General features: G+C 31.2%; 2 protein-coding genes across 12 annotated transcripts in view; both read left to right on the plus strand.

The window, feature by feature from the left end:
* The first annotated feature begins 11,174 nt into the window (after positions 1–11,174).
* On the plus strand, positions 11,175–57,948 carry LOC123208296 (probable disease resistance protein At4g27220). The gene is made up of 26 exons (XM_044625693.1): positions 11,175–12,280; positions 42,994–43,318; positions 44,754–46,117; positions 46,505–46,969; positions 47,390–48,031; positions 49,436–49,519; positions 49,764–49,805; positions 49,887–50,012; positions 50,229–50,375; positions 50,454–50,559; positions 50,938–51,038; positions 51,129–51,235; positions 51,335–51,595; positions 51,701–51,774; positions 51,907–52,141; positions 52,344–52,494; positions 52,599–52,764; positions 52,923–52,993; positions 53,146–53,297; positions 53,561–53,713; positions 53,902–54,440; positions 55,264–55,432; positions 55,589–55,672; positions 56,277–56,360; positions 56,792–57,187; positions 57,418–57,948. Exons 1-6 carry the CDS (start codon positions 11,639–11,641, stop codon positions 49,460–49,462), a joined length of 3,465 nt encoding a protein of 1,154 aa, XP_044481628.1. The 5' UTR covers positions 11,175–11,638; the 3' UTR covers positions 49,463–49,519; positions 49,764–49,805; positions 49,887–50,012; positions 50,229–50,375; positions 50,454–50,559; positions 50,938–51,038; positions 51,129–51,235; positions 51,335–51,595; positions 51,701–51,774; positions 51,907–52,141; positions 52,344–52,494; positions 52,599–52,764; positions 52,923–52,993; positions 53,146–53,297; positions 53,561–53,713; positions 53,902–54,440; positions 55,264–55,432; positions 55,589–55,672; positions 56,277–56,360; positions 56,792–57,187; positions 57,418–57,948.
* A 3,535-nt stretch (positions 57,949–61,483) lies between these two features.
* LOC123208298 (probable disease resistance protein At4g27220) overlaps positions 61,484–72,089 on the plus strand; it is a 12,978-nt gene continuing 2,372 nt past the window's right edge. Inside the window, exons 1-11 of one of the 11 annotated variants that reach the window (XM_044625708.1) lie at positions 62,209–63,575; positions 63,667–63,990; positions 65,075–66,431; positions 66,839–67,309; positions 67,856–68,538; positions 69,405–69,498; positions 69,889–70,031; positions 70,122–70,324; positions 70,434–70,510; positions 71,214–71,306; positions 71,967–72,089. The exon at positions 71,967–72,089 is cut by the window's right edge and continues 1,845 nt beyond it. In XM_044625708.1, the coding sequence (XP_044481643.1) occupies positions 69,935–70,031; positions 70,122–70,324; positions 70,434–70,510; positions 71,214–71,306; positions 71,967–72,081 (585 nt within the window). In that variant the 5' untranslated portion in view covers positions 62,209–63,575; positions 63,667–63,990; positions 65,075–66,431; ... (2 more) ...; positions 69,405–69,498; positions 69,889–69,934 and the 3' untranslated portion in view covers positions 72,082–72,089. Of the gene's footprint in view, positions 61,603–62,208; positions 63,576–63,666; positions 63,991–65,074; positions 66,432–66,838; positions 67,310–67,855; positions 68,539–68,971; positions 69,085–69,404; positions 69,499–69,888; positions 70,032–70,121; positions 70,325–70,433; positions 70,511–71,213; positions 71,307–71,966 lie in introns of those variants that run through there. The other 10 variants (XM_044625705.1, XM_044625697.1, XM_044625703.1 and 7 more) reach the window with 10 other exon arrangements.

Consider the following 72,089-nt stretch of genomic DNA (forward strand, 5'->3'; position numbering starts at 1 on the left):
TGATAATTTATCCATCATTACTCTAGTCTTCCATGGGCTTCATTTGGGCTTGATTCCACAATAACTCGTTTGGGTTCACTAAACCTATTCCATAGGTTTACCATAAAGTTCTTAGAAATAGTGACTCTCACTAACAGCTTCTAAGGATAAGATCACAAGACTGAAGCAATAAAAATTTGAATAAAAAAAGGAAAGGTTTAAAATATAATATTTGAAACAATCAGATTAATTGTAATAATATGAAACAAGGATGAAAAAGAAATTATCTCAAGTCTTTCTCTTGTTTCAAGTCTCTTTTTCATTTTGTCTTTGAAGTTTGAACAATGTCAATGTCATGTCAAAGTCTCCTTTAGTTGATAAAAGACACCACTTACAACTTTCTCTAGCTAGAAAGCACTCAACTAAACTGAAGAAAGTTATATTTTTACTCTAATCAATCTTCACGTGGTGGGTCTCCGTTGTCTTCTTCAATTATTCACATTACAGTTGATAGGCTTTTACTATAATCTCTCTTCATCCTCTTTAGTTTTTTTTGCTCGCAATAATTTAGAAATCATCCAAAATTACTTTTTCTAAATATTTATTATATTTGAAATGGGTAAAATCCAAGAATTTTAACTTTAAAAAGTGACTACAATCCTACCTTTAATTGTGATAAACAACAATGTGAATAACGTTCTGTGCTGACAATTGACATCTGAATTAAATTTTTGCATTTCAAAGCAGTTTAGCATGTTTTGTGCTGACACATTGCTTTCTATTATTTGAATTAAGGAGTCTCCATTCAATTACTGTCTGCTTGTGTGGAAAACTCCAAATTTTTTGGAGATGTTACAGTTTCAAGGGTAAGCTCAGAGATCCTTTGAGATTCATTAATGCTGAGAGACCACCTTGTCCTTTGAATTTACTAAGAAGATTCATTATCAGCTTCTCTATCGCTTCTGCTTTTAAACTCTGAATAATCTGTTGTCTTTTATGTTACAGATTGTTCAGAGTCCTGTTCTAGTTTTCAGGGCACACTTGATCGTGAGAATGTTAAAGGGGACTAATGGCAAGCTTCAATATGCTTGAGTTGTGGTTGCCACTAACTATTTTAAGCTTCTTGAATTCTGTTAGTCAGACTTGAATTTTAACTCCTAAGTCGTAATAAGTATTATCCTTTTACTTAAATCTTCCCAATAATTAACACAAAAACTAAAATTCAATTCTTTAGTAACTCTATCATATTATCCCACACTAAAATGTTCTATTGCATTTGCATCCATCAATTATCATTTCATACTTAAATTTTTGTTCTCTAAGAAGGGATGACAACTTAACTCTAAAAATAATCTCTAGCCGGCCCCATATGAGGAGAATATTATCCAACACATACAAGGGATGAGGACAAAAACAATCTTAAGAAGCAGGGGTGGGATAAATATATTTCTTGACCCGCCATATGTCTAACCTGAAACTATTTATAAATATGATTTATGAAATATTCATTACAATTTTAATTATTTAAACTAATATCATTACTATGATAGTAGTTAAGCAGAGGGAACTAGAAGGGACTAGGGTGGAGGAAGAATTATTTCCTTTGAGTAAGGGATGAGGACATGTTTAAGGGTGGAAATGACATCGTTAAGATTTTGGATTATAGCCAGCAAGTCAAAGCCAAGGGTAGTGGCAGAAGCCACTAACTAAACTTCATGAACCATGAAGTTTGCACATTTGCTGGGCTTTGTTTAATTACAAATGAAAAAACTAATGGTGCTTGCTGAGTTTGTGATTAATGTGGGTTTGGTAAGTTGATTATGGGAGATATATTTTTAGATTTCAAGGAGAGAAAAATAAGCAAACTGGGAATGAATAAAATTGTGGGAAATGATTGGCAAAATAAACATTCTTGTGAAAGTTTGCAGGAAAAATTTTGGAAATCGAAACTTCAGTGTATAACATCTGTACCTTTTTTGTCTTTTCTCTCTGTCTTCTTTCTCTTCTTTTCTTTTCTTTTGCTTTAAATTGTTTGATTCAAGCTTTTTTAGAGAAGTCAGCCTCAACACAAGTACCATTCCAACCTTCTGTATTGTGCTAGACTGTAAAATTATCATCATGCTCATGTTAGTGATATCCTAATTGAGTCGGTAGTCCAATTGTTGTGATATGTCTATTCGGTGTCAACATTATCATCATGCTCATGCTAGTGCAAATTAATTGTGATATCAAATGTGATGTATAAAATTATTGTTTATGTTAGCTTACAAGATATACATGCTCTTAATTTGATGATAATCGAATAGTATTCTCACAATCGATTCAAATTTATATATATGCATGTGTTAGCTTATTTTGCCAAAAACATATTACCTTTAAAATTGGCAACGGCTTCATCTATATATAAACATATTAGTCTTTTGTATGGGTGATATGACGATTTATTAACAAATATATTTATTGTAACGAGAGATGATGAAATATTGAAATAATATTGACTTTATTAAATGTAATCCTATTTTGGGTGAACCAGGATTAGGCAATCTTTCTCTTCACTGTTTGTGTGTTTGTTTGCTTCACATACTCTAGTTCATTCACCACTAGTATAAAATTTACTAAGTTTTTAAGTTCTGTAATTTCTTTCTTTAGCCTAGTGCATGTGTTAATTGATGTTAACTCATGTTTTTGCCTCTTCTCAATTTTTCACCATTTGTCTGTAAATTCATTTGCTCATCTGGACTTACCATGCTGATGATGTTTGTTGACCACTTAAGCTTGTTTGTTAGGGGACTTCCATTTATCATCGTAGGTGAGTAATTCTCCCAACCGTGTCCTTGGAGAACTATCTTTCAACTTGGTGATCCAATTCCATCTTTCCAGAAGGTATTTTAGAGAAGATCTCCATCATACTGTTGTTGATAGAAAAGATCTCCATTTGCCCTTACATTTGTATTATTTATAGGTTGAGTTCATAAGCAAAGTTTTATTTTATGATGTGTTTGTACTGGAAATTTGTTGAGCAAGATTTGATACCCAAATCTTATCAAGATCATGAGTTTCAAACAATCACAAATTGTTCATAATATATAAGTAACCCTAGTTGTGCTTCCAATAATGATACTAGAGCAAACGATAGGTTTGAGTATTGTGTATCGTTTGTGAATGAGTTGAGTTTTCAGTTTTATGAATACATGGGAATAGATTTTTAAAGTGGATTTAGAATTTTCTTGATTTAAATAGTGACTCCCATCAACAGCTTCTAAGGATAAGATCACAAGATTAAAACTATAAAAATTTGGGGAAAAAAAAAAGAAAGGTTTAAAATATAATATTTGAAACAATTAGACTAAAATGTAATGATCTGAAACTATAAGGATGAAAAAGAAATCATCTCAAGTCTTTCTCTCATTTCAAGTCTCTTCTTCTTTTGGTCATTAAAATGCAATAATGTGAATGTCTTGTTAAAGTCTCCTTTAGTTGAAAAATGACACCACTCACAACTCTCTCTAGTTGAAAGCATTCAACCAAACTGAAGGAAGTTACATTTTTACTCTAATTGATCTTCACGTGGTGAGTCTCCACTAACTTCTTCAATTGTTCACACTACAGTTGATAAACTTTTATTGTAATCTCTCTTTATCCTCTTCAGTTTTCTTCGCTCGCAATAATTCAAAAACATCCAAAATTACTTTTTATAAATATTTATCAAATTTGAAATGGGTAAAATCCAAGAATTTAAACTTTAAAAAGTAACTACAATCTTAACTTTAATTGTGATAAACAACAATTTATATAGATAAATATTGGATTACTAATGTATAAAAAAATATTTTTGTCATTTTAGAAATCTTAGAAGACTTTTCATTGACACATATCACATAACGTTTTTATTGTTTCTTATAGTGAATGAGATAATGGGCAAGTTGTTTGAGCTACTTTTAAAAATAATTAGAATTAAATTCGAATTGAATTAAATCTATAATGATGAGCTCAAAATTGAACTCATTCAAAATTTTCAAAAATATCATAAAAATTAAAAATAGAATAAATAATATTATAAATAGAATAGATAGTTTCAACAAAAGATGAATAGATGAATAGATTTGAACTAAACTCAAATTAAACTATCAAATTGAAGTTTTATTTTGAATTCAATTCAAATCAAATTAAACACCAAACTTAAATTTAATTAGTTTTGTTTGAACCCAATTGTAAAAGTAATACAAAACTCTAAGTTGAGATGGGACTTTTCAGCCTGTTAGTGATGTACCATTTCATATCATCCATTTTGCTAACAATGGATGGAATCGACTTAAAATAATTTTAAAAAAAGAACAAGACTAAAATCATTTGAAAAGTTAAAGGTACAAAATTAGGATATTTGATATAATTGGACCAAATGATGATTATCTAAAAGCAAAAAGATGAAAAAGAATTATCTCTAAGTCCGTCTCCCGTTATAAGCCTCTAAGCATTTTAGCTGAAATTTGCACTATGACAACGCACTTTTAAGTTGGAAACGACACACCCAAACTTTAAGTTGCATTTCAATTTTTCTCATCGATTTTCGCATAAATTTGGAGTGGAATGAAAAGCAATTCGGTGAGTTTATCCTACCAAAATTAAAAATAATTTAAATTTGATTCGAGCGAAGATGAGACAGTTTAAATTTGGTTCAAATTTATAATTTAAATTTATGTATTAAATTCGTTATTATTGAATTTATGATTTATCGAAGAAATATCATTATTTTATATGATAATAAACAAAACTAAGTTGTAGTAATAATTGGTTACAATTATTCAAATCGGATTAGAAACCATATTTAAATGGGAACAAACCATCAACCTAAGTTACCCAACTTCTAAACTGGGTTGAACCAAACTTTATAGGTCTAGATGATTTAATTAGGTATGAAATAGTGAAACCAAGAAAATACAGGAAAAAGTGATTGTAATGGAAACTTACTATGTGAAGATGAAGATAGATTGAGAGTAAAATTTAATCTCTAAAATGTAAAAAGAAAAAAAGGTTAAAGAATTCATTCATAATCGTTCAACACGAAATTTCTTATTTTACTTCCAATTTTTTTTATATTTTCAAATGAGAGTCTTGGAGAGTTTAGTCTCTATAGTAGTAGTAGTAGTAGTAGGAATGCTCATAGACTATAAAAACGATTAAGATTAAATTCAAATTAAATTAAATTCAAATATTGGTTGACTCAATTTTAGTACGACGACATCTTTCTCTCGCTTTTCGACCTGCTCTCTGGACTGGACTTGTCTACCTATTTCTCGATAACCCTCGTTCTAGAGAATTCTTCTAATTGAAACTATTGGTTGCCGGAAACGGCGCCGTTTCTCAAGCAGACCTAGTGGGCTTTACATTTTCTGAAATTGGGCTATAAAATTTTTCGTTGTGTTCACAGCTGGCCCTTCCTTTACTCTAATTTCCAAAAAATAAAAAGCTAAATCTAAACAACTAAACCAACCAGAAATAATTATAATTTTCCATCAAAATTATAAATATTATTGCTTTTCATTACAATTATGTCCTTTTTTTCTGATAATTAATTATTTATGAAAAAAATTAAAGATGTTTATTTTTATGCATTTCAAAATAAACTAATCGATAAAATAATGTGTGCCAATTTTAATTAATAATTTTAAATTAAAAATAAATTAAAATAAAATATATATCATCTACCTATTTAATTCAATATTAAAAAACTGAATACATAAAACATTGCTTTAGAATAATATCATCATATAATTTATGTTTTTGGAGCTTAAAATTGTACAATAAAATTAAATTTGAATTCAAATTCAAATTAAATAAGAGGAATTAACAATCTAAAAGAATTTGTATTTATTCCCTGGACAAAATCATATATGTTTAATTTTTAAAAAATAATTTGAATAATAAAAGATAAAATTTTATGTATAAAAAAATATAAATTTAAATTTTTTGTAATAATATATCAAAATTAAAATTTTTATTTATTAATTATTAAATCTTGATTTGATCCCCCTTTTAATAAAACATATGTATATATATGTTTTAAAAGACGACATCTAATCCAATCTAATCATCCACGTGGAAACTACGAATTGACTGCTAAAAAGATATCACTTCATCAGATTGAAGTGGCCCATCAAGATTCTAATTTGATCGCTACTTATAATTAAGCTGTCAATCATCAGACGAACTTTGTCGAATGAAATAGAGAGCCTGTAATATAGGATAAATGACTGTTTCCCCTTAAAGGTTTGGTGGAAGCTAAATTTTTTAATTATTAATTATTAAAAATTTAAATAATTAGTTATCAATTAAATTTTAGAATTATTATTAAAAATAAAATTATTATTTAATAAAATATTTAAAAACTAATCATTTATCCCACTTTTTTTACCTAAAGTTTAAAAAACTTATATTCCCCTCTTAAAGTTTTTACAGTAGATGCCAACGGCAGAAGAAGACAACGACAATGACGTTTTTCTTCCCTTTTGACTTTTCTCTTAGCTGTGATCTATTTCTAATCATCATTGACTATCTTCTCTTCTCGCTGGCAGCTATTGCAAAAACCCTAAGAGAGAATAAAATTTTTCAAACTTTGGGTTGAGAGGACTTTGTTAGTTTTTAAACTTGAAGGATGAAAATATAATCAATTTTTAGTTTTTAATATATTTTTGTTAAATGATAATTTTACTCTTGATAATAATAGTAAAATTTAACAGAAATATAGGTATTTAGATTTTCGATAATTAATAAGTAAAAAGTTGAGTCTATGCTAAACCTTGGGTGAAAAATTGTCATTTAACTTATAATATAAAACAAAGGTCAGATGATTTATTTTATAATATAAAGTAGGAAGAAAAATTACAATGGAAACCCACCATGTGAATATAAAGATGGGTGAGACTCAAATTTACTCTCCAAAATCTAATTTAAACTAAAAATTTTTAGCCTATGTATTGCGGATCAAATTGAATTACATTTTGTTAATATAAATATAATTTTGATAGTGACTTCTCTCCATTGCCTGAACTACTAATTACAACAATTTAATAATAAATTATTAATGGTAATGGAAGCCAGCTCAGGTTTGGACAAGTATATTATATAAAGCAGGAATTATTGATTAATTAATAATAAATTTTAGCTTTTGCTAGAGCCCTTAATAAAGCTAATGCTACTTTGCCTATTAAAATAATTAATTAATGAGGCCTTCTTTTTGTTATTTTGATAAAGTATTAATCTATTCACAAGATGAGTTTTAACAATCAATCAATTAAAGTTAAATCCATTAAATTTGGTGGGACTTCTTTCATAGATGGATGAATTGAGTTTACACTGAATCATTCACACTAAAGTTATAAATAATTGATTTTTTGTTCACCGTTTGTATTTTATTATTGTTTATATTTTATGAAGAAAGTAGTTCTTCTTCTTCGTAGTACACCCTATCTGCTTCAAGCCATGCTAGCCTATTTGCTAGCTTCTGCATTAACCGATTGAGCTCTATTAGCCCTAAGTCAAGGTTTTATAAGCATGGTAGAGGTTCGAATCCAAGCGTTTCGTTGAAAGTTCTAATATTCCATTAATTTTACTAACCCTTAGGGTTTAAATAGTTGGTATGTTGCTCTCAAAGTTTGTGTTCTTAATTGAATTCTCTACCTATAGTTGTTGAGATTAGGTTAAATATTCAATTACAATGATGGATACCTAATACACAAAATGAGAATAATTTAATGCGTTTTTGCCGAGTTATAGGGATAGAAACATAGATAATCCCAAACCTTAAGAGTTATACCATTGTTGTTATCTCTTTAAATTAAAAGCAATGTTGTCTTCACCTTAATCGTACAATATATAACATTACAATATAGTCTAAAATAGAATCATAATCCAATGAAATAGGAAAAAAAATATGCAATAAAACATAATCATATCAAATCAGAATTAGATCTAATTAGAATTAAATCAAATACATATATATATATATATATACACACACACATTATTTAATACAAGCAACAAATAAACAAAACAGAAGACATTTTATTCATTATAGTTGTATTTATGGATAAACCAAATAATTCAAAAAACTAGGGTTTTCCATTTCCATTCATTCTAGACATTAAAAACCTCCTACAATTGGCCTTAAAGTTGCCCACAACTTTAAGGTTGTCCAAATTTCATTATTCTTTTTCCTTTCTTTTTCTTTTTTTTTGATAACCCTGATTATCCTTTTTTTTAATAAAATCTAACCTATACGTCATGTGCAAGTGTTCCCCTATCCTTTGTTGTGTATTAAAGATTACAAGATCAAGTTGTAGAATTTTTTGACGACTGTGGATTCAAGAAATGGTTTAGTGTGCATAAATTAATCATCCCATTGTTATAATGATTGTTTGTAGAAGACATCTCTTACCGATGAAATTGAGGACACATGATTTGCAGATGACACAATGATACTAATAGAAACCAGCTCAGGTTTGCATGTGTATATTATAATTAATAATAAAGTTTAGCTCTTGCAAGAGTACCTAAGAAAGCTAATACTAACTTTACCTACTTTAATCTTCATTTTCCACCACAATGAATAATAAAATAATAATTAATGAAGCTAATGGTCTACTCTTACTTTAATCATATTAATTAATTTGGTCACTGGGTGAGTTTCCATTATCAATTAATTGAAGTTAATGATTTTATATTATCAAGCTCAAGTTTAATTTGAAGGTGTTTGTTTAATCAAGTTTATAAGTCAAAAATTTTTTTATTTAAATTAATTAAAATAACGTTATTTTAATTAATAGTATCAAAACAATATTATTTTAATTAATTTTTACTTAACTATAATACCAAACAAACTCAATTAGTTCAGTTTAAAACTGTAACAAAAAACAACTTTGAAGGAAACTTGTTGAGCCAAATCTGAGCCTGTATAAAATAGAAACCAACTCAAGTTTGGTTGTTTGATGCATCTAATGGCCACCACGACAAGAGCATTTTATATATATTCCATGTTTCTTTATTTAATATTTAAAGTCTTTTCCTTATCCATGCATATAATTTGGTAATATGGCTTTGTACGCATTGATAATCGAGCTTTTCATTGAGAATGCAATATTTTAATATTTTATAGGGAAATTAATTAAATTATCCAAAATATAGGGGGCAAAACAAATTATCCAACTTTTTGAATTTTAAACAAAAATGTCCTATTTCATTGTAAAGACGAAAATGCCCCTTATTTAAAAAACAAAGAAAACGACAGGTCGTCATTCCCAAGCATACGAAAACAAAGTCTCCACCACACGTTCTCACATACATTATCTGATCAGTTTTCTCAACTGATTTTTGTGACTTTTTTGATGATGAAAATTAGTAAAAAGGTTAGTAAAACAATTTTTGTCATGTCTTTATGCATTTCAGTTCAAGATTTAGATGATTTGATGTGAAATTTGGGTGTTTAGATTTAAGGTTCCAATTTAAAAGATTTGATGAAATTGCTTGATTTGTTGGAGATTTTGATAAATTTTCTTAGGGTTTTTATGTTAGATTAGTTGTAGAGTTGATTATTGTTGAAATGACATTTAAAAAATTAAGTTTGGGAGGTGAAATCTCACCAAACGAATTCGACAGTGACCATGCAAATGTCGCACTGACCACACAAATTCGTGTGGTGAGATTTCATGGAGACGAGAAGGTTTTGTGCATTTTTCAAACTTGCTAAACCACATGAATTCATATGGTTGGGGGCCAAAATGCAAGTTTTTAAACAGTAAATCATGTGATAAGGCTGAATCACAAATTTAGAAAATTGGTTGACATGCAAGGTCTTAGGTCAACCACACAAATTCATACGATTGAGACACAAATTCACTTGGTGGGGGCCAAAATGCTCTCTTCTGAAGTTATCTGCCATGCATATCATATGGTGGGTTTTAGTGGGGCAAATCACTTTATGCAAAATCATGGGTTTTTTTTATATTTTTCATATAAGAGGCAAATTGAAATTTTTGTATTCTAAGGTTTTTTGACATGTAGAATTTGAATTTAAGGTCTGTTTTTCTGAATCTATGTTCATAATTGAATCATTTATAATATAAAATTAAAATAAAATTAATATAATCGCAATTTAATTTTGTTACAGGGAGCTCGACAAAAGAGAAAAAGGGATGAGAACAAGAATAAAATGAGATTTTCTATGGAAAAACACCTCAAAGCTCAAGTTACTACCCGTGGATATATAGATGTGAGAGCCGTAATTAAAAAAATATTAATAGAGTAGCAATTGCAAATTTTTTATATATATATATAATTGCCTAAGTCTTTCTTTGGTTCTAAATTAGATTTATATGTGTATCTTTTGTAAAAGGTCTTTGTATCTTAATATTATGTTGATATATGTGTTATTGGCTATTTATATAGAAAATATTATTGAATACTCGAGTTTGAGACAAGTTTGACTAGCTTCAGTTTAATTAAAAAAAATTATCTTCATCTTCTAATTTTTAAATTATTCTTTTCACTTTATAATTTATATATTCATCAATTATTTCTATATTTAAAGTATATGTAAAATTTTAGGGGTGTTAATTATATTTAAAACTTTTTTAGGCTTATTAATATTTTACTTGAACTGAGCTTTGAGTTTGTGAGCTCACCAAGATGGGCATCTTTAAGCTCAAGTTCGGATTTAATTCAAAAACTAAACTCAAGTAGCATAATCTTGAGTTTGATTCAACTTGGCTCACACCTTTGATTCACATATATATACAATAGTTTATATAATATATTTTATATAAACTCTTTATAAATAAGGATTGATTCGAATCAAACTGAGCTTAAGGTTAGGTCAATATGAGCTCATAAACTTAAAAAGGCCGAGCTTATCTAAAATTAATTGAAAATTAATTTGGCTTGATTGAACTGCTCATTACAATAGTTTAATAATAAATTATAGATGGTAATGGAATCCAGCTCAGGTTTGGATAAGTATTATCATATAAAGCATGAATTATTAATTAATGAATAATAAAGTTTAGCTTTTGCAAGAGCCCTTAATAAAGCTAATGGTACTTTGCCTATTTTAATCTTCATTTTCCACCACTATGAATTGTAAAATAATTAATTAATGAGGTCTATTTTTTGTACTTTGATAAAGTATAATTCTGTTCACAATTAAAGTTAAATCAATTGAATTTGGTAGAACTTTCTTTCATAGATGAATCCTTCACACTAAATTTATCAGCAACTGATTCTTATTCACTGTAATCTCTCTTCATTATCTTCAATTTTCTTCTCTCTCAATCATTCAGAAATACTTTCACTCACAAACTTTTCTGAAACCAGATCCCTTTGTTTCTTGAGCTTGCATCTTATTACTTGCCCTGTTACTTCCTCTGTTTTACTTTCTTTATTTCAGGCTTATTTCTTGTTTTTATTTTTATCTTTTAAATTAGTTTCAATATTTCTGATTTCTTTAAAAAAAAGCACAAACCATCTTGCTTCCGGATATTTCTCGTTTTCCAGGAAAAATATAATTTTCTTTTCTCTTATTTATTGTTAGAAAAGAGTTTGTCCTGTGATTATTTTCATTTGCTTTACTTCTCTTCTGTTTTTCAAATTCGAAATAAGTTTATAAAAAATGGCTGATATTGCCGGGGTTGTGGTAAGTCCTATCCTCGAAGTTGGCAAGTGGTTGGCTGCACCAATTTGGCGTCAATTTAAGTACTTGTACAACTACACTACTAATTTCAAAAATCTGGAAAAGGAAGTTGATAAGCTGAAGAACACAAGAGTTGAAGTTCAGCATAAGGTAACTGCAGCTGAAAGAAATGTGGAAGAGATCAAACAGAATGTCAAAAACTGGCAGAAGGATGTGGAGAAGACCATTATTGAAGCAGAACAGCTGATTCAAGAGAAAGCAAACAACCCTCGATGTTTTAAGGGATTGTGCCCCAACTTCATCATCCACTATAAACAAAGCAAGAAAGCATTCAAACTAAAGCGAGATGATATTGATCCACTCCTCCAGCAAGAAAAGGATTTGGATCCAGTTTCCTATCCTACTAATCCACCAGAGATCTGGCTTAGATCTAGTGAAGATTATTTGGCTTTTGAATCAAGAAACTCCACAGTGAAGAATGTATGGGATGCTTTAAATGATGAGAATGTCTTCATGATTGGTGTTTATGGGATGGGTGGTCTTGGGAAGACCTCTCTTGTGCAAGAACTTGGTAGGAAAGCCGAGAAGGAAAAGCTCTTTGAGGAGATTGTTTTTGTAGAGGTAAAAAAGCATTCTATACAATATTGTTGATCTGGTCATGAATGAACAAATTGTTTTTTTTTTTTAATGTCTTGTAGGTTTCAGAGTCTCCCGATATAAAGAAGATTCAAACAACAATTGCAGACAAATTGAAGCTGAAATTCGAAAATGATAGTGGAATGGCAAACAAGATATATTCAAGAATGGAGGACAAGAATATCCTTTTAATTCTAGATAATATCTGGGAACCTTTAGATTTTACAACTTTTGGAATTCCTTGCGGAGCTAGTCGTGGAAGAAATAAACTTTTATTCACAACAAGAAATTTAGATGTGTTGGAGAAAATGGGTTCTGCAATTAATTACAGGATGGGCACTTTAAATGAAGAAGAAGCTTGGACCCTATTCAAAAAAATGACAGGTAATTGTGTTAAAAAATTTTCACTTGTATGTTTTCTATATTAACAAATTTTCATTTTTTTTAATTATTTGTTGTGCTTTGATGTGAATATTAAAAAGATTAAAGTAATTATAACATGAACAAATTTTAACTTCAAATTTTAATTTCACTTATGTGCTTGATGGAAAACTTTACAATTCTAGATTAAGGGTGTGGTTTGTGTGTAAGATAACATTTTATTATATTCATGTTCTAGAGTGGCTTAACTTGAGGTTGATTTGTTTATTCATTTGATGATACTATTTGTTTATTCAAGTAATAACACTATAAACCACTCTAACAATACTATTTACACTATCTATTGTTATTTAGTGACATTGCTTATCAGTTCGAATGAGAATGAACTTGAGCTTGAACTTTAGCCTAGCAATATGTTTGTGATTTGAGCTCGAGTCAACCTCAGGTTTGACTCAGATTGAATCCACCCTTACTCTAGACATCAAATTTTTATATTTGATTTTATTGTATTTGTTCTCCTAAGAGTAAATAAAATTTTCCCACCCAAGGTTTTCTCTAAAAACACTTTTCCACACAAAATCAAATTCCATTTAAAAAAAACAATAATTGCATAAGGGTACAATAGTAATTTTATAATAAATATATTTTGAAAAAATTAAAAAAAACTTTGTATTAGAACCAAATTTTTTAAACATGACAATTTAACTCTTAAAAATATTTAAAATCTTACAAATCAATCTCTGAAACTTTTCAAACCCATATATTATTTAAAATTGTTGTGTAGTCCCAATACCAGTAATATAACATTTATACACATAATTTGTTGCATTCTGTTTAATTTTGTGGGGATGTAACTATCATTTTGAAACTATTAAGAGGCAAACTAATATTTCAAAATTTTCCAAAAAGACCCACAAACTTTTTTGAATTTCCAATGACCCCTGTAAAATTTTAAAAGACCCTCAATATTTTCAAAATTATAGTTTACCCCCTAATATATGATTATATGACAAAGATACCCTTATATATAGAAAGAGAGAAAAAAATGGGTAAGGATGAAAAGAAAGGAAAATAAAAGGCTTGTATGATTTGGATATTTAAAAGGGTATTTTTTAATTTTTGTTAAATTAAGGTTATATGATAATTTGGATAAATATAATAGTAAGGATACAATTTTCCACTAAATCCGTGTACTAATAAATAATTTTAAGAACCTCTTTTTCTAAAGTTTGTTAAATAAAACTATTTTGATTTAAGATGTTAATTGTATCTTTTTCAAACAATTTGAGAGAGACACTATTTTGCTCTTATTATGTTACCAACTTTCAATTATTTTTTTGCAAATAAATTTCAAGAGAAATGATATTTTAAATTATAAAGTTGAATTCATTTAGATAAATAATTCGATGAATTTATTAGGAAAAGATTGAAATCAACATTTAGAACTTTTTTTAAATCCAAAGTATGCATGCAAATAGAAAATGCAATTTGTATAATCATATATCTCTATGCAGGTAATGTTATTCAAACATGTGGATTGAATTGTTTACCAAATGATGTATGCAAGGAATGTGGAGGCTTGCCGATTGTCATTTGTACTATAGCAAAAGCATTAAGGAACAAAAGACAAAAATTTCAATGGGAAGATGCCTTGAGAGTACTACGCACGCCTAACCCAACAAAGTTCACTAGACTTTTGGAAAAGGAATATACAAAGATTAAGTTGAGTTACGATTACTTAGAAGATGACGAGCTCAAGAAAACTTTCATAATTTCTAGTCTAATGGAGAATGATACTTCCATTTTAGACTTATTGAAAAACATCGTGAGCTTGGGGATACTTGAAGGAGTCAACCTAACCATAGCAGAAGCACTAAATAAACTAGAGGTCGTGGTGAATGAACTCAAAGACCGTTGTTTATTACTTGATGGTAGAAGTAAAGGAAATTTTTCTATGCATGATGTTGTTCGTCTTGTTGCTGTAACATGTGCATATACAGACTACCATGTATATACAGAGAAAAATGACATTGAAAGGGAATGGAAGGATAAAGATAAGCTTGGACGATGCACAATAATCTCATTAGTTGGTAATAATATTATTACTCAACTTTGGCCTGAAGGATTAAATTGTCCAAAACTTGAATTTTTTCAAGCAAGTCAGATGGGTTCTTCTTTCCAAATCCCTGAGGGCTTTCTCATCATGATGTCCAAGCTCAGAGTATTAAATTTATTTGAACTAAAACAGTCGTTGTTGTCATTATCAATTGATCATTTGACTAACCTTCAAACATTGTGTTTAGATGGTAGCAAAATTGAAGATGTTGCTATTATTGGAAAACTTAAGAAGCTAAAGATCCTTAGCTTGCAAAATACTTTGATTAAGGAGTTTCATGCAGAAATGGGTCAATTGACAAAATTGGAGGTACTAGACTTGAGCTATTGTTGGAAGTTGAAAGTTATTGCTCCAAATGTGATATCCCAATTATTCCAATTAGAAGCATTTTATATAAAGTCATGTTCTATTAAGTGGAAGCATGAATTACTTGAGGAAATGAAGCTCTTGTCCAAGCTTACCATTCTAGAATTGGATATTGAAGATAATGATGTCTTGCCTAAAGACTTTTTTACCAAAAAGCTTAAAAGATACAAAATATCAATTGGCCAATGGCGGTTTCATTTTGGAAAAGTCCAATTTGAGTGTTTAAGGATATTACAATTTAAATTTAATTTTACCATCTACTTAGAAAAATTATGCGGAATAAAAAATGTTGAAGTTTTGCAGTTGGTTGAATCTTCAAATGAAGAGAATGATAACAAGGCTTCAAAAGTTATTTGGCAATCCAATGAAACTAGACCACTTTTTAACAATAAGGTTTGATTGATTATAACTTATTGAACTTCTTTATTTTTATATTTCTATTTTCTTTTATGTGTATTCTCATTTGCTAACATATATAGTTGTGGTATTATGTAATTCATTCTATTTTGGCATTTTTTGTTGCTAGTGATTTAAATTTTCGGTTCAATTTCACTATTAAATACTTCTCTTCAATCTCTATATTTTATAATCTCTTACAAATTGATTTCATTATTTCATGCATAATTCTGTAGTTGATACTATTAGAGACAACAAAATAAAACACATTATTAATATTTATGGCATGTCATCTATAATTCCATGAAAACTAATTTTTTTTTTTTTAAGTTTTCTCATGAGTTTGTAAATATTGAAACAATAATTAACTTTGACTGCAGGTTATTTTCACCGATTTAATGAGTTTGAAATTGATCAATATTAGCTTTGGAAAGATTTGGGAGAGCCAACTTTCAACTTCTTCTTATGAAAACTTGACACAGTTGATTTTAAAGAGATGTCATAAAATAAAATATGTGTTTCCATTTTCTATAGCCAAAAGCCTCCAACAACTTCAATACCTTAAGATAAAAAATTGTAAAGTCTTGGAGAAGATTGTTGAAGAAGAAGAAGAAAAAGAAGGAATAGAAATTGGTAATTCTATGCTTCCACGTATAACTCAATTGGCATTTCAAGATTTACCTAAACTTACTGTTTTCTATCAAGGAACACATGTTTTGAAATTGCCGATGTTAAAAGTTTTGGACATAAAAGACTGTCCAAACTTCACTTCAAGATATCCAAGCTTCCAAGATAATAGTGAGGAGGGTGAAGTTCAAGTTTCAGAGTCAAAATTCATTTGCTTAGAACATAAGGTATTAATCTCATATTTATTTCTTAATTGAAAATAGTAAAAAGAAAAAACCTTAGATACATACACACATGTAAGTATATGATTTTTAATTTAATTTTCAATTGAATCATGTTAATTGACTAGTTAATTGAATTTGGACAGACTGTTATAAGAACCTTGTTAATTAAATATATTATAGTATGGGGTTTATAAAATCCAATGTTGTTTTAGTTTTGAATTAGATAAAAACAATTGAGAAGTAATCATAAATTTAAAATCTTGTATTGTTTAAAACTTGAGATAAAATTAATATTTATGAAGTTAAATTAACTGCTAATGATTTATTATAAAAGTAAATTAAAATAATTAAAAGAGGGTATTTTAAGACCATGTGGATCATCTTACTTTTGTGGGCTGATATTTCTCTTAGGCTTGGCCTAGACTAATTTATGTCTGAAATTGGGTTAGGGGTATGAATTTTGGATCAACACATAATTGATAAGAACGCTCAACATGATGGCCGATTAAGCCCAAATTTGTGGGTAAAGTAAAGCCCTCCAGCATTTTTTATGAATAATTCCTTACTTGGTAGTTAATAACTTCATATTTAAAACTCTTATATCCTTATTTTGAATTTAGAATATCCTAATTGTAGTATAATTTCCACTATTATATTTATATTACAAATTTGATTTATTTGATTATTTAAATTTACCTTATTTGTTACACATCTGATCATATGTTTAACAATTCTTTCTTGGACAATTAAAAATATTTTATGAACTTAATTACATGCAACAATTAAAGTTTTGTTTTATGAGTATAATGAATTAACTAGATTTCGTTTGTATATATTTGCAGATCAAGTATGACTTGGAGGAAATTCATTTGGAGGAGGGTGATTGGGATTGGAGAAAGATTAATTGGTACAGTGAATCTAAAACTCTTGGAATCTTCTCCATAGATATTTCAGTTGAACTCCTTCAAAGATTTTACAATCTTGAAGTTCTATGTATAGATTCCAATAATAGATTGATGAGTCTACTATCATTCTTAGCCTATTTCCAGAACCTTAAAGTTCTGGAAATAAGTGATTGCTATGGGTTTATAAATAGGTTAATAGCACCTTCAATGATTAAAAGCCTGACACAACTGAGAGAAATGAGAATAGGAGGTTGTGGAATACTTACTGAAATAGTAGAAAATGAGGAAAATGAAACAATAACTGAAATTGTTTTTAACAATTTGAACAAGTTATCACTTGAATACTTAGATTGTCTCACATGCTTTTGTTCTGGGAATTACTTTTTCAATTTTCCATCTTTGCAAGAGTTAACTATAAATGGATGCTCTAATATGAAGACTTTCTCTTCAAGAAGCTTAAGCATTCCAAAGTTACGCAATGTCCATTATAAGATGTGTTGGGAAAATGAGATGATATTGTTAGAGATTGAGGAGAATGACTTGAATACAACTATACAACAAGCAAGGAAAAAAATGGTATGTATTTAAATTAGTTTAATAATATTTCTAATGTTTTAAGAATATATATTTTCTTCTCCAATTATAATAAATTGTGTTTTAAACAACATTGTTCTTGATGTCATATTAAAAAGAATTAGTTTTTGTATATGTTAAACATTATTGTTGAACTAGTGGACACCACACACTTATTTCTGCAAGCATTGTTTTATATTTCTAATAATCTATCATTTCATCATTTTTTTCTTCTTGTTCATTTATAATATATATATATATATATATAATTAATATTTGTTTTCAAGAGCAAACTTAATTTTAATTTGATTGACATGTTTTTTCTTTAGGTTAACTCTGATTTGAAGAAATTGACTTTAAGTGGAAGAGATATTATGTCATTTTGGCAAGACAAGTTTGAAGAGAACTTTGACAAAGTAGAAACTCTTGAATTGATTAAGGATGAACATGCATATATTCCAATTCATATCCTTACGAAGTTTATCAGTCTTGAAGGTCTTGAATTGAAAGTGAGTTCATACAAAAAGATATTTTCATGTGAAGAAGGTAAGGAACTTGTTGGAGTACTTGCACAATTAAAATTTCTAGAATTGCATGGACTTTTTAATTTAAAGTACATTTGGAAACAAGATTGTCGGTTCAAATCAATTCTTCAAAATCTTCATCGTTTAGAGGTGAAATACTGTCACAATTTGATGACTCTACTACCATCTTCGTCATCTTTTGAAAAGCTAACGACTTTGAAGATATTGTCTTGTAACAAAATACAAAACTTAATTGCATCCTCAACAACCAAAAGTTTAGTGTGCTTGAAAGAGTTGCAAATAGGAGATTGTGAAATGATGATAGAAGTATCAGCAAATGAAGGAGACAAAGAGGAAGATGAAATTGTTCTTGAGAAACTTGAGGAGTTGACCTTGTTTAACTTAAAAAGTCTTTCATGCTTCTATTCTGGGAATTATGCCTTAAATTTCCCATTTTTGGAATCATTAAATGTGTTCAAATGCATCAAGATGAAGACTTTCTCCAGAGAAAGTTTAAAAATGCCACGGTTACAAAAGGTGAACTGGAAAGTTTGTACAAATGACCTTAGTTCAATCATACAACAATTCCAAAATGGTTCGTATTCATTTATTTAACAATATTTTTTTGTAGATTTTTTTCTTCTTCATTGAATTAATAACAGTCAATCCTCAATTACCTTTATTATTGATTTTTTCATTAATTAAAAGGGAAAAGGATTATTTCCCACCTAACTTTTAGGCCACTCTCAAACCTACACCCATGGGAGATGAAAAACCCTAATTCTCACACATAGCCAAACTTCTGTTAATTTTTTCTGTTAAAGAGAGGGGTAAAATAGTTATTTTACTGTTTATATTAAAAAGTTATAAAGTTTATTACTCCCTGCCCCCTAGGTTTTAGAAACTAATATTTCACCTTTACTTAAAGTTTCTAAACTTTGAAAAGTAACTTTTTCACCCCCAAACCTAGGGTTTCGACATTTTTTAAAACTCAACTGCCCCCTTATATCTTTCAAAAGTAGCAGTTTCACCCAATTCTTCAATTTCATCTTCTGATGTCATCTCCGGCCTCCTCCTTCTCCTAGTGCTATGGCGGTGGTGTGATGAAGAGATCTTCATCTTCTAGTGGCATGATGCGATCGTCGCACCACCGTGCGACAAAGAGGTCTCTCTTCATCGCTCCACCCAAACGATAAAAGGCGACGTTTCATCTTTCTTCGTTGCTCGTCACGTTATCCAGATGTGACAACGAAGTGTTGTCCTTCATCTGTTTTTCCAAATCTGGACAATGCTTCATTGTCCAGATCTGGGCGACGAAGGGTCATCCTTCGTCGTCCTTTGTAGTCAGAGATGGGAGATCGGTGGGATGCATCGATCATCGATGGTGGTCGGAGAAGGAAGCAAATCCTAGGGGTGAAATCTAAACTTTTCAAACTTTGAAGATGGGTTGAGGTGTTAGTTTTTAAAACCTGGAGGGGGAAATGATAAAATTTTAAAGTTCATAGGTAAAATGACATTTTTACCCCTGTCCCTAACTAAAAAATTGGACGGCAGTTTGGTCATGGGTGGGAGTTTGGGTTTTTCATCTCCTGTAGGTGTGAGTTTGAAATTAGGCTAAAAGTTGGGTGGGAAATAGTCCTTATTCCTAATTAAAATCCTCTAAGTACATACACCGAAGTAACAATGTTACAGTTTAAGTATCATTAAAGTTAAAATAAATTGAGTATATGTGCTTTTCAAGAATTGAGGTGGTTGTTGTAAAAATTCTTCATCTTCTTGTTTAATTGATATATTATAATCATTTTAGACATTGAAAGGAATATTAATTCTCTATAGTTTTTATTTTACAAATAAATTAATGTGTTATTTTTTGTGATTACAGATTGTTCAGAGTTCTGTGATAGAATGACAAAAGAAATGAAAGAAGAAATGGAAGAAGAAATAGAGGAAAGAAGGAGAAGAAGTAATAGAAGAATAAAGGAAGCCCTATGGTTCATCATATTTCTCCTTAAACCTCTTTCAAAAGAACATATACATCGCCTCAATAAATTCAACTGATTTAGAAAGTAAGACTAACCATTTCCCACCAAAACGTTGCTGAATTGTCTTGTGCAATCTCTAAGTTTGAAAATTTAATTCCCCCCCTCCCCCCCTGTACGTAATTTTTTATAAAAAATTAACGATTATAAACAATTTCTCAAATGGATACCGCAAACAACTCCTGCAGCTTTCTTTTGATCCCACCAACACGGGCCCCTACTTCTGTGTCTCCTATGGAAATTTCCTTTCATTTACTAATTTCGCACTTGTTTAATTTACATTGTTTCCACACTAAAAGAAGTTTAATGTCACAGTAGAGGAGAAGAAGAGGACTGGAACTTGACGGCGAGCATGGAAGATGAAGAAGAAAGCAGCAATGTTTGAAGGGTTGTCAAATGATCAATTGATGACGGCAACAACAGTTGAAGTTTGTCAAAGAAAGTTTCAGGCAAAACCATACGTTAAACCCCGTCATAACTTCACCCTTTCTCTCTTTTTTCTTTCTTTATTTAACTCATAACACCATCTCTTTACAATAAATGTTCTAACTTCCTAATTTACTCAGTTTTGCTTCTGTTATCTTCAGCTATTTTTCGTCTCTATTTGTGTGCTATCTTAGTTTGATTTCCTAATGTACTCAGTTTTGCCTGTCTTTTCTTCCCAGGTAACAGGGAAAAAGTTTCCTACAATGGTTACTGGTTGGATGAGTTTGTTCCCCAGAAAACGTCAGCTTACATAAGCCAAGAAGATCTGCATATTGCAGAAATGACTGAGGGAAACACTTGAATTTTGTGCCCAATGTCTTGGTGTTGGAAACCGAGTAAGTACGCTTACTTAAATTAAGTTTTTAATCTTAGCCTCGTTATCAATTCCCTCGAGCAGTTGATAGGTACAGAGCTTTTCTTTTTTTTTTCTGTGCAGATATGATGATGGAACTCAGTAAAAGAGAGGAGGCAGGAATTGTTCAGGATCCAGATGTAGATACTTGCATGAAGGTATCTTCAGCATATTTTTCTTGTTTATATCTGATGTTTTGTTCTATATGCTGTTGCTACATGTATGAAATATTCATGAAAATGGTTGTTATAACAAGCAATTTCTGCCAAAGGAAATTAAAAGAGCCCTTCAAACAGATCATGTTTTAAAGGTGTTCCTCTTTGTTGAAGCTTCTAGTTGATTTGCATCAAGCAAATGCTTTAAGTTTTCTGGTGACTTCCCAGGTCCTTGGACTCAATCTGTGCTAACACAATGGTGGGAGTTTGAGATGAGAAGAGGCATCTGTGGAGGTCAAAAAAGGAGACTGAGTAGAGGTAATTTTTCATAAATGTATCTGCTCCACTTGGTAGCAATGTCTATGGAATAGATGATTCCAAGTATTAGATGCCTGCTATTATAAACTTTAAAGGATTAATTTTTCCTTAAAATATGCAGGAGAGGTGGTTGGTCCCACAAAAGCCTTATTTATAGATGAAATATCAAATGGTTTAGACAATTCAACTGTGTATCAGATTGTTGTTTGGCCATAGCAGAAGGTGCATATCACAGATGCTATTTTACTTCTTCACCAAGTTCAAGAAACATTTGAACTCTTTAATGAAATCATTTTGATGCGGAAGGAAAGGTTGTGTATCAAGGACAACACAATAAAGTTGTAGCATTTTTTGAAGGCTGTGGATTCAGGTGTTCTCAAAGAAAATGTGTAACTGACTTTCTTCAGGAGGTAAGTGAATTACAACTTACAATCATTTGTTTTTCCATGCTTGAATGTTTGTACTTCAGGGTTTATTCTTAATTCATTTTTTCAGTTGGCGATATCTAGAAAAGATTGAGCACAATACTGGTACTACACGGATGCTAAGTGACACAGAGAAAAGTTGTTTCTTCAATGTGTGTTTCTTCAATCTTCTGCCATGACAGCTGTGCGAATTCAATGCTACTGAAGTTTGTTCAATGTTTACCCAGTTGAATTCAAATGCTGCCCCCTGATCATCTTGCGCGATGATTTTGCAAGAAAATTTGGCCAATATTCAAGGAAGTCAAGATTCCAATTATGGTAATCTTGCGGAAGAGAAGTCTAAGAATTTTCCTTCGAAGGGGGAATTTGATTTCTTGCAGTTCAGATTTTAATCAATTTTTGTTTCAGTTGTATTTGTTTCAGTCTAATGTTTTACATTATTTTCTTTCATGTCTTATCTTATTTGACAGGTGGGATAGTCTTACCTTTTAAACCCTAATGAGTAGCAATTCAAGATATGTACTATTATGTTGACTTCCTTGTGGTACTCCTTATTAGCCATTCTGCATTCACAATCAGTTATTTTCATTGCATATTATTTAAAGGCATCAGATCTCATACCTTCATTTTTGCATGTTTTGTCTTTAATTTTCCCTCTACTTCCCTTTGGTTTTAGGAGAAGAAGAAACTCCCAATTGTTTTCCGATATATCTGTTGGATTAAGGTCTGGTGTGCTTATGGCATCGATGGGTGTTGGTGAAGCTGGAAAATCCACTCTACTAGGTTTTGGCCAAATGATCTTGTGTCAATTACAAACTCGTGGTTCTTGATTTAATCTCTTATGAATCAATGAGTAAGGGTTTGTTAGTACTGAAAGCTCTAAACTCATTCTCCTGGAAAACTGAACTAAGGTCATCCAATTGCCGTGAATTGACTAATCTAAGTTTGTTTTTCCGTTAAACATTCAATTAATTGATGCTTCTTTATCTGTTGTGCCAGCATGTCCTTCCTTTAATCTTTTTCTGGAAAATGTTTTCATCATTGTCTTCTGGTACTAGCTATAGGACTGTCTTAAGTTGTAACTTGGTTTCTTTATCTTTTCTTGTAATTTAGGTTGCTTAAAGGTTGCAGTATTCCAGGTAAAATATTATTGACCAGAAGAGCAGATCCTATAGAGGACCCAAGCTTACATTCCCCAAGTTTTGGACGCAGCCTTTCTCAGAATGATGCTAGGACAAGTGATAACATGCATGATTCCATAGAAGAATTATTTATGATAAGTGTTCATTCTTTTCAATTTCATAATTTAAGTATCATTTGAAGTTTAAATATTAAAGGATTTGAATTGTTGTTCTACTTATTATGCAGGTAGAAGATCAAGATATAACCAAGCCAAATAGTGGAAGTGCTTTATAAGTTAACAATTTCAAATATTGAAGCTATGTTCAAAGAATCTCATAAGTCCACCATGGGTGCCGGTGAGGGAGATCAATTCAATGATGTGGAAGCTGGTTCATGCTCATTCTATGAACTGTACATATTTTGAGTAGGTATGCCTTTTAGTTTATTGAGGCTTGAGGTATCGGCTATAGACTATAGTTCTGCAATTGTTTCCTTACATGTCATTGTGTTCTGTTTGTCTTTTTGAGTTTGTAGTTGTCAATTCTTATTGTTCAAATGTTGAAATGAACCATTTTAGGAGTATGCATTCGAGTGATTTTCTCCATTTGAGTTCTGGGATTTACATAATCTGGCCTTTTATGTACAATATACAAATTATTGAATATATTTTTTTCCCTGTTGAAATTTACATATGAACTGATAACAGGGATATGCGCCACCTAATTCAGATAGAAGGGAGGGAGTCCTAAGAAGGAAACATAGTGATCATCTTGACTGTGTTGCTCAGTTTTATGACATTCTAGATACTGAAAGTTCAGATGATGAAGTTAACATGCTTTGCCAGGTATTTTGACTGAAACTGCACATCAATCTTGATCTTTTTGTTTAATTTTCTACATGACCAAACTGGACACTCAAAGAATGTATGTAAACAAATGAAAACTCTGAACATATCATAACACAAGTAAAATTGAGTAATACATTAATGAGATGGTAATGTGTTAGGCCTCCAATAATGTACTTATACAAAAGGAAATGCGAAGGAAGCTGAAATCAAGGCTTGCCCTAATCAGCGGCTGGATTCAAGGCCAAAGAACAAGACCAAGATCGATAGATAAAAGCCAAAGCAGACTAGAAAAAGAGAAGATCAGATGAAGAGGAGGCAAGCAAGAATTCCATAATTCTTTAAGGGGGATTTACAGCTAAAAGAGGGAGGGGGTTGGCACCTCTACTTTCAATATATTTTTTATAGTTCTTATTACTATTTTTATTTTTAAGAGAATAAACACTTGTAGTGTGAGGTATCATAGATAAAATTCTGTTAGAGCTAAAGTTTATATAAGGAGGAAAGGGAGGAAGAAAGCAGAAGAGGTGCTACGCGGCAGCCAAATGAGGGAAACACATGGCAACAATAGGGGTGAAATAGATGGCAAGCAGCAAGTGGTGCAACAGACTGAGGAAAGTAGCAGAATTGCATGCGCCCAAGAATGATACAGAGCAGACTCAGCAGAACCAGGGGACCAGTATATGCAGGTTGGATGAGGTGGCAAGGAAGGATTGGCTAAACAGGGAAGAGGAGGAATGAAGAGATATAGGCCTGTAGGGGAATAGAGCTGAGGAGGAAAAAAAGATTTGAAAGAAACAGGGAAATTAGGAGAGACTCCTGCCTCTCGAATGCGGGAGATCTGGTTTTGAGAAATTACATTAGTCTGAGTTATTGCAGCTGTTTAATTTCCAGTTTGCTTTTAGCTTATGTTAATCAAAATAGTGAACAAGTGTCTACTAGTTGTATATCTATTTCACAAAACTGCTCAATACCAAAAAAGATTTTCTGTTCGTTTCCATTACAATTAACTGTTACATTGTTTATAGTTCTTGAGTCTGATTGTTTGAGTGTTAACTTCCTGGCATCTGCACTCTAGGTCTGTATCAAATTCTTTGTGCTTGTGTATTTAGATTCTATAGTTCTCTATTTGATTACAAATTCTGTAATTTTCTATTAAAGTGGTGTTAGAGCCACACTGGGAGCTAGGTTATGGTGAACATGCGAACGGATTCTAGGCTAAATCAAGCGGCAAAAGATTTGTCAAGAAGGGGGCATAGTTTGGATGTTGAAATTCATTTGTTAAGAGAGTGATTTAGTGAGATGAAAGACCACCAGTCTATCAAATCCAGCTGTCTATTTATGCACTCAAACCAGCCTTTTATTTATTTGGGGCTGTTCACTGTAAAGATGTTTAATTTATACTTGCACTTCTTTTCCCAATAGGCTTCATGTTTTTGTACTGTAAAAGTTCCATTCAAGTTCATTTTTTTTATGGTGCATGAATTTATATTTATTTCTTATTCCTCATAAAATGAGTTTTATTTGGTTTATTTTACTCTATGGTTAGTCAAATTTTGGATGTATAAAATATTTTTCTTTATTTGAAATAGAGTTGATAATAAAATTAAAGAAAATATTAATAGTTTGTAATGAAGAGTGAATCTTTTCCCTTTGATCATTCTCATTTAGACAAAGCATTTGATTTGGAACGAAAACTCAATTTGATTTGTAAAATCAAGGTTTGAACTTAGTTTGAAAGCGTTTCATTTTAGAACTCCATTCGAAGGAAGTTTATATTGGAATGTCTGAGTTAATTCAAACTTGATTTATTTATGAAACTAAGTCCAATCTTTGGCTCGAGCTTAGATCAATTTTGATCTATTTTTGTTCGAATTTGATTTCTTTGATCCAAATTGTCACAGCTCAAGCTTAGATCTACTTTGATTGACTTGTTTGTTACAATGTTGTCCAATCTTCTAATATAATATTTGTGAAATTTGATCGAAATGTAATGAATTTTCATTATTGTGTGTGTGATACAGTGAAATACTTAAAACAAGAACTTTTTGACTTATTGTTCTAAAGTATCTATCTATGATTATGTAATTCAGATCTTACTAGAGAGATTATGGTAGAGTAATGCCAGACAAAAGAATGTGTGTCTGATCTAGAGAGATAAAAAGTAGTGTTACAATTGTGTACACAACTGAGATACAATCAGATTTTAGAGATTAATTTCTATTGTGAGTCTTTCTAAAGTAAGGTAATTATATTAATGAGATAATCTTCATTTAATGGGAAGTGATTATTTTTCAAGGTAGATATGAGATGTAATAGGAAACTATCTTTGCGAATGTGAGGAGTTAAACAATCATGTCATGCATTTGTCATTAGTTCTAAATGTTGGGATTTTTATTTTAAAATTTTGCATATTGCATCATGCTAACCCATAGATTTTCTCATGAGACCCTTGTTAGTATAATTTTCTCAGTCAATCATAACATGATTTCCTCAATTATTCAGAGTTTGATTTCCTCAATCAATCAATCACAGTTTGATTTCTTCAATCAATCAAAACTTAATTTTCTCAATCAATCAACATTCATACCATGTATATATTTTTTATTCTTATATAAATTCCCTCTGTAAAAACTCTTTCCATATCAAATAAAATACAAAACAACAATTTTTTATTGCTAACATGGCATCAGAGCCAAAATTCTTCTCCTTCTTCCTCCTCCTCTATTAGATCTTTATCTTCTCAAAATACAACTGAAATTTCTTCCATGGCCAATTCTTCTCCTCCTGCCACATACACCATGATAAATCCTTCCCTTCTCCCCTTTCACACCAACTATTCTTGCTCTATTAAATTCACTCCTAAGAACTTTTTGGCATGGAAAACTCAATTTCTTCCAATCCTTAATTTTCAAGATCTCCTTGGCTTTGTAGATTACTCTATTTTTGCTCCTCCACACACAGTCCCTTCTCACACAGATTCCAATTTTAGAATTCACTGTTTGGTTAAAAAAGGACCAAATGTTGCTCCCATGGCTCTTTTTCTCACTCATAGAACAAGTTTTTCCTCAAGCGGTAAATCTTAACTCTTTCTTTGATATTTGGACTGCTCTCACACTTGCATATGGCTCTTCCTCTTATAATTGCCATTCACTAATCTTAATAATTACAAGCACAATAACATGTCAATTGGAGAATTTCTAAATGGCATCAAGATTTTGGTTGATAAGCTTGCAGCCACAGGTAGGCCTTTAACGCTTGTTGAACTTAATACTATCATATTTCAAAATATTGGTCAAGATTATAAAAAAATTTTTACTGCTCTCAACTTCTGTCCTACACCTATTGAGTTTCATGAATTAACTTGCCATCTTCTTGCTCATGAAATCTTGTTGAAAATCTCCTTTCCTAGGAATAGTATCATTATTAGTAAGCTTTGGCCTAAAGATTTAGATTGTCCAAATCTTGAATACTTCAATATCACCGATATGTGGAACTTTTCTTTGAAAATCCTAAAGAATTTCTTCATACTGATGTCGAAGCTCAAAGCATTAAATTTAGTTGGACTACAACAATCATCATTGTTGTCATTAATTGATCTTTTGACAAACCTTCAAACATTGTGTATAGATTATAGCAAAGTTAAGGATGTTGCTATTATTGGAAAGCGTAAGAAGCTAAAGGTCCTTAGCTTGCGACATTCATAAATTGAGGAGTTGCTTACAGAATTGGGTCAATTGACTCAACTAAGACTATTAGATTTAAGCAATTGTTTGAAAATGAAAGTTATTGATTCATATGTGACATCAAAATTATCCCAACTGGAAGAATTTCATATAAGGGGATGTTTTATTAAGTGGGAGCTTGAAGTACTCAAGAAATTGAAACTCTTGTCTAAGCTCACCTGTTTAGAATTGGATATTGGAGATAACAAGGTGTTGCCTAAAGACTTCTTTTCCAAAGATCCTAAAAGGTACAAAATTTCAATTGGAATGTGGTTTGGATATCAAAGAATTTACATTGAACAATACATTTTAGGATGTTGGAATTTAAATTTAATTCTACCATCTCCTTAGAAGAATTATGTGTAATCAAGAATGTTGAATTATTACGTTTAATCAAATATTTAGATGATTAAAATGATCTTGAGGATCCAAAATTTAATTTTATACACACATACAAAAAAGTTATAGTAAAGCAAATACACAGATGATGTGTCATCATGTGATTGAATGATTTTGAATTAAAGATAAAGTAACATTTAATTATGTGATAACATATCATCCGTGTATCTAAATTGTATACAAAAAATGTGTATGTATAGCATTATGGTTCTCTTTTTCGGAATTTTTTTTTTTTGATGACTTAAATTTTCAATTCATTTCACTATTTAGTACATCCCTTGAATTTCTGTATTGCATAATTTTTGTCAAATTGATTTCGTCATTTCATGCATGCTTCCACAGTTGATAATAGTAGAGGCAAAAAAAAAAAAAAAAACACATTGTTAATACTAATGGCACTTCATCTATAAATCTATAAGAACTAATAATATTTTCATTTTAAAATTTTCTCATATGAGTTGGTACATGTTGACTAATTTGATGGGCTGGAATTGGTCAAGATTAATTTTGGAAAGATTTGGAAGAGCCAATATTCAACTTCTTTTCGTCTAAATTTGACATGGTTTATTTTAGAGAGATGTGATATAATAAAATATGTGTTTCCATTTTCCATAGCTTAAGGCCTTCAATAACTGCAAAACCTTGAGATAAAGAATTGTGAGGTTTTAGAGAAGATACTGAAGAAGAAGAAGAAGCAAAAGTTGTTAATTCTATCTTTCCACTGTTAACTAAATTGATGTTTAGAAAGTTACCAAAACTTACAATTTTCTCTCTAAGAGTGCATGCTTTAGAATTGCCCATGTTGAAAAGTTTGGAGATAAAATATTGTCTAAACTTTACTTCAAGGTATTAAGGCTTCCAAGATAATAATAAGGAGCGTAAAATTCAAGTTTCAGAGTTAAAGTTCATATGCTTAGAGCATAAACTATCAATCTCATGTCTATTTCTTTATTGAAAAGAGTAAAAAAGAAAAAAGAAAAAAGAAAAAACCTTTCTATACGTATGGATAGTTTGTTATTGGATTCTTGTCAATTAAACATATTAAAGTAAATGGTTCAAAAAATCCAATGTTATTTGAGTTTTGAATTTAAGAAAAAAAAAATTAGAAAGTAATCATGAAGCTTAAATTTTGTATTGCTTGTAACTTGAGAACACAAATATTTGTGAATATTAGGAAATTAAATTAAATGTTAATAATTTATTATAAAGGTAAATTAAAATCATTAAAGGAGGTTTTCTTTTTTAAAAAAAAAACTGAGTGGTCTATCTTACTTTTGTGGACTGATATTATTTGGCTTATACACATATTTGATAAGTAAAGTCAACATGTTGGCTTATTAAGCCCAAATTGATAAGTAAAGCCCTGGCACATCTTTTTTTAATCTAATTTTGATTATAAATAATTCCTTACTCAGTAGTTGCTAATTTCATATTTAAACTCAGTAGCATGATTTCCTCTATTATATTTATATTACATTCTTGATTTTAAATCTACATCATGAAACATGCAGATGTTGTTAAAATCAAGCTAGTAAAGAATAAGGCATTGACTAAACTTTTCCCAAACTTTTCTACCAAGAAATTGCTTCCCTGATTTGCCTTTTGTTTTAAGATTATCATAAACTAACTAAATTTTGATTGGATGGATTTGTAGATCAATTCTGATTTAGAGGTATTTGAATTGGATGATGGTTGGGATATGAGATTGAATTGGAGGTATAAAACTCTCCAAATCAAATATACTAATGTTCCTCTTGGACTCTGTTAGAAATTTTACAATTTAAAAAAGCTCGAACTATTTGAAATTCAAAATAAAAAAAAATTAAAAGCTTATTTGATCTTCCAGACCTTGAAGTTCTAGAAGTAAGATCCTGTTTCAGACTGAGAAGTCTATGGTTATTCTCAGCTTCTTTGCAAAATCTTAAAGTTCTGAGTGTAAGTTACTGCAATGACCTGATAATGAGGTTAATAACATCTTCAATGGCAAAAAGCTTGGTGCAATTGATAGAAATGAGAACAGACTTTTGTGAAATGCGAACAGAAATAGTAGAAAATGAGGGAGATGCAGCAACAACTAAAATTGTTTTTAACAATTTGAACAAGTTGTCACTTACAAAGTTAGAATATCTCTTATGCTTTTGTTCCTGGGATTACTCTTTCAATTTTCCATCTTTAGAAGAGTTAATTATTGAAAGATGCCCCAATTCGAAGACTTCCACTCTAGGAAGCTTAAACACACCAAAGCTACACAATGTCAAGTGGAACAGTAAGCTGGGACAGATTGGAAAGAATGATTTGAATACAACTATATATGAAGCACACAAAGAAAATTTATGTATTCCGCTAATGGAACAGTAAAATGGAAAGGAAGAACAGCCCAGGTGAGGTAATATCAATCAAAAATTTCATTACGCATCAACACTTCATAATCCATTATGATATCATGCATACAATAGCTTTTGAGAGGTTAATGAGACCCCAAATCACATATTCTTGTTTGCATAAAAGATTAAGTTATGTAGCTTGTTATCATCATTGCACTTATTTCCACCTTGACCAACTAGAGTTAAACTTACTAGAATGCATTTCTATGGATGGTATGCTAGAAACATTGTCCTAGTGCATGGCTTATTGCACTTTGATGGAAGTTTTATTGCTGGTGCTGCAACATGTCTGGCAAATGTTACTATGCCCTTATGCTATGTATTTATAACTTGTACTGGTCTCCAAGAGATACGTTCCCTGCTCCCATTTCAAGTGCAATATATTCATGGGATGGTTTGCTGGTGTTTGCTGGTTTTTGTGATGGTGCTGTCGGAGTTTTTGATGCCGACAATTTAAGGCTCCAATGTAGAATAGCACCTTCTGCCGACATACCTTCACTGGGTAAGTGCATTATTCTATATATAAACCAGTTCACTGGTTTCAGAATATTTTCATCAATTTCCTTGCATCAAAATCTTAAAGCAGTAGAATCCATCCCTCACTGACAATATATATAATTTCTCTTCAATCTCTATAATATAATTGCACTATTAATTACTTCTCTTCAATCTCTATAATATATAATTTCTGTCAGGAGGAGGAGAAGAGGACTGGAACAGGACAGTGAGCATGGCAGACGAAGAAGAAAGCAGCAATGGATGTCCTCTGTGGAAGAAGCTCGAATATCGTCTTCTCGAAGAAAGTTTCAGGCAATTCCTTACATTAAACCCGCCATAACTTCGCCCTTTCTCTCTTTTTTTCTTTCTTTCTTTAACTCATTAAACACCCTCTCTTTACAATAAATGTTCTGTTTTTAACGTCTTGAACTCTCCTTTTACAGAAACAAGAGGCATTGGACATGAAGTTGAAGCTGAGGCCACAGCAAGTTGAGGTGTGGTTTCGCATCCTTAGGGCCAGGTACTGTTACTCTTACTGTACCCTATCTATCTTTGCTTGCTTGTTTAGTTTGCATTAATTTGTTTTTGTTTATATTGATTTTGTTTTCATTATATTATTGGTAGTTGGAATTCCCAATGGAAGATGGAAGCTTCGTGATTTCTATAGTTCAACAGTTTTTGCAAGGACAAAATTGAAATGATATAATCATACGAAAAACTTTAAGTGATATCGTCCAATTTTATAAATTTATCGCAGAGTCAGATGTCTCCTGTTGATGCCTAACAGTGATGACTCTATCCTGACTATGGTAAGTCTGCTCTAGTATCCGGCTTCATGGCTTCAGTTGACTATCAATTTCAAATGACCCAAAAAGATTGCACGAGTCCTCTCCCTTCTGTTCTCTGTAAGCCTTACAAATGATTGACAATTCGTCCGCTTAACTGCCAGAAAGCTAGCTCATTTTCGTCATATCAAATATATGGTAAAGATCCAATTTTTGGTATAAGTTGATGTTACATTTAATTTCTTATCTATTGAAAGATTCATAGAATTAAGCGTAGGTAACTTTAAGACTCTATCGCATATGGATTTAAATGTCTAGTAATTGCATTTCGCTTTGGATATGGGTTTCTTTTGTGCTTCTGTTTTTGTCAACAGTTGACAGGGGAAGTTCTGATATAATTGCTAAGAAGGTACTCTTCTGTTTTCTTCATGAGCTAAGGTCCTGAAAGTGCTACACATTGAATGGAAATCAGGAACAACAGAAGCTTTACATGTTCTCAACTAAGCTGTGATATAACTCTGCCAACAGACTTTGTATGCTGAATTTATCAATCATGGAGTTCATTATTTTTTTTAAATCTTTGGACACTGTCTTTCCATTTTTCTCCTTTTTTAAACATTAATTCGTAATGTAATTTGTCAAACACAGTCCTATTCATAATTTCATATTATGAGTTTATTTCATACCGTCTGTTTTTATTTAACTTTAGCACTGTTAATTTTCTTTTACAATTACTTTCAGATATCAAAACAACGCTCACTCTCTATAGCTTTACTTTCACTGTTTTATTCTCTATGACTACCAATTAGATTCTGTGAAAAATTCCTGTTGACGTAACTACACAACCTTCATAATGAATTCTCTTTACAGTTTGTGTCTTTGTTAATGCTCTTTCTGAAAGATTGTTCATTATGGTGGTCTTATGAAGTTTCAGCTCAAACATCTAGCTTAGGAAATGTGGTTCACTTGAAAAGAATGTGTTTAATTGAAGTACTGTTGTTATAGTTGTTCTGGGTTCCGAGCAAGCTTGTAACTTTACTTCCTGAAAGCTCAATTTTTTTTTTTGTTATTGTGATTTCATAAGTTTGTGCTCACCATTGAACAAATGGTACTTCACTTTTGGAAGAAATCTACTTGATTCAAGTACTTACAAGCTAATTGAAGTGCCTGTGTTGTAATTATTTTGGTTTGCAAGAAAGTTTGTAATTTTATTAAACTCAGCATTTAGTTGAGCGAATGTACTTCAATTTAAAAAGTCTAATTAATTGAAATACTTATAAGTTAGTATCAATTTGCTTTTTCATTTTAGTTTTAATTTATTTTTCAATGCTAAGGTCATTAATGTCATATGTTTTCTGTTTTTAAGTGTGAATAGAGTTGTATGCTGTTGTTATCTGCCATGTGTTTAACAATTAATGGTCTATCTTTGTAGAGTTGGTGTGGAGTTGCCTTGTGTTTAACTGTAGAGGTGAGATATAAGAATTTGAGATTGGAAGCTCATTGTTAGATTGTTCACAGAAAGCCCCTCCCAACTCTATGGAATTCTCTTATTCATTCGCTTTTGTTCTGTTTTCTGTTGAGCCATAAATTGAATCCATATAGGTGCTTTTCTGGCTGTAAATAATGTTTAAAATTTTACTACAGGGAGCTTTTAGTATTGGTTACTTGCAGCTTACTTGCAGTTTTGAAAGTTTTATTGGTTAGTTGAAATTGAAACCTCCTTTTATAGGTCCTCCCTGAGTTTATAGTTTTAAAGTCAAATCAAGTTTAGATAATCATCTAATGATATCAGTGGCATCGTTGAACCCAGAAGGTAATATAAAAGATTTATTATTAGTAAAATTAACTCCATTTATGAATTGACATAATCCATTCTCAGTCAACTATACTGATTTTCCATTATTGTCATTGTAGAATTCCAATGGTTTCTTGCCTATCTTATGTCGGATGAATTTTGGGTCATAGATTGCCTGTCTTATAAGTTAAAGGTAATAGTTTAAGTTAAAGGATAGACTACTATGTCTGGATCACACTTTCAAAGGTTCTCTCAGAAACTCCTGACAAATCTCAAAAGATTTCGGAATTTCTTTGTAACTCACCATCATTTTGAGTACATTTGGAATGTAACCATCTTGAGTATCATTCATATACATGAATCTATAACTAAATAGCTGACTTGCTTAAACATGATAGAATCATAAAAGAAAAGCTTGAGGCATCACAAGTACACATCTTTGATAGGTTTCATAATTTTGTAGTATTTGATAATACCTCCTCTATTACTGTTCTGTTGTATTCTGCTGCACAAACAAAGGTTTCTCTCCTTTATATTACAGGGAGAATTTAGTTTTATTTTTTAGATTACCCTGCAACTTTTTCCAGAAGTATCAAGTCTATTTGTAGTCATGTCTATTTACTTTTAGCTTGATGCAAGATATAACATTTTATGTTCTCTTAGTTTTATTTCCTAATTTACTCAGTTTTGCTTCTGTTTTCTTCAGCTAATTACTTCTCTATGGTGTGCTATCATAGTTTGATTTCCTATTGTACTCAGTTTTGCTGCTGCTTTCTTCAAAGGTAACAGGGGAAAAGTTTTCTTTAACGATTACCGATTGGATGAGTTTGTTCCCAGAAAACATTAGCTTATATATGCTAAGAAGATCTGCTATTTGCAGAAATGACCAAGGGAAATACTTGATTTTTCTACCTGATATCTTGGTGTTGGAAACCAAGGAAGTAGGCTTCTTTAAATTTTGATTCAATGAAGTTTTAGTCATAGCCGCCTTATCAAATCCCAAAAGTAGTTGATAGGTACAGAGCCTTTTTTTTTTTTTTCTGCCTGTGGAGATATGATGATGAGAGTCAGTAAAAGAAATGTGAACATAGATACTTACATGAAGGTATCCTCAGCATATTTGACGTTTTTCTTTTTATATCTGATGTTTTGTTCTGTTTGCTGTTGCTACATGTGAAATATTCATGGCATTGGTTGTTATAACAGGCAATTTCTACCTTCAAACAGATCATGTTTTTAAAAGTATTTCTCTTTATTGAAGCCGTGGCCACATATTTTTTTTCGGTTATTTGTATCATGCAAATGCTTTAAGTTAAAACTTAACTGTCTTGTGATTTTCCAGGTCCTTGTATTCAATATCTGTGCTGACACAATGGTGCGAGATGAGATGAGAAGAGGCAGCTATGGAGGTCAAAAAATGAGATTGAGTACAAGTAAATTTTCATAAATGCATCTGCTCTCCCTCCACTTGGTAGTAAAGTTTATGGAATATATGACTCAAAAGGATTAGATGCCTCCCCCATTATGAACCTTAAATGATCAAATATTTCATTAAAAATTTCAGGAGAGGTTGCATGTCTGCAGCAGCTGGTGCATATCAGGGATGCTACCGAATTGGTTTCACTTCTTTCTCCAGCTTCATAAACCTTTGAACTCTTTGATGACATCATTTTGATGTGGAAGGAAAGGTTGTGTATTAAGGACCACACATCAAGTAGTAGAATTTTTCTGCACCCTTTATTTGTGAGGCTCTGGAATCCCTTTGCTCCTTACCCGTCTTTAACAACTAAGGTTCTTTTACTCTATCGCAGTTCCTTATAGACTGATGCATCTTTCTTTTTAATATTACTTCTATTTTAACAGTATAGAATCTGTCTACCTTTATTCTTTCTTGACTTCTGTTTTAGGAACAATGTAATTAAGAGTTTGTAAGCATGCTTATAGTTTTTGTAATTTTATCATAGTGGACAATATGATTCAGGTGCTTGCAAAGATAAATTCAATAACCTGTTAAAACAGCACAACATGACAAAACATTGTGCACTGGCTATCAAGGTACCGGTTGCCTGTTATGATGTAGAGACATCTTGTTTCAGAATGAATGAAAATGTAATGCTTCCTTCATTTTAGTTTATTAGAGGGAATGTCCTATTTTTACCATCTCGTTTTAAGGTGTTGATGGTTAGTATAATTCCATAAGAACTATTGAAATCATTTCTCTATTATTATCATTATTATCATCTTTTGAAATGAAACATATCATCTCCCCGAACGAGCATATATGCAACAAAAGTATAAAAAAAACCTACTCAAAAACTGTCAATGCTCAAGTATAGCTATCAAAATATCTAGTCCACAGTTTTCTTGATTATCTAAAGCTTATTACATGGCACATAACGTTGAACCATAATTAAATCACAGGGCTTGCATTTTCCTTAACTTTAAATGTATTGGTGTCTTCAAGGGGTGATACACAAGTTAGAGCCCTACTAATATAAATCTCAATATTTTAGTGTTTATGGCTATAAGTTGTTCTTTTGTTTATTTGGGATGTTGTAAGTATTTGTTGAGAGTAAGAAAACTATTACATTCGATCCATTAAGGTTTTGCTCTATGGACAGTATGCTTATCTCGGGAGCAAGAGTTTTGCAATCCTGTTTGATAGCATGAGAGTTGTGATTTGAGATTGATCTTAATGCATTAAGGGTAAGCAATGGTTGCATACTACAAGCTGTTTCTTTTATTAAAATTTTCAAATAGGAAAAGGACTATTTTTCATCCAAATTTTAGCCTAATCTCAAAATCATATTTATAACAGATGAAAAACCTAAACACCTATCCATGGGCTAACTATTGTCCAAATTTTTAGTTAGATGCAGAGTTAAAATCATTATTTTTCAATAAACCCTAAAACCTTAAAATTTATATCATTCCCCCCCAAGTTCTAAAAACTAACACTTCAACCCTATTCTCAAAGTTTGAAAAGTTTAGATTTCATCCTTAGGGTTTGCTTTTCTTCTCTGGCCACCATTATTTGACTGACGACTGGTGTTTTCCATCCATCTTCCAGATCTGGCCATGAAAGACAATGAAGCGTCATCTAGACGTGATGGCAAAAGACAACAAAGCATCATCGTTCATCGTGTCATCCAGACGTTAAAGGACGATGTTTCGTCGTTGCATCTAGATGACAAAAGGTTATCCTTTGTCAGAGAAGACTGTCACTTCTTCCTAATCACCAATTAAGCCTAAGCCACTAGAGATGAAACTTAGAAAGGGGGCAAAGTAAATTTTTCAAAGTTTAATCATGGGGTAAATGTTAATTTTTAAAACTGAGGGGGCTAAAATGATATAAATTTTAAAGTTTAAGGGTTTAGGGATAAAATGATGATTTTAATCTTGCCTTTAACTAAAAATTTGGGTAGTAATTAGCCCATGGATGGGTGTTTGAGTTTTTCATTTATTATGAGTATGATTTCAAATTAGAGTAAAACTTGGGTGGGAAATTGTCCTTTTCCCTTTTCAAAAATAGTTGAATCACCATGTAAATATAGTCTTCCTGTATGTTTCCTTCTCAGCATTAGGTGTCGAGAAGTGTCCAAACATAAGTTGTTTTTGTTTGAATAGGTTAGTTCAATGATCAAATTGTTTTGGGGGAACCTCTAATGCAAAGATCTTTCAATGAAAATGATTTTTTTTAATTATTCTTTTACATAAATTTGGTTATTTTGGTTAGTGTCATAAATTAAATACCAGTATTGGGCTCTTACCTATCAGTTGGAGTTCTAGATCACAATGTTATTGAACACAGTATTGTGCCAAGTGAACCAAGTGTTTTGAGTTCAAATCACTTTTCTGTAGTGTTAAATCAAAATAAGTTGTGGGGGAGGAAAAGAAACATAAGAAATATCGTTTTTACAAGTGAAACCAAGAAAGGTAAGTATTCTATATCTAGGAAAACTAGTCACTTAACCACACTGAAAAGATTAGTTAGTCATACAAATGAAGAATAACTCTAATTTGCAAGTTCCAAAACTAGAACAAAATTATAATATTTGAAATGATTGGTTAAAATTACTTAAATCAAATTAGGAATCAAATTTGAACTAAAACAATTCTACAACCTAGCTTTCGAGTTGGATTGAACCAAATTTTACCAATGCAAATAAGTTAATTAGGTATGAAATAGTGAAACTAAGAAAAGCAGGGTAAAGAGATTATAATGGAAACCCACCATATGAAGATGAAGATAGATGAGAGTAAAATTTTCTCTCCAAAATGTAAAAAGAAAAAAAAGTTAAAGAATTCATTCATAATCCTTCAACACAAAATTTCCTATTTTACTTCCGATTTTTTTTTATATTTTCAAATGAGATACTTTGGAAAGTTCAGTCTCTATAGTAGTAGTAGTAGTAGTAGGAGTGCTCATAGTCTAGAAAAGCTATTAAGATTAAATTCCAATTGAATCAAATTTGAATATTGATTAACTCAAATTTAGTTTAAATTCACAACAATTAGTTTGAGATTGAGTTTGTTTGAGCTAATTGTATTTGGGATGAAAAAAAGATTGAAATTAAAATGATAATAATTTGTAAGTGTTTCTCGTGCTGTAAATGTCTGAAAAGTGTCTTGTCAAATTGTATTTGGGATGAAAACGTACTCCAATCTATAACATCTCACTTTTTAATTGGAAACCACACACACAAATTGGAATCATGTGTTCGGAATTTAAAATTGTTTAATCCATTTTCTCTTAAATTGGGAGTTTGAATGAAGAACTGAGTAAGATTTATCTCTTCGTTTATCTGATAAAATGACACCCTTTCATAAAAAATAGAAAAAAGCAAAGAATTGTAAGTTTAAAAAATAATGTTCCTGAAAATAATTTAACAAATAGTTTATGGAATTGTAATTTAGTGCTAATGAGGTGTGAAAGTAAGAAAAAGCAAAGAAAAAAATGAGTTAATCAAATATTAATTTGAAGAGTAGAGTCAATGTGATTCAAATAAGTTGATAAGGTATAAAATCAGAAAAAATAGGAAGAAAGATTATAGTGGAGACCCACCACATGAGGATAAAAAACAGGTGAGACTCAAATTTACCCTCCAAAATCTAATTTAATTAAAAAAATTTTAGCCTATGTATTGCGGATCAAATTGAATTACATATTGTTAATATAAATATAATTTTGATAGTGACTTCTCTCCAATAATCCTGATAATTGATAGCATTCCCAACAATTTAATAATAAATTATTAATGGTAATGGAAACTAGCTCAGGTTTGGACAAGTATTATTACATAAAGCAGGAATTATTAATTAATTAATAATAAAGTTTATCTTTTGCTAAAGCCCTTAATTAAGCTAATGCTACTTTGCCTATTTTAATCTTCATTTTCCACAACATTTGATTGTAGAATAATTAATTAATGAGGTGTCTTTTTTGTTATTTTGATAAAGTAATAATCTGTTCACATGGTGAGTTTCCACAATCAATCAATTAAAGTTAAATGAATTGAATTTGGTGGAACTTTCTTTCATAGAAGAATGAATTGATTTTACACTGAATCATTCACACTAAAGTTATAAGCAATTGATTTTTGTTCATTGTTTGTATTTGATTATTCTTTATATTTTATGAAGAAAGTAGTTGGTATTTTTTTTATAATTGGAGACCTCGTCCATATTTGTTGAATGGATAAACTCGGGATACAATAACCAGATCCACAACCACTGTACCAGGTAAGTCAAGGTTTTACAAATATAATAGAGATTTGAACTCAGGTCTTCACCTTAAAAATTTTAATGTTTTGTTAGTTTTGTTAACCCTTGAGGTCTAAATAGTTGGCATGTTGCTATCAAAGTTTGTGTTTTTGGTTGGATTCTATGCCTGTAGTTGTTGAGATTATGTTAAATATTCAATTACAATGATGAATACCTAATGCACAGAACGAGAATAATTTAATTCATTTTTGTCGAGTTATAGCAATAGAAACATAAATAATCCCAAACCTTAAGAATTAAACCATTGTTGCTATCTCTTTAAATTGAAAGCCATGTTGTCTTCATCTTCATTGTACAGTATATAGTATTCAATATAGCTTAAAATAGAATTATAATCCTATAAAATAAAAAAATATATATATAATAAATCATACTCATATTAAATCACAATTAAATTTAATCAGAATTGGATCAAATAGAAATAGATATCCTTTATTTAATACAACCAACAAATAAACAAAACATACTACATTTTATTTATTATAGTTATATTTAATGAATAGAAATAGAATTTTTCAACGACTGTGGATTCAAAGAAATGGTTTAGTGTGCATAAATTAATCATCCCATTGTTATGATGATTGTTTGTAGAAGACATCTCTTACTGATGAAACTGAGGACACATGATTTGCAGATGACATAATGATACTAATGGAAACCAGCTCAGGTTTGCATTTGTATATTATAATTAATAATAAAGTTTAGCACTTAAAAAAGCTAATACTAACTTTACCTACTTTAATCTTCATTTTCCACCACAATGAATAATAAAATAATTATTAATGAAGTTAATGGTCTACTCTTACTTTAATCATATTAATTAATTTGGTCACTGCATGAGTTGCCAGTATCAATTATTTGAAGTTAATGGTTTTATATCGTCAAGCTCAAGTTTAATTTGGAGGTGTTTGTTTAATCAAGTTTACAAGCTGAACAAAATTTGATTTAAATCAATTAAAATAATGTTATTTTAATTAATAATATCAAAACAATATTATTTTAATTAATTTTGGCTCAACTATAACACAAAACAAAGCTCAATGAGTTCAGTTTAACATTGTAACAAAAAACAACTTTGAAGGAAACTTGTTGAGCCAAATTCGAGCCTATATAAAATGGGGTCAAATAAAAACCAACTCAAGTTTGGTTGTGAAGAGCATTTAAATCAAATATATATATATATATATACATATAGCCTAAGTCTTTCTTTGGTTTTACATTAGATTTATATGTGTATCTTTTGTAAAAGGTCTTGGTGTCTTAATATTATTGGGTGTTGATATATGTGTTAATGGCTATTCATATAAAAGAAAAATCATTGAATAGTCGAGCTTAAGACAAGTTTGACTAGTTTGAGTTTAATTAAAAATGTTTATTTTACCTTCTAATTTTTGAATTATTCTTTTCACTTTATAACTTATGTATTTATTAATTAATCCTATATTTAAAGTATATATAAAAGTTTAGGGATGTAAGTTATATTTAAAACTTTTTTGGGTTTATTGATATTTTATTTGAGCCGAGCTATGAGCTTGTGAGCTCACCAAGTTGGTCATCCTCAGGCTCGAGTTCGAATTTGACTCAAAAACTAAACTCAAGTAGCACAATCTTGAGTTTGGTTCACTTGGCTTACACCTTTGATTCACGTATATATACATTAGTTTGTATAATATATTTTGTATAAATTCTTTGTAAATAGGGATTGATTTAAGCCAAATTGAGTTTGAGGTTGGGTCAACATGAGCTCAACAACTTAAAAGAGTTGAGCTCACCTAAAACCAATTTAAAATTAACCTGGCTTGAGGGAAGCCAAGCTTGAGTTCAGCTCAAATTCAACAACAACAGCAATTTGAGCTCGCGTTTAGCTCAAAATTGATCAAAATAATATCATTTAAATCAATTTAAATAGAATTTTTTTTATTTTCACAAGCTTGACCAGTCGTGAGGTGAGCACCATCTAAGCTTAAACTTAAGCTCGAGTTTGACTATAACAAATCATAAGACTTGAGTTCAAACATTGACTGTTTACCCAACAAAGTGAAAACTCATGTTTTACCTATTAAAAGTCGTTATTCAAAAACTTATCAGTATAATGTAGTTAAAGTGAAAGCTCAAGTTTGCACAATTATTATTATTTTAAAGCATGAATTATTAATTAATAATAAAGTCTAGCTTTTGCAAGTGCACTTAATAAAGCTAATGCTACTTTAATCTTCATTTTCCATCCAATTGAATTATAAAATAATTAATTAATGAGGCCGGTGGTCTTCTACAATTCTTTGTTCACATGGTGAGTTTCCACGATCAATCAATTGAATTTGGTGGAACTTTCTTTCATAGCTGAATCATTCACACTACAGTTATAAGCAATTAATTCTTGTTCACTGAAATCTCTCTTCACCATTTTCAATTTTCTTCTCTCTGAATAATTCAGAAATACTTTCACTCACAAACCTCTCTGAAACTAGTTCCCCTGATTTCTTCAGTTTGCACCTTGGTTGTCCTGTTACTTTCTCTCTTTTACTTTCTTTATTTCAGAATCTTTTGGCCCTATTTCCAGTTCTTTATTCTTTTTTCTGTTTCAGTATTTCTAATTCCTACAAAAAAAAAAAAAACCTGTTTGCTTTCGTTTATTTCTCGATTACTAGAAAGAATTATCATTTCTTGTATTTGTTGTTAATTTCGGTGTCTTTTAATTATTTTCATTTGCTTTACTTCTCTTCTGTGTTTTTCAAACTTCAAAAAAAATGGTTGATGTTGCTGGGAGTGTCGGGGGTGTGATGAGTCCTGTCCTTCAAGTTGGTCAGTGGTTGGCTGCTCCGATTTGGCGTCAATTTAAGTACTTGTTCAACTACAGGAGCAACTTTAGCAGTCTCCAAGAACAAGTTGATAAGCTGAAGAATACAAGAGACGAAGTTCAACATAAGGTCACTGCAGCTGAAAGAAATGTGGAAGAGATCAAACAAAATGTTAAGAACTGGCAGGAGGTTGCGGAGAAGACGATTACTAAAGCAGAGCAGTTGATTCAACAGAATGCAAACAACCCTCGATGTTTCAAGGGATTGTGTCCCAACTTCATCATTTACTACAAACAAAGTAAGAAAGCATTCAAATTAAAACGGGATGATATTGATCCACTTCTTCAGCAAGAAAGGGAATTGGGTCCAGTTTCCAATCCTAGTAATCCACGGGAGATCTGGCTTAGAACTAGTGAAGATTACTTGACTTTTGAATCAAGAAACTCCACTATGAAGGATGTATGGGCTGCTTTAAATGATGAGAGTGTCTTCATGATTGGTGTTTACGGGATGGGTGGTCTTGGTAAGACCACTCTTGTGCAAGAAATTGGTAGGAAAGCCGAGAAGGAAAAGCTCTTTGAGGAGATTGTTTTTGTAGAGGTTAAAAAGCATTCTAGACAATATGGTTGATCTGTTAAGGTTTGCTTTATTTATTTATTTATTTATTGGTCTTGTAGGTTTCAGAATCTCCTGATATAAAGAAGCTTCAAACAACAATTGCAGACAAATTGAAGCTGAAATTCGAAAATGAAAGTGAAATGGCAAATAAGCTATATTCAAGAATGGAGAAGAAGAATATCCTTTTAATTCTAGATAATATTTGGAAACCTGTAGAACTTGATAAGATGGTAGGAATTCCTTGTGGAGCTGATCGTGGAAGAAATAAGCTTCTGTTCACAACAAGAAATGTAGATGTGTTGGAGAGAATGGGGTCCACAAATAATTTTGGAATGGGCTTTCTAAATGATGATGAAGCTTGGACCTTATTTACCAAAATGACAGGTAATTGTGATAATGTGAATATTAAAAAATTAAAACAATTATTACATGAAAAAAATTTGAATTTCAAAATTTAGTTCCACTTGTGTACTTAATAGAAAACATTACAAATCCAGTTTAACGGTAAGGTTTGCATCTAGGATCACATTCTTAATTATAAGTTTAATTTAATCATATTCATGCTCCAGATTAAAGGTGGATCTGATTTAAACTAGTTTAAATTTAATTTGTGATTCAAATCAAATTAATTGATTTTGATATAGAGCTACAGATAACTAGCTCAACTCAAGATCGATATGTTTATCCATTCAATGAATTTGATGACAATGTTCACCACTTTGATGACACTGTTGACACCTTTGGTGGCTCTTTGGTGTCATTGTTCATCAGTTCAAATGAGATTGAACTTGAATTTAACTTGAACTCAAGTTAACCTCAAGTTCGACTTAGACAAATCCACCCCTACTCTAGCCATCAAATTTTTTTATTTGATTTATTGTGTTAATTGTTCTCCTGAAAGTCAATGTTTTTGCATTTTTATTAGCAAGTTTGATTTTGAGTGGAAACGTTTTATTTATATCAACTAAGGGTAGAAAAGTATTTTAAGTACTGTTTTGAAAACTCAACTTTCAACTAGGTTAACCAAGAATTGATCTATAATTCAATCTAATTCTCATAAATGGAGGAATTTTTATAAAACTAAATCAAAACCGATGAACCGTTACAAAACCAGTTGAACCTGGTTCAGCTAACTTTTCCTTATTTTTAGCTTTTCCAAGTTACAACTTTTACTTCATCTTCACGTGATTACCCAAATCCAGTCATCTCTCTCTTTCTTGAATCTTGCACTTGTTTTTTAATATTTCCACAATTTTGTTCTTTTGTCAATTTTGTTTTATATATGTTAATATATTTATTGCTTTTAGCTTTTAACTCATAAATAATATTATGTGAACAAATTCATATATTAATGATAATATGTTATTACAAGATTGAATAATTTTAAAATAAAGAAAAATAACATTTAATTATATAATAATATATCATTGTTTATACATAAATTTATGATAATTGTTTATGCATATAAAGAGTGGTTGGACTCTCTATTAAAATCTCAATTAAATTAATAATTAATTTTACAATTAATTTTTTTAATCTATGTAGTTAAGGATAAATCAGCTAATTAACATATTTGAAATTATTATTTTTTAGTTTTTTTAATTGATATTTATGTTTCAAAGAAATAAATATACTTGATTGTACTTGATAATTATACAAAGTTGCTTATAATGAACTTAATATGGGTTATGTTTAAAAAATATATTAAATGATTGATATTATTTAAGAAATTTATAATAATTTGGGAATATGTTGAATCCAAATTAAGTATAAATATCGATAGAAAATGTAATTGGTATAATCTTTGATGTTTTTGCAGGTGATGTTATCCAAACACGTGAATTGCATTCTCTAGCAAATAAGGTATGCAAGGAATGCGGAGGATTGCCTATTGTCATTTGTACAATAGCAAAAGCATTAAAAAATAAGAGTCATCCATCTGATTGGAAGGTTGCATTACAAGAACTGAGAGCTCCTACACCAACAAAGTTCACAGGATTCCTAGAAGAGGAATACACGAAGATCGCCTTAAGTTACAAGTATTTAAGAGATGAACTTAAGAAAACTTTTTTAATTTCTAGTCTATTGAAAAATAATACTTCCATTTCAGACATGTTTAGACATGTTGTGTGTCTAGATATACTTGAAGGAGCTAACTTGACAATGGAAGAAGCACGAGATAGACTTGATAAATTGGTTTGCGATCTCAAAGATGCTTGTTTGTTACTTGGCGAGTTAAGAAGCGAACAATTTGCTATGCACGATGTTGTTCGTGCTGTTGCCATAACAATTGCATATGTGGATCACCATGTGTTTACAGTGAGGAATGATTTTGAACGAGAATGGAAAGATAGAGATAAACTCAAGAAATGTACAAAAATCTCCTTGCCTGGCAATAGTCTTATTATTAGTCAGCTTTGGCCTAATTATTTTGATTGTCCAAATCTTGAATATTTTTATATGACTACTATGTGGAAGTCTTCTTTCAAATTCCCAGAGGACATCTTCATAGTGATGCCAAAGCTCAGAGTAATGAATTTAGATGGATTACAACAATCGTCATTGTTGTCATCAATTGATCTTCTAACCAACCTTCAATCTTTGTGTTTAGATAATAGCGAAGTTAAAGATTTTGCTATTATTGGAAAGCTAACGACACTAAAAGTTCTTAGCTTGCAAAACTCAATTATTGAGGAGTTTCCTATAGAATTGGGTCAATTGATTCAATTAAGGTTGTTAGATTTAAGCAAATGTTGGAAATTAAAAGTTGTTGCTCCAAATGTGATATCACAATTATCCCAATTGGAAGAGTTTTATATAAAGGGATGCCCTATTAAGTGGAAGCATGAAGTACTCGAGGAAATGAAAGTCTTGTCTAATCTCACTAGTTTATCATTGGATATTGATTTTAACAATGTGTTGCCTAAAGACTTTTTTTCCAAAGAGCTTAAAAGGTACAAAATATCAATTGGCCAATGGAAGTTTCATTTTGGAAATGGTCAACTGGAGTGTTTGAGGATATTACAATTCAAATTTAATTCTACCATTTGTTTAGAAAAATTACACGGAATCAAGAATGTTGAAGTTTTGCAGTTGGATGAATCTTCAGATGAAGAGAATGATACTAAGGCTTCAAAAGTTATTTTGCAATCTAATGAAACTAGACCACTTTTTAACAAAAAGGTTTGATTGACTATAACTTATTGTACTTCTTTATTTTTATATTTTTATCTTCTATTATGTGTATTCTCATTTGCTAACATATAGTTCTGGTATTGTATAATTCATTCTATTTTGGTTTTTTTTTTTTACTAGTGATTTGAATTTTCAATTCAATTTCACTATTAAGTACTTCTCTTCAATCTCTATATTATATAATCTTTATCAAATTGACATCATCATTTCATGGTTAATTTTGTTATTGATACTATTAGAGGCTAAAAAACAAAACACATTGTTAATATTTATGGCATGTCATCTATAAATCCATGAAAAACTAATTATTATTTTCTTTTTTAATTTTTCTCATGAGTTTGTAAATATTAAAACAACAATTAACTTTGACTGCAGGTTATTTTCACCGATTTGATGAGTTTGGAATTGATCAATATTAGTTTTGAAAAGATTTGGGAGATCCAACTTTCAACTTCTTCTTATGAAAATTTGACACAGTTGTTTTTGAACCGATGCAATAAAATAAAGTATGTGTTTTCATTTTCCATAGCCAAAAACCTCCAGCAACTCCGATACCTTAAGATAGAGAATTGTAAGGCTTTGGAGAAGATTGTTGAAGAAGAAGAAGGAACAAAAATTGTTAATTCTATATTTCCACAAATAACTCAATTGGTGCTTCAAAATTTACCCAAACTTACTGTTTTCTATCAAGGAACGCATGCTTTGGAATTGTCAATGCTAAAAACATTGCAGATAGACAATTGTCGAAACTTCACTTCAATATGTCAAGACTTTCAAGATAATAATAAGGAGGGTGAAGTTCAAGTTTCAGAGTCAAAATCCATTTGCTTGGAGCATAAGGTATCAATCTCGTGTTTCTTTCTTTACTAAAAAGAGTTAAAAGAAAAACCATATAGATATTTGATAAGAAAGCTCAACATCATGGCCTATTAAGCCCAAATTTATAAGTAAAGCCCTCCAACATATTTACACTACTTATATTCCTATTTTGAATTTAGAATATCTTATTAGTAGTATAATTTCCACTATTATATTATATTACAAATTTGATTTATTTTCTTATCTAAATTTACGTTATTTTTACACATTTGATCATATGTTTCACAATTCTTTCTTTGACAATTAAAAAGTATTAATTAATTATTAATTAACTGCATTACCATATTTTATGAATTTAATTATGTGCAAGAAATTGCAACAATTAAATTTTGTTTTAAGATTATAATGAACTAACTAGATTTCGTTTGTATATATTTGCAGATTAATTCTGATTTGGAGGAAATTACATTGGAAGATTATTGGGAAGGGGATGTGAGAGAGATCAATTGGTTGAGTGAATCTAAAACTCTTTGTATCTCCAATGCAAATATTTCAGTTGGACTCCTTCAAAGATTTTATAATCTTGAAGTTCTATTTGTAGATTCCAATGATAGATCGATGAGTCTACTATCATTCTCAGCCTATTTCCAAAATCTTAAAGTTTTGGAAATAAGACATTGCTCCGGATTGATAAAGAGGTTAATAACGCCTTCAATGATTAAAAGCTTGGTGCAACTGAGAGAAATGAGTATAGACAATTGTGGATTGCTTACTGAAATAGTAGAAAATGAGGGAAATGAAACAACAACTGAAATTGTTTTTAACAATTTGAACAAGTTATCACTTCAATACTTAAATTGTCTTACATGCTTTTCTTCTGGAAATTATTCTTTCAATTTTCCATCTTTGGAAGAGTTAATTATAAAAGATTGTCCCAATATGAAGACTTTTTCTTCAAGAAGCTTAAGCACACCAAAGTTGTGCAATGCCCATTTTAGGATGTTTTGTGAAGATGAGATGAAGCTATCTGAGATCGGGGAGAATGACTTGAATACAATTATACAAGAAGCAAGCAATAAAAAGGTATGTATTTAATTAATTAGTTTACTAATATTTCTAATGTTTTAAGAATATATATTTTCTTCTCTAACTATAACAAATTATGTTTTAAACGATATTGACCTTGCTATTTGCTACCGCATTAAAAAGAATTAGTTTTTTCATATGCTAAACATTATTGTTGAATTGGTGGCCACCACACACTTATTTCTATAACCACTGTTTTATATTTCTAATAATCATCATTTCATCATTTTTTTCTCCTTGTTCCTTATATATATATATATATATATTATTTGTTTTCATGAGAAATTTTAATTTTAATTTGATTGACATGTTTTTTCTTTAGGTTAACACTGATCTGAGGAAATTGACATTAAATGGAGGAGATATTATATCAATTTGGAAAGGAGAGTTTGAAGAGAACTTTGTTAAAGTAGAAACTCTTGAATTGATTAAGGATGAATATGCATATATTCCAATTCAAATCTTTCTTAAATTTGTCAGTCTTGAAATACTTATATTAGAAGTGAGTTCATATGAAGAGATATTCTCATGTGGAGAAGGTGAAGAACATGCTCGAGCACTTGCAAAATTAAAAGTTTTACTATTGTGTGGACTTTTTAATTTAAAATGCATTTGGAAACGAGACTTTCAGTTCAAATCTATTCTTCAAAATCTTCATTCATTATTGGTAGTATATTGTCACAATTTGATGACTGTGTTGCCACCTTCATCATCTTTTGAAAGTCTAACGACTTTGGAGGTATGGTTTTGTAATGGAGTGCAAAACTTAATCGCATCTTCAACAGCCCAAAGTCTAGTATGCTTAGAAAAGTTGAAAATAAGAGAATGTGAAATGATGATAGAAGTATTAGCAAATGAAGAAGATGTAGAGGAAGATGAAATTGTTTTTCAGAAACTTAAGAAGTTGACCTTGTTTAAATTAGAAAGTCTCACATGTTTCTATTCTGGGAATTCCTCCCTAAATTTCCCATTTTTGGAATCATTAAATGTGTCTAAATGTTTCAAGATGAAGACTTTCTCTAGAGAAAGTTTAAAAATGCCACGGCTACAAAAAGTGAATGGGAAAGTTTGTATAAATGACCTTGATTCAGTCATACAACAATTACAAAATGGTACGTATTTATTTATGTAATAATTTTTTTTTATAGTTTTTTTTTCTCCATTGAATTAATAACAGTCAATCCTCAATGATCTTTATTATTGATTTTTGCTTTAATTAAAATCCTTTTACATACACCAAAGCTACAATATTACAGTTTAAGTATCATTAAAGTTAAAATAAATTGAGTATGTGTGCTTTTCAAGAATTGAGGTGGTTGAGGAAATGCTTCATCTTCTTGCTTAATTCTCTATAGCTTTTGTTTTTCAAATAAATTAATGTGTTATTTTTTGTGATTACAGATTGTTCAAAGTTCTGTGATAGAATAACAAAAGAATTAGAAGAAGAACTAGAAGAAGGACTAGAAGAAAAATGGAAGTCATGTGGTAAGTCATATTTCAAAAGTACATACGTTGCCTTCATAAATTCAATTGATTTGGAAAGTAAGAATAACTATTTCCCACTAAAACTTTGTTGAGTTGACATTTCCGTTCTTTTGAAAATTTAATTTTCCCTCCCGTACGTCATTTTTTTATAAAAAATTAACGATTAGAAACAATTTCTCCAATGGATACCTCTTCCTTCAAATGCAACAACTCCTGAAGCTTTCTTTTGATTCCACCAACACAGGCCCCCTCTACAGTCTCTCCCATGCTCTATTTCTCAAATATGGTAATTTCCTTTCATTTACTAATTTCGCATTTGTTTAATTTACAATGTTTCCACACTAACGAAAGTTTAATGTCACTGTAGAGGCGAAGAATAGGAAGTTGATGGCGAGCATGGAAGATGAAGAAGAAAGCAACAATGTTTAAAGGGTTGCCAAATGATTAATTGATGACGGCAACAACAGTTGAAGTTTGTCAATGAAAGTTTCAGGTAAAACCATACATTAAACCCCGTCATAACTTCACCCTTTCTCTCTTTTTTCTTCATTTCTTTAACTCATAACACCATCTCTTTACAATAAATGTGCTAATTTCCTAATTTACTCAGTTTTGCTTCTGTTATCTTCAGCTATTTTAGGTCTCTATTTGTGTGCTATCTTAGTTTGATTTCCTAGTGTACTCAGTTTTGCCTCTGTTTTCTTCTCAGGTAACAGGGAAAAAGTTTCCTACTGGTTAGATGAGTTTGTTCCTCAGAAAAAGTCAGCTTATATAAGCCAAGAAGATCTGCATATAGTAGAAATGACTGAGGGAAACATTTGAACTTTGTGCCCAATGTCTTGGTGTTGGAAACCAAGTAAGTAGGCTTACTTAAATTTACTTAAATGAAGTTTTAATCTTAGCCTCATTATCAATTCCCTCGAGTGGTTGATAGGTACAGAGCTTTTTTTTCCCCTGTCTGTGTAGATCCGATGATGGAAGTCAGTAAAAGAGAGGAGGCAGGAATTGTTCCGGATCCAAATGTAGCTACTTACATGAAGGTCTCTTCAGCATATTTTTCTTGTTTATATCTGATGTTTTGTTCTATATGCTGTTGCTTCATGTATGAAATATTCATGAAAATGGTTGCTGTAACAAGCAATTTCTGCCAAAGGACAATAAAACAATGCTTCAAACAGACCATGTTTTAAAGGTGTTTCTCTTTGTTGAAGCTGTAACCACATTTTTTCCTAGTTGATTTGTATCAAGCAAATGCTTTAAGTTAAAATCTTAACTGTCTTGTGACTTCCCAGGTCCTTGATAATTTTTCATAAATGCATCTGCTCCACTTGGTAGTAATGTTTACGGAATAGACGATTCCAAGTATTAGGTGCCTGCTATTATAAACCTTAGAGGATTAATTTACATTAAACATGCAGGAGAGGTGGTTGGTCCCACAAAAGCCTTATTTATGGATGAAATATCAAATGGTTTAAACAGTTCAACTGCATATCAGATTGTTGTTTGGCCATAGCAGCAGGTGCATATCACAGATGCTACTGTATTGATTTTATTTCTTCACCCAGTTCCAGAAACCTTTGAACTCTTTGATGAATTCATTTTGATGCAGAAGGAAAAGTTGTGTATGAAGAACAACGCAATAAATTTGTAGAATTTTTCAGGGACTGTGGATTCAAGTGTCCTCAAAGAAAATGTGTAATTGACTTTCTTCAGGAGGTAAGTGAATTACAACTTACAATCATGTGTTTTTCCACTCTTAAATGTTAGCACTTCAGCTTTTATTTTTAATTGATTTTTTCGGCTGGTGATATCTAGAAAAGATCGAGCACAATACTGGTACTGCACTGATTCTATTTGGCATTGAGAAAAGTCATTCCTTCAATGTTATGCTATGACAGCTGTTCGAATTCAATGCTACTCAAGTTTGTTCAATGTTCACCCAGTCGAATACAAATGCTGCCCCCTGATAATCTTGTGTGATGATTTTGCAAGAAAAGTTGGCCAATATTCGAGGAAGTCAAGATTCCAATGACGGTAAACTTGTGAAAGAGAAGTCTAAGAATTCACCTTCCAAAGGTAAATTTGATTTCTTGCAATTCAGATTTTTATCAATTTTTATTCCAGTTGTATTTGTTTCACTCTAATGTTTGACATTATTTTCTTTTGTACCTTATTTGATAGGCGGGATGGTCTTACCTTTTAAACTCTAATCAGTAACAATTCAGGATATGAACTATTATGTTGACTTCCCTGCGGTACTCATTATTAGCCATTATACATTCACAATCGGTTATTTTCATTGCATGATAATTAAAGGCATCAGATCTCATACCTTCATTTTGGCATGTTTTGTCTCTAATTTGCCTTCTACTTCCCTTTGGTTTTAGGAGAAGAAGAAAATCCCAACTGCTCTCTGATATATCTGTTGGATTAATGCTTGGTGGGCTAATGGCATTGACGGGTGTTAGTGAAGCTGGAAAATCCACTCTTCTAGGTTTTGGCCAAACGATGTTGTGTCAATGACAAACTTGTGGTTCTTTCTTTAATCTCTTATGAATTAATAAGTAAGGGTTTGCCAGTACTGAAAGCTCTGAGCTCATTCTCCTTGAAAACTGAACTGAGGTCATCCAATTGTCATGAATTGACTAATCTGTGTTTGTTTTTCAGTTGAGCATTCAGTTAATTGATGCTTCTTTATCTGTTGTGTCAGCATGTCCTTCTCTTTGTCTTTTTCTGGAAAATGATTTCATCATTGTCTTCTGGTACTAACTGTAGGACTGTCGTAAGTTTTAATTTGATTTCTTTATCTGTTCTTGTAATTTAGGTTGCTTAAAGGTTGCAGTATTCCAGGTAAAATATTATTGACCAGAAGGGCAGATCCTATAGAGGACCCAAGCTTACATTCCTCAAGTCTTGGACGCAGCCTTTCTCAGAATGATGCTGGGACAAGTGATAATATGCATGATTCCGTAGAGGTGTTATTTATGATAAGTATTCATTCTTTTCAATTTCATAATTTAAGTATCATTTGAAGTTTAAATATTAAAGGATTTGATTTGCTGTTTTACTTGTTATGCAGGTAGAAGATCAAGATACAACCAAGCCAAATAATGGAAGTTCTTATAAGTTAACAATTTCAAATATTGAAACTATGTTCAAAAAATCTCATAAGTCCACCATGGGTGCTAGAGCTACAGATTCTACATATGAAACCAAGGAGCTATCTGGTTCCGTGGTCATATTAGGTATCATGCTATATAGCTTCTTGCTTATTTATGTGTATAGAAATTTCCAAACTGAGTTGGTTTTAAATTGAGATTAGGATCCTTTTTTTTTTCCTCTCTCTTTCTCTCTCTCTTTTATAGCTTCTTTATACCATATTCTTTTTTGCTTAATCATGCAGAGAGAGTACGAGAGTTAGCTTGGAGTGGTGTACCACCATACATGTGCCCTACCGTGTGGAGGCTTCTTTTGGTAAACTTTTTACTCTATTAGTTGCCATCAATTTTGGAAGTACATTGGCCAGAGATTTTTATATGATCATTCCTTTGAAAATTTTCTAACTGGGAACATTTTTAAGTGATGTTTTTAAGAAAATTTGGGCTAATAAACTCTTTGATTAACAGATACTTGCACATGTAGAGAATTATGGTTTGGATTTCTTGTCAATCTATATGCAAAAATCGGTCGCTTTGTACTAACACCGGTGAGGGAGATCAATTCAATGATGTGAAAGCTGGTTCATGCTCATTCTATGTACTGTGCATATTCTGAGTAGGTATGCCTTTTAGTTTATTGAGGCTCGAGGTATTGGCTATAGACTATAGTTCTGCAGTTGTTTCCTTACGTTTCATTATGTTCTGTTTGTCTTATTGAGTTTGTAGTTGTCAATTCTTATTGTTCGAAAGTTGAAATGAACCGTTTTAGGAGCATACTTTCCAGTGATTGTGTCCATCTGAGTTCTGGGATTTACATAATCTGGCCTCTTAAGTACAATATACATATTATTGAATATATTTTTTTCCCTGTTGAAATTTATAGATGAACTGATAACAGCCATATGCACCACCAAATTCAGATGGAAGCAAGGGAGTCCTAAGAAGGAAGCATAGTGACCATCTTGACTGTGTTGCTCAGTTTTATCACATTCCAGATACCGAACGTTCAGATGATGAAATTAATATGCTTCGCCAGGTATTTTGACTGAAACTGCCTATTAATCTTTATTTTTTTGTTTAATTTTCTACATGACCAACCTGGACACTCAGAGAATGTATATAAACAAATGAAAACTCTGAACATATCATTACACAAGTAAAATTGAGTAATACATTAATGAGATGGTAATGTGTTACGCCTCCAATAATGCACTTATACAAAAGGAAAAGCAAAGGAAGCTGAAATCAAGGCTTGCCCTAATCAGCAGCTGGATTCAATGCCAAAGAACAAGACCAAGATCGAAACAGACTGTAAAAAGAGAAGATCAGATGAGGACGAGGCAAGCAAGAATTCAATAATTCGTTAAGGGGGATTTACAGCCAAAAGAGGGAGGGGGCTGGCACCTTTACTTTCAATATGTTTTTTATAGTTCTTATTACCATTTTTTTTAAGAGAATAAACACTTGTAGTGTGAAGTATCATAAATAAAAATCTTTGTGCTTGTATATTTACACACTATAGTTCTCTATCTGATTACAAATTCTGTAATTTTCTATTAAAGTGGTGTTAGGGCCACTCTGGGAGCAAGATTATGGTGAACACGCAAATGGATTCTAGGCTAGATCAAGTGGCAAAAGATTTGTCAAGAAGGGGGCATGGTCTGGATGTTGAAATTCATTTGTTAAGACAGTGATTTAGTGAGATGAAAGACCACCAGTCTATCAAATTACTCTCGGCACTTCTGCCATGCGTGTCTATATATGTATTCAAACTAGCCTTTTATTTATTTTGAGCTGTTCCACTGTAAAGATGTTTAATTTATACTTGCACTTCTCTTCCCAATAGGCTTCATGTTTTTGTACTGTAGAAATTCCATTCAAGTTCATTTATTTTTATGGTGCATGAATTTATATTTATTTCTTATTCCTCAGAAAATGAGTTTCATTTGATTTATTTTACTCTATGGTTAGTCAAATTCTAGATGTATAAAATATTTTTCTTTATTTGAAATTGAGATGATAATTAAATTGAATAAAATGTTAATGGTTTATCATTCTCATTTAGACAAAGCATTTGATTTGTAACGAAAACTCACTTTGATTAGTAAAATCAAGTTTTGAACTTAGTTTGAATGCATTTCATTTTTGAACTCCATCAGAAGGAAGTTTAAATTAGAATGTTAGAATTGATTCAAACTTGATTTATTTATGAAACAAAGTCCAATCTTTGGCTCCAGTTTAGATCAAGTTTGATCTATTTATAAGCTAATTGAAGTACCTGTGTTATAATTATTTTGGTTTGCAAGAAAGTTTGTAATTTTATTAATGCTCAGTTTTTGATATATTGAGTCATTGGTCTGCCTTTTGATATTTAAACTCAGCATTAAGTAGAGCAAATGTACTTCAATTTAACAAGTCTAATTAATTGAAATACTTATGAGTTAGTATCAATTTGTCTTTTCATATTAGTTTTAATTTATTTTTCAATGCTAAGATGGTTAATGTCATATGTTTTCTGTTTTTAAGTGTAGTTGTATGCAGTTGTTGTCTGCCATGTGTTTAACAGTTAATGGTCTATCTTTGTAGAGTTGGTGTGGAGTTGCCTTGTGTTTAACTGTAGAGGTGAGATATAAGAATTTGAGATTGGAAGCTGATTGTGAGATTGTTCACAGAAAGCCCCTCCCATCTCTATGGAATTCTCTTATACATTCGCTTTCGCTCTGTTTCTGCTGAGCCATAAATTGAATCAATATAGGTACTTCTCTGACTATAAATAATGTTTAAAATTTTACTACAGAGAGCTTTAAGTTTAGCCCTTAGATTTTTACTCTTGAAAGTTCTTTAAGATGCAGATTACTTGTAGTTTTGAATTATTTTATTGGTTAGTTGAAATTGAAACCTCCTTTTATAGGTCCTCCCTGAGCTTATAGGTTCAAAGTCAAATTAAGTTCAGATAACCATCCAATGATATCAATGGCATCGTTGAGCCTAGAAGGTAATATGCAAGATTTATTGTTAGTAAAATTAACTCCATTTATGAACTGACATAATTAGTTCTTGGTCAACTATACTGATTTTCCATTATTGTAATTGTAGAATTCCAGTGGTTTGTCGTAAATTGTTGTTACTTTTAACTTATAAAGGTTGCACTGACCTCTCTAATTCTATTCTGTACTTCTTAACTACTGAAGACCTTTTGACAGTGAACTCTTTTGTAAGGATATAATTTTTTAATGAATAATTCATATATTTAAGCATGGGTAATCTTCAATTTGTTTTTCTCTTGTCAGAATTAGTTTGTTTGGATCACACTGTCATGTGTTTTATCTCCTCTTGTGGAATCTGTACTTAATTTAATGGAAATACCTTACACTTCAATATCTTAGCAAAAATTTTACTTGTGAAACCAGGTATGTGGAGGATTCTTCTCAGCCAATTTGCATGCGATAATTTAACAATTTGTTGTTTTGCTTTGAGATACTCTATTAGAGATTAGACTGAATTCCAATTGGGTTTGGAAAATGATGTGGAAAGCCTCTTTTCTGCTAGAATTTTTCTAAGCGAAAATGAGATACTTAAGTGTGCTTGAATTATTGCAGGATGATTGTTCTACTTGGCCTCCAAGTTGCAGGAAGACCACACTTCTAAAGGCTCTCTCAGAAACTCCTGACAAATCTCAAAAGGTTTCAGAATTTCTTTGTTAACTCACCATCATTTTGAATACATTTGGAATGTTACTGTCTTGAGTATCATTCATATACATGAATCTATAACTAAATAGCTGACTTGCTTAAACATGATAGAATCACAAAAGAAAAGCTTGAGGCATCACAAGTACACATCTTTGATAGGTTTCACAATTTTGTAGTATTTGATTATACCTCCTCTTTTACTGTTCTGTTTTATTCTGCTGCACAAACCAAAGGTTTCTCTCCTTTATATTGCAGAGAAAATTTAGTTTCATTTTTTAGATTACCCTGCAACTTTTTCCAGAATTATCAAGTCTATTTGTAGTCATATGTTTATTTACTTTTAGCTTGATGCAAGCCATAACATTTTTTGTTATCTTAGTTTTATTTCCTAATTTACTCACTTTTGCTTCTGTTTTCTTCAGCTAATTTACTTCTCTATGGTGTGCTATCATAGTTTGATTTCCTACTGTACTCAGTTTTGCTACTGCTTTTTTCAAAGGCAACGAAGGAAAAGTTTTCTTTAGCAGTTACTGGTTGGATGAGTTTGTTCCCAGAAAACATCAGCTTATTTATGCCAAGAAGATCTGCTTTTTGCAGAAATGACCTAGGGAAATACTTGATTTTTCTACCTGGTATCTTGGTGTTGGAAACCGAGGAAGTAGGCTTCTTTAAATTTTAATTCAATGAAGTTTTAGTCATAGCCGCCTTATCAAGTCCCAAGAGTAGCTGATAGGTACACAACATTTTTTTTTTCTGCCTATGGAGATGATATGATGGAAGTCAGTAAAAGAGATGTGAACACAGATACTTACATGAAGGTATCTTCAACATATTTGACCTTTTTTTTATCTGAAGTTTTGTTCTGTGTGCTGTTGCTACATGTGAAATATCCATGGCATTGGTTGTTATAACAGGCAATTTCTACCTTCAAACAGATCATGTTTTAAAAGTATTTCTCTTTATTGAAGATGTAGCCACATTCTTTTCTGGTTATTTGTATCTTGCAAATGCTTTAAGTCAAAATCTTAACTGTCTTGTGACTTCCCAGGCCCTTGTACTCAATATCTGTGCTGACACAATGGTGCGAGACGAGATGAGAAGAGGCAGCTATGGAGGTTAAAAAAGGAGATTGAGTACAAGGAAATTTTCATAAATGCATCTGCTCCATCTCCACTTTGTAGAAAAGTTTATGGAGTAGATGCCTCAAAAGGATTAGATGCCTCCCCCATCACAAGCCTTAAATGTTTAATTTTTCATTAAAATTTGCAGGAGAGATGATTGTTGCTTGTCTGCAACAGCTGGTGCATATCAGAGATGCTACCTTATTGATTTCACCTCTGCCTCCAGCTTCATAAACCTTTGAACTCTTTGATGACATCATTTTGATGTGGAAGGAATGGTTGTGTATCAAGGACCACACATCAAGTGGTAGAATTTTTCTGCGCCTTGTATTTGTGAGGCTCTAGAATCCCTTTGCGCCTTATCTGTGTTTAATAACTATGGTTCTTTATCACAGTTCCTTATAGACTGATGCATGTTTCTTTTTAATATTACTTCTATTTTAATGGCATATAATCTATCTACCCGTATTCTTTCTTGACTTTTGTTTTAGGAGCAATGTAATTAAGAGTTTGTAAGCATGCCTATAGTTTGTGAAATTTTATCATAGTGGACAATATGATTCAGGTGTTTGAAAAGACAAGATTTGATAACCTGTTAAAACTGCACAATATGACAAAACATTGTGCACTGGTTATCAAGGCATTGGTTGTCTGTTACAATGTAGAAACATCTTGTTTCAGAATAAATGAAAATGTAATGACTCCTTCATTTCAGTTTATTAGAGGGAAAGTCCTATTTTTACCATCTTTTTTTAAGGTATTGATGGTTAGTATAATTCCATAAGAACTACTGAAATCATTTCTCTATTGCTATCATCTTTTGAAATGAAAGGTATCATCTTCCCAAACAAGCATATATGCAACAAAAGTACAAAAAAACATACATAAGTCCACTACAATATAAATAACCCTGCTTAAAAACTGTCCAAGCTCAAGTATAGCTATCAAAATATCTAGTCCATAGTTTTCTTGATTATCTAAAGCTTATTACATGGCATATAACGTTGAACCATAATTAATGCTGAATGTTGTTGGCAGGTCAAAACCAAACTCATGGGTGCCAAAATTGAATCACAAGGCTTGTGTTTTCCTAAACATTAAATGCATTGGTGTATTTGGGGGCTGACGCATAGGTTAGAGCCCAACTAATATACATTTGTTATTTGGGATGGTATAAGTATTTGTTGAGAGTAAGAAAACTAGCACATTCTAACCATTAAGGGCTTGCTTTATGGACAGTATGCATATTAAAAGTTGTTTCTTAGTTAAAATTTTCAAATATAGTTGAATTACCATGTAAATATGACCTTCTTGTGTGTTCCTTCTCAGCGATAGGTGTTGAGAAGTGCGCAAATATAAGCGGTGGTTGTTTGAATAGGTTAATTGAATGATCAAATTGTTTTGGGGGAACCTCTAATGCAAAGATCTTTCAATGAAAATGTTTTTTTTTTTGAATTTTTCTTTTACATAAACCTGGTTAACCTGGTTTGTGTCATAGATTAAATTCCAGTATTCTTACCTAACAGCTGGAGTTTTTGATATGACTTCTAGATTACAATGTTATTTAACATAATATTGTACCAAGTGAGCCGAGTGTTTTGAGTTCAAGTCCCTTAGCTGTGATGTTGAATTAAAATAAGTTGTGAGGGAGGAAATATGTAAGTTATATACAGTGAAACCAAGAAAGGAAAATATTCTACCGCTAGCAAAGCTAATCACTTACTACACTAAAAAGAATAATCAATCATGCAAATGAAGAAAGACTTTAATTTACTACAAGTTTCAGAAGTGGCTTATCCCAGTCACTTCTAAATGCTATTGAATTTCAGTCAAGAGCCTAAAAATTAAGTTGAAGCTTTCTCTTTATTGTTATCTCTGGGATTTTTACTTCTATAACATAATAAATGATTTATTTATATTCAATTAATTTGATGCAGTACGTGGAGCATTGGTCACTACCATTTTGCCGTGCAGAAAGCTGGAAATGGCAATGCAAGTCAGATGGTGATCTTATATATTCATGTATAATGAACATAACAGGTTTATGACATTGCCCAATATAGCCGAAAAATGCCACAGAGATACTTGGCTTAGGGCATCACAAGTGCACATTTCTATTAGGTTGCTTAATTTTGTAGTATATGCCACACTTTTATTCAGTTGTATTCTACTGCACAGACCAAAGGTTCCTTTCCTTGACAGAACCTAGCCGAGTCCTTTCAGACCTAATTCATTTTCCTACCCATACATTAATTTGCATTTTGCTTGATGCAAAATGAAAATAGTGAACAAGGTTTTCATTTTTGTTTTTTCTTCATTGTATTATCTAGTTAGATGTCCTACTTTTGATTCTGTTTTCTTCGATGGATGATGGGGAGTTTTCTATAAATGGTTACAGACTAGATGAATCTGCTTCCCAGAAAAAAAAAAAAAAATCAACAGCTTATACAAGCCAAGATGATCTGCATATAGCAGAAATGACTACTGAGGGAACACTTGATTTTTCTGCCCGATGTCTTGGTGATGGAGACTGAGGAAGCAGGGAAGTTTTAGTTGCAGCTACTATATCAATTCTCACAAGTAATTAAGAATTCTCTCTATTTGGATATGAGGATGGAGGTCAGTAAAAGACAGGAGGCAGAAATTTTTCTGGATCCAGGCATAGATGTTTATGAGAAAGTATCTTTAACAAGTTTTCTAGTTTTAATCTAATGTTTTGCTCCTTATGATGTTTTAAAGGTCAAATGCATGTTGTGTTCTTAACAATGGTCGTCCTGTCATGAAGCAATTACCTATGTTTTTTTGTTAGAGTTGACAACATTGAACATGTCCTGTTAATTTGACACAGCATAAGCACAATATGATGATACGAACTGTGATATCTATTTTGTGATAATACATTGCTATTTATTATTTGAATTAAAGAGTACTACCTTCAATTACAGACAGCTTGTGTAGAAAACTATAAATTTTTGGCGATGTCTGATGCTTAAAGGCCAAGCCGGGAGATCCTTCAAGATTCTTTAATGTTGAGAGACCACCTTGTCCCCTGAAGGCTGACTCCTCTAATAATAAAACAAATTCAATTCAAACTATTTTTGGCAATTCTTAGTGAATTTGGTTGCAGCAAAGTGATAAACTTCATTCAATAATTATTTCTCACCTATCATTTCCTTTGAATTTAATCATCAAATTCATCATCTGTTCCTATATTGTTTTTGTTTTCATGTGCCTTGTAACGGGTTGATCCGTTAAAATATGAAATTCTTTTAATTTTTCAAATTTTGCGTATCGCGCTGTGCTAACCTTCAGGCCTTCCTATATGGCCTCGGACACGACCTGGGAATTCATGGTCCATGCCCAGAATTTGTGGGCTGTGCTATTTTCCAACAATTTGTTACAGTCAAAATGCTCTCAGATTAAAAAGCATTTAAAATCAGATTCAAACCGAACCTAAATATAGGTTGACTTAAGTTTGGTTTGAATCTATAGTAGTCAATTAGAAAATTAAACTGGTTCAAACTGATTGAGAATGTTATTGAAGATCATCAATAAAATAAATAATATCATTAACAAGATATATAAAAATGACAACAAAAATTAATAGTATCGTTGATGGAATGAATACTATTATTATATGAGCATTCAAATTTGATTTAAGTGAAATTAACATATTGAAACTTCAATTTAAATTTTGTTTAAATCAAATTAAATACTGTTTCAAGTAAAACTAATTCAATTCTAATATAACCCTAAAAGCAATACAAAGCCTTGAGTCTGAGATGAACTGTTGGTATTTTTGTGACTAAACGATTTCGTATTATCCGTTTTACTAACAATCAACAGAATTGACTTAAAAAGGGTGAAAAAAGAATAGGACTAAAACCAAAAAGAAGGTCAAAACATAAATTTGAAACAATTGGACTAAAATGTAATAATCAAAAACCATGAGGACAAAAAAATTATCTGTAAGTCTCTCAGTCGTTGCAAATGTCTGATCTGAACAATGACTTTTGTCAAAGTCTATCTTGGTTGAAAACGTACGCGGTCACAGCTCACTGGAAATCTTCACGGTGTGGGTCTCCCTTGACTGCAATGCCTCTTCATCTTCGGTACCTTTTCTTCTCTCTGAATCTTCAAGTTCGAGATACCTATCGAAAATACTAATTAATTAATGAATGTATTCTATAATGTAATCACGAAAAAAGGCGCACGTCATATCTTTCTGTTCGGAGTTTTCGATTCTTATTCTGAAAACAATTTAACAAATAGTATGTGGAATTGTAATTTTGTGTTTATCAGGTATGAAACTAGGAAAATGAAAGGAAAATACAGGTAGAGGCTTCCTAGAAGATGCGTTTGTTTTTGTCAGATTAATTATCTACTGACTTTAACAGTTTAACAAATACTGTGTGGAAATCTGATAGTTTTATTGAAGGATCTCAGGTTTGGTTCCTTTAATTAAAATAATAGTGAAAATTTAATATAAAATCTGAAAGTTTAAAGTTATAATAATAAAGTTGGGTCTTTTTAATAAAATAAAATTAATATTTTTTCATATATATTCATGAAATGAATCATTCATCTCAACTGTGGAAATTTATATATATATATATATATGTATGTATGTATGTATGTATGAGTGTGTGTGTAGAAATAATATTTTTTCATATATATTCCTGAAATTATTCATCCCAACTGTGAAAATATATATGTGTGTGTGTGCGCACGCACACTTGCACATGCATATGTGCGTGTCTGTGTGTTTTTATTCAGTCTTCTCACTTGAAAAAAAATAATAATAAAAGTTAGAGACTTCATTCAAAATTCCTCTACATGACCAAATTTCCTATTTGACTTGAGATATTTTCATATTTTCAATAGAGATATTTGAAGAGTAGGGTGTCTGTCATGTGGCTGCTTCCTAGAAGTTGCCTTTGTCTTTGTCACATTAATTATCAAGTTGACTCTTCATTTTCCACCGCAAATTAACGTGGACAGTGGCAATTAAAGTTAAATCGATCAAACTTGGTGGAACTTTCATTTCATGTATAAATGAATTGAAATGATAATCAATTATTCGCTGCAAAGTTATAAGCAATTGATTCTTGTTCACTGTAATCTCTGTTTATCATTCTGAAATACTTTCACTCACAGACCTCTCTGAAATCAGATCCCTTCGTTTCTTCTGTTTGCACCTTAGTTGCCCTGTTACTCTGTCTCTCTTACTTTCCTTTATTTCAGCTTTTTTCCCCCTATTTCTGGTTCTTTTAAAAAAAAAAAAAAATTCCTTTTCAAAATTTCTGATTTCTTAAAAAAAATTTTGGCTATTTCACTTACTGGAAAAAAAATCATTTCTCTTAATTTTGGTGTGTTTTAATTATTTTCATTTTCTTCTCCAGTTTTTCAAACTTGAAAAAAAGTTTTATAAAAAATGTTTGATGTTGCGGGGAGTATTGGGAGTGCAGTGAGTCCTATCCTCGAAGTTGGCCAGTGGTTGGCTTTTCCAATTTGGCGTCAATTTAAGTACTTGTACAATTGCACTACCAATTTGAAAAATCTTGAAGAGGAAGTTAAGAAGCTGAAGAACACAAAAGAAGAAGTGCAGCATAAAGTTGATGCTGCCGAAAGAAATGTGGAAAAGATCAAACAGAATGTTAAGGACTGGCAGAATGGTGTGGAGAAGACGATTATTGAAGCAGAGAAGTTGATTAAAGAGAAAGAAAACAACCCACGATGTTTCAAGGGATTGTGCCCCAACTTCGTCATTCACTACAAACACAGCAAAAAATCATTCAAATTAAAGCAGAATGAGATTGATCCACTCCTACAGCAAGAAAAGGAATTGGGTCCGGTTTCCTTTCCTACTACTCCACCAGAGATATGGCTTAGATCTAACGAAGATTATTTGGCTTTTAAATCAAGAAACTCTACTGTTAATAATGTATGGGATGCTTTAAATGATGAGAATGTGTACATGATTGGTGTTTACGGGATGGGTGGTATTGGGAAGACCACTCTTGTGCAGGAACTTGGTAGGAAAGCTGAGAAGGATAAACTCTTTGAGGAGATTGTTTTTGTAGAGGTAAAGAAACATTCAATATAATATTGTTCATTTGTTAAGATTTGCTTTATTTTCTCATTCTGACTGAGCATATATTTTTTTCGTCTTGCAGGTAACAGAATCTCCTGATAGAAAAAAGATTCAAACAGTAATTGCAGACAACTTGGGTCTGAAATTCGAAAACGAAAGAGAAATGACTAAGAAGTTATTTCAAGAATGAAGGACAAGAATATCCTTTTAATTGTAGATAATATATGGGAACCTCTAGATTTGACAACAACATTTGGAATTGCTTTTGGAGCTGCTTGTGGGAGAAATAAACTACTGCTTACAACAAGAAACCTAGATGTGCTAGAGAGGATGGGTTCCACAAAGAATTTCAGAATGGGCATTTTAAATGAAGAAGAAGCATGGATCCTACTTACCAAAATGACAGGTAACTATGTTGTAGAATTTTCACTTGTTTTTCTTGCTTAACCCATTTTATTCCTTTTTTTTTTAATTATTTGTTGTGCTTTGATGTGAATAATTATAACATGAACAAATTCGAACTTCAAATTTTAATTTCACTTGTGTGATAGAAAACATTACAATTCCAATTTAAGGGAAAGGTTTGAATCTAAGATCACATTCTTAATTATTAATTCAGTTTTATTATATTCATGCTTTAGACATAAATTGGTTTGTTTATCCATTTGATAACATTGTTTATCTTATTAATAATACTGTTAACCATTTTGACGGCATTGTTTACATAGTTTGTGACTCTTTGGTTATATTGTTCATTAGCTTGAATGAGCTCGAGCTCAAACTCGAGCCGAATATTATGCTTTCTATCTGAGCTCAAGTCAATCTTAGGTTCGGCTCTAATTGAATCCACCCATACTCTAGACATTAAATTTTTATCTTTGATTTTATTGCGTTAATTTTTCTCTTAAAAAGTAAATACTTTTGCATTTTCATTAGTAGAGTTTGATTTTGGGTGGAAAAGTGTTTTAAGGCCAAACCTTTAGTGGGAAAATGTAATTTATTCATTGCCGCTTTTTGATTTGCATATAGAAGTTTAATCAAAATTTTTATAATGTGAAGGCTTTAAACTATTATGAAGCTTGAATCTGAGAACATGTATAGTTTAATAGATCTTGAACATGTATAAACATAATATTTTCCACTCAATTTGTTCACTAATAAATAATTTTAAGATCCTCTTTTTCTCTGGTTTGTTAAAGAAAACTATTTTGCATTTAAGATGTTAATTCGTATCTTTTTCAAACACCTTGAGAGAGACACTATTTGTCAAGTATTATGTTACCAGCTTCCAATTGTTGATTTCTGCCAATAAAAGTTTGAGAGGAATAATATTTGATATTATAAAGTGGAATTCATTTAGATAAAAAAAAATTCGATGGATTTATTTGGAAAAGATTGAAATTCAACATTTAGAACTTCTCTTGTTTTTAAATCCAAAGTATTCATGTAAATAGAAAATGCAAGTTGTATAATCCAAGATCTCTTTGTAGGTAATGTTATTCGGACTCGTGAATTGCATTCTCTACCAAATGATGTCTGTAAAGAATGCGGAGGATTACCTATTATCATTTGTACAATAGCAAAAGCATTAAAAAACAAGAGTCATCCATCTGTTTGGAAGGTTGCATTGCAAGAACTAAAAGCACCTTCACCAACAAAGTTCACAGGATTCCTAGGAAAGGAATACGCGAAGATTGCCTTAAGTTATGAGTATTTAAGGGATGATGAACTTAAGAAAACTTTTTTAATATCTAGTCTATTGGGAAATAATTCTTCTATTTCAGAATTATTTAGACATGTTGTGTGTTTGGATATACTTGAAGGGACTAACTTAACAATGGAAGACGCACGAGATAGACTAGATAAATTGGTTCGCGACCTCAAAGATGCTTGTTTGTTATTTGATGGGTTAAGAAGTGAACAATTTGCTATGCATGATGTTATTCGTGATGTTGCCTTAACAATTGCATATGTCGATCACCATGTGTTTACAATGAGAAATGACGTTGAACGAGAATGGAAGGAAGGAGATAAACTAAAGAAATGCACAAAAATCTCTTCACCTTATAGTAGTATCATTATTAGTAAGCTTTTGCCAAATGATTTGGGTTGTCCAAATCTAGAATATTTCTATATGTGGAACTCTTTGTTCAAAAACTCTTGTTCAACATCCCGAAGGGCTTCTTTATAGTGATGCCAAAGCTTAAAGTATTGAATTTATTTGGACTACAACAATCTTCATTGCCATCATCAATTGATCTTCTGAGGAACCTTCAAACTTTATGTTTAGATTATAGCAAAGTTAAAGATTTTACTATCATTGGAAGGCTAAAGACGCTAAAAGTTCTTAGCTTGCAAAATTCAGTTATTGAGGAGTTTCCTATAGAAATGAGTCAATTGACTCAACTAAGGTTGTTAGATTTAAGCAATTGTTGGAAGTTGGAAGGTATGCCTACAAATGTGATATCGCAATTATCCCAATTGGAAGATTTTTTTTTGAAGGGATGCCCTATTAAGTGGAAATATGAAGAACTCGCAGAATTGAAACTCTTGTCCAAACTCACCAGTTTAGAATTGGATATTAAAGATAACAATGTGTTGCCTAGAGACTTCTTTTCCAAAGAGCTTAAAAGGTACAAAATATCAGTAGGAGATTGGTTTTTCCGATATCCAATAAAGAGCAACCTAGTTGAGAATTTAAGGATTTTAAAATTTCAATCTAATTCTACTGTCTCCCTAGAAGAAATATGCGGAATCAAGAAAGTTGAAGTCTTATGCATAGCCAAATCTTCAAATGATGCAAAGGATCTTGATGAAACGCTAATGAGGCCATTATTTAATGAGAAGGTATTATATGTTCTTATTTGTGGTACTCTTTTTTTGTTACTTATTTATTTGTGATACTTCATTATTATATATTCTTATTTTCTTTTATTTCTACTCTCGTTTGTTAAAATATGGTTGTGGTATTATATTATTTCTTCTTTTCTTTTCAAGTGATTTAAATTCTCAGCAAAATGTCACTATTAAGTACTTCTCTTTAGCCTCTATGATATATAATTTACGGCAAATTGATTTCATCATTTCATGTTTGATTCCATAGTTGATATTATTAGAGGCGAAAAAACAAAACACTCTATTTATATTAATGGCATTTCATCTATAAACCCCGTAAGAACTAATTATTATTTTCATTATAAAATTTTCTTATATGAGTTGGTAATTGTTGAAACAACAACTAACTTTGATTGCAGGTTATTTTTACCGATTTGATGAGCTTGGAATTGGTCAATATTAATTTTGGAAAGATTTTGGAGAGCAAACTTTCAACTTCTTCTTTTCAAAATTTGACACATTTGATTTTGGAGAGATGTGATAAAATAAAACATGTGTTTCCATTTTCTACAGCCAAAAGTCTCTAGCAACTTCAATATGTTGAGATAAAGGATTGTAAGATTTTAGAGAAGATTGTTGAAGAAGAAGAAGAAGAAAGAGCAGAAGTTGGTTATTCTACCTTTCCACAAATGACTCAATTAAAGCTCAAAATTTTACCAAAACTTACTGTTTTCTATTTACGAGCACATGCTTTGGAATTGCCAATGTTAAAAACATTGGTGATAAATTATTGTCCAAATTTTGCTTCAACATATCAAGGCTTCCAAGATAATAATAAGAAGGGTAAAGTTCAAGTTTCAGAGTCAAAATCCATTTGCTTGGAGCATAAGGTAACAATCTCATGTTTATTTCTTTATTGAAAAGAGAAAGAAAAAAAAACCCTTGTACACACACATAGACATATATACATAAACATATATTACATAAAATACAAAAAATTGAGAATCTTGTCAATTAAATGAATGGTCTGTTGAATTTAGACGGTTTGTTACGGGAATCTTGTCAGTTAAACGTAGTATTGTACAAGGTTTAAATAATCCAATGTTGTTTGAATTTTTAATTGGAAAAAAATATTGCAAGTAATATGGTATACTTTAAATTTTGTACTGCTTGAAACTTTAGATAACACATTTGACCATTCCTTCCTTGACAATCCTGACAATTAAAAAGTATTGATTAATTATTAATTAATTGCATTACCATATTTCATGAATTCTATCATGTGCACGCACATGTTTAAGTACTCATTTGTACGGTAATTAGTACCCAATCCTTGTGTAACAAGAAATTGTTTCCCTAATTTGTCTTGAGCAACAATTAAGTTCTGTTTTAAGATTATCATAAACTAATTGGATTATGTTTGGATGAATTTGCAGATCAATTCTAATTTGAAGGTATTTGAATGGATTGATGGTAGGGAAAAGAGAAGGATTTGTTGGCAAAGTCAATCTAAAACTCTTACAATATGCAACACAAATATTCCAATTGGACTCCTTAAGAGATTTTACAATCTGAAAAAGCTTGAACTATTTGAAATTCAAAACAAAGAAATTAAAGGCCTATTTGATCTGAGAGATCTTGAAGTTCTACATGTACTTTCCTGTCATAGATTGATGAGTCTACTCTCATTCTCAGCTTCTTTCCAGAATCTTAAAGTTCTAAATATATGTTCTTACCACGGCTTGGTGATGAAGTTGATAACACCGTCAATGGCTAAAAGTTTGGTGCAGTTGAGGGAAATGAGTATACACTATATTGAAACATTCACTGAAATAGTAGAATATGAGGGAGATGCAACGACAATGGACATTGTTTTTGACAATTTAAACAAGTTGTCACTCACAAATTTAGAAAATCTCATATGCTTTTGTTCCGGAAATTACTCTTTTAGTTTTCCATCTCTGGAAAGGTTAATTATAGAAAGATGCCCCAATATGAAGATTTTCTCTCCAGGAAGCTTAAGCACACCAAAGTTACACAATGTCTATTATGAGAAGAAGCTGTAGAGATTGGGGAGAATGACTTGAATACATCTATACAACAAGCAAACAAAAAAATGGTATGTATTCCATTAATTAATTTAAATATATTTCTATAATTTTTAAGAATATTATATTTTCAGCTCTAGTTATAATAAATTGTGTTTTAAAAATGTTGACCTAGATGCCACATTAAAAAGAATTATTTTGTGTATATGTTGAGTATTATTGTTGAACTAGTGGCCACCACACAGTTAGACAGTAAACTATGAATATATTTTTCTAAGAAATTTTTGAAAGCACTGTTCTATATTTCTAATAATCATCAATTTATCATTCTTGTTCTCTTTGTTCTTTTAAGTATTAGCAAACAAGAGAGATATAGACAAAGACGAAATTGTTTTTGAGAGATTGAAGTTATCCTTTTTTTAATTTAGAAAGTCTCACATGCTTCTGTTATGAGAATTACATTTTAAAATTCCCATTCTTGGAATCATTATTTGTGTGGAACAGCTCCAAGATGAAGACTTTCTGTGGAGAAGGCTGAAACATACCAAAATTACATTGGGTGAATGGGAATGATTGTTTAAGTGACCTTAATTCAATTAGACAACAATTTCGAAATGGTACATATTCATTTGTTTAACAGTATATATTTTTTTTTGTAGACTTTTCTGTCCTCCTTCATTGAATTAACACCAATCAATCTTCATTGTTCTTTATTATTGATTTTGTCTTTGATTAAAATCCTCTAAGTACAAATAGAGAAGCTACAATATTACAGTTTATGTATCATTTCAAGTATTGAGGTGGCTATTGAGAAAAAATCCTCATCTTCTTGTTTAATTGATATATTTTGATCATTTTAGACATGGAAAGTAACATTAATTCCCCATATTTTAAGTTTTACTAAAAAAAATTAATGTGTTATTTTTTGTGATTATAGATTGTTCAGAATTCTATGATAGAATGGCAAAATGAGTAGAAGAAGCCGACATCGTTTGACAAAATGTTAGTGCTTATCCACAGAAAGCCATATGGTAAGTCACATTTCTTCTTAAACTTATTTCAAAAGAATATATGCGTTGCCTTCGGATATTCAATTGATTAAGATATGAAGAACGGCTATTTCCCAATCGAACTTTGCTGAAACAACAATTTTTACTTTTTAAATTTGAAAAATTCATTTTTCACTTGTTTGTCATTTTTCATAAAAAATTAACAATTAAAAACAATTTCTCAAATGGATACCACTTCCTTCAAATGAAACAACTCTTGAAGCCTTGCTTTTCATCCCGCAAGCACAGGCCCCTACTTCAGTTTCTCCGATGGCCGAATTCTCAAATATGGCAATTTCCTTTCATTTACTGATCCCGCACTTATTTCATTTTTATTGTTTCCGCACTAACAGAAGTGTAATGTCACTGTAGAAGATTTTCCAGACTGTTGTCCTTGTCAGAACTATGTCTGTACCCTATGTTGATCTATGATCATGTTTGTGTTAGGGCCAAAGTGTATACAAAGAACAACAGGCTGAGAGAGTCTTCGGCAGCGAGCTTCAATTCCACACCAGGTCTGTAACACAGGAACTGAAGAACAAGGCAGAGCACATCTCAAGTACCTATCAGTTTGTCATTAAATTTTTCTATTTTTGACATAAAAGGTGATCGAGGAGCAAGTGGAATGAAGGATTTGGTCATAAGCCAAGTATCGTCAAGAGGAGAAGAGGACTGGAACATGATGATGAGCATGGAAGATGAAAAAGAAAGCAGCACTGAATGTCCTCTGAGGAAGAAGCTCTGTCTCTCCAAGGAACAATCTTGTCTTCTCAAAGAAAGTTTCAGGCAAAACCATACATTAATCCCTGTCATAACTTGACCGTTTCTCTCTTTTTTTCTTTCTTTCTTTAACTCATAAAGGACCATCTCTTTACAATAAATGTTCTGCTTTAATGTCTTGAACTTGCCTTTTACAGAAACAAGAGGCGTTGGCAGTGAAGTTGAAGCTGAGGCCACAGCAAGTTGAGGTGTGGTTTCAAAAACTTAGGACCAGGTACTATTTATATTACTTTACCCTGTCTATATTTGTTTGCTTGTTTAGACTGATTAACTTGTTTTTGTTTGCATTATTATTTGTCAAACACAATCTTATTCATAATCACTATTAACTCATATGAGTTTAATTCATGCTGTCTGTTTTTATTTAATTTTAGCACTGTCATTTGTTTACAATTACTTTTCAGATATCAAAACAATGCTCTTTCTCTACTGTTTTTTCTTTTACTTTCATTCTGTTATTCTCTTTGATTACAAATTAGATTCTGTGAAAAATTCCAGTTGACCTAACTACACAACCTTCAAAATGAAGCCTCTTTACAGTTTGTCTTTGCTAATGCTCTTGCTGAAAGATTGGTTTTTAATGGTGGTCATATGAAGTTTCAGCTCAAACATGTAATGAATTTTGGTTTAAGAAATGTGGTTCACTTGAAAAGAATGTCCTCAATTGAAGAACTGTCGTTATAATTGTTCTGGGTTCTCAGCAAGCTCAGTTCCTCTTTGCTTATTGTGATCTCATGAAGTTTGTGCTAACCATTGAACAAAGGTACTTCACTTTTGGAAGAAATCGGTCAACTTGATTGAATTATTCATTAGCCAATTGAAGTACTTATGTTGTAATTATTTTGTCTTGCAAGAAAGTTTGTAACTTTACTAATATTCTGATGCTTTCCTGGACTGGGAATGGTGCCTCCTGCAAGACTGTTGCTGTCCCCTGGAGCTGACTCAGGTGCTAACAGGCTCGAAATAGGAGTGATTGTGTTCTTGTGTGAATGTAATAAGGAAAGAAAGATGTATGTAATAGACAGAATGATAATGAATAAACAATTCTACTTTTATTGAGCAATGACGTGCAGATTACACTGCTTATTTAATTGAATCAAGATGACCAAAACCAATACATTGGACTGCTGAAAACAGTAACCAATGTCCCTAGGCCTAAGCCCCCAAACCCCAATTAATTGTGTTTCCCGTCATGCTCTCCTTCACTGCCTTCTTTTCCTTTTATAGCCAAGCAGCCTTGCAGATGTGCATTAACAATTTTTTCTGATTTATCTTGATGAGCCTTATCTGGTTTCTTTGCTTTATCTTCATCAGATTTCTTTGCTTTATCTTGATGATGTTTATCCTGGATCATTGCTATCTCAGCTACTGGAGAGGAATTTCCTTTTCTGCCCTTCCTGTGATAAGTCTTGATAATTGGAGGCCTATCATATTCTTAATGGAGGCTCAGTTTTGATACGTTGAGTCATTGGTTTGCCTTTTGATATTTAAACTTAGCATTTAGTTGAGCAAATTTACTTCACTTTAATGGGTCTAATTAATTGAAGTACTTATAAGTTAGTATCAATGCTAAGATCTTTAATGTCATATGTTTTCTGTTTCTAAGTGTGGAGAGTTGTATGTAGTAGTTGTCTGCCTTGTGTTTAACAGTTAATTATTTGTCTTTGCAGAGTTGGTGTGGAGTTGCCAAATGTAGAAGTGAGATATAAGAATTTGATATTGGAAGCTGATTGTGAGATTGTTCACAGAAAGCCCCTCCCAACTCTATGGCTCATTTTCTATTAAGCCTAAAA

Source organism: Mangifera indica, chromosome 2 (genome assembly GCF_011075055.1).
Source record: "Mangifera indica cultivar Alphonso chromosome 2, CATAS_Mindica_2.1, whole genome shotgun sequence".
NCBI classification, from domain to species: domain Eukaryota; kingdom Viridiplantae; phylum Streptophyta; class Magnoliopsida; order Sapindales; family Anacardiaceae; genus Mangifera; species Mangifera indica.

Coding starts and splice junctions, on each gene's coding strand:
- LOC123208296 (XM_044625693.1), top strand. CDS start 11,639: ATGGCTGATATTGCCGGGGTTGTGGTAAGTCCTATCCTCGAAGTTGGC. Junction 46,118..46,504: donor GACCACTTTTTAACAAAAAG/GTTTGATTGACT, acceptor CTTTGACTGCAG/GTTATTTTCACCGATTTGAT. Junction 46,970..47,389: donor CCATTTGCTTGGAGCATAAG/GTATCAATCTCG, acceptor ATATATTTGCAG/ATTAATTCTGATTTGGAGGA.